General features: G+C 34.4%; 1 long non-coding RNA gene and 4 pseudogenes across 2 annotated transcripts; 2 read left to right on the top strand and 3 right to left on the bottom strand.

The window, feature by feature from the left end:
- Nucleotides 1-1,999: 1,999 nt before the first annotated feature.
- Nucleotides 2,000-4,313, bottom strand: LOC18608179 (L-type lectin-domain containing receptor kinase IX.1 pseudogene; annotated as a pseudogene).
- A 4,807-nt stretch (nt 4,314-9,120) lies between these two features.
- Nucleotides 9,121-11,806, bottom strand: LOC18608178 (L-type lectin-domain containing receptor kinase IX.1 pseudogene; annotated as a pseudogene).
- Nucleotides 11,807-16,533: 4,727 nt separating this feature from the next.
- LOC18608176 (L-type lectin-domain containing receptor kinase IX.1 pseudogene) lies at nt 16,534-18,549 on the bottom strand (annotated as a pseudogene). Its single transcript, XR_016024746.1, has one exon. The product of XR_016024746.1 is annotated as an L-type lectin-domain containing receptor kinase IX.1 pseudogene (transcript).
- Nucleotides 18,550-32,662: 14,113 nt separating this feature from the next.
- On the top strand, nt 32,663-34,939 carry LOC148763964 (uncharacterized). The gene is made up of 3 exons (XR_016024773.1): nt 32,663-32,767; nt 33,388-33,468; nt 34,320-34,939. It is a non-coding gene; the product is annotated as an uncharacterized LOC148763964 (long non-coding RNA).
- Nucleotides 34,940-35,199: 260 nt separating this feature from the next.
- Nucleotides 35,200-40,750, top strand: LOC18608172 (L-type lectin-domain containing receptor kinase IX.1 pseudogene; annotated as a pseudogene).
- The last annotated feature ends 20,198 nt before the right edge of the window (nt 40,751-60,948 follow it).

The raw sequence follows: 60,948 nt of genomic DNA, 5'->3' as shown, positions 1-60,948 counted from the left end.
ATTTAAAAATCAAAATAAGAAAATTCCCAATTTCTCCTCCCGGTTCAAGTTCAAAATTATGGTGCTAATAAATCAGAAAAGATTTCTTAAAAGTAGGATGTAACAGTAATATCTCATAAAGAATATTTGCTTTATAAAAATTAAACACTTAGTTTTATTGGCTATTGAATGAATGTCATCCAACAAATTCGTAGACAAAAGAAGTTATTGTATGAAAAAATGATCATGAGATACAACTTGAAACATGTAAACGTGGCCTATTAGTTGGATGAGACGAATTGAACTATGATAATTATCGAAAATGACTCTAAAAAAAATTATTGGGGGTGGGTGGGGGCTGCGGGGTCTTACAAGCCAACTTGGTACTCTATATACAACTATTGGCTACTGTCACCATTAATTTAGGTAGTGGGACGCCGATTATTTTCTTGTTAATTTGCATTGCCTTTCTTTCTAATGTGTAATAAAATCTAGTAAAAGAACCATAATCAACAATAGAAACCTTATATTCAATATTGAAAACCTTCCTCTTAAATTTTATCTTTTTGCAACAAAAGCAATAAAAGGGACCTTGAATATTAGTGAACACCTTCCTTCACATATAATTTGTTGTTAAGTTAACCCAAACCTCTTGTGTGGAATAAAAATTATACTGATCGATTTGTTTTACAATTTTCATAATTCCAAAAATGTAATAATTAAGTAGTATATATATTCGAATAAAATTATAATAAAAGAGTTGAATCTTTAATCTTAATTATGTATATATTATAGATATATAATCTAACCATAGCTTTAACAATTATAATGATTATAACCTATAATACACAGTATGTATCACCATGATTCTTGTTAGTCTCTGGTGATTGGCAAATTAATACATCGGGTTGCCTCCCAAAAGTGGATAATAATTGGAAACAAAGGACAACGGAATTGACTAACTTCAACTCGAAATTGATCAAGTAAGTTCAAACCTGGCGTATACTATGATTCATGCCTGGCTAAATAATTCCGTATATTGTAAGCAAAAACGATGGTCATTTTTTTCCCAGAAGTGAGGTTTGTTTGCTAAGTCTAAGCGTTTGGACAAAGTCCTCCTCGTGTCGTGAGCCCGGTAGACATTGAGTTGCGAGGTACGACTTTGACCAGAAGCTCGACTTTCACTATTACCCCACCCCTTTGCCTGGGTGAAGGTTGGTTTCACCAAAGCCTACCGACTCCAACCCACACTTCCGGGTGTTCAGCGGCCATTGCTCTGTTAAGCCAGCTTATGTTGTGAACCAAATCGAAATACTCCGTAACTTTTGTTCAGTAATAGGTAATTGAGATTGTCACCTGGGTGTTAGTGGTTTCTCAAGATCGCTTCCGGCTCTAGGCCTTTTTACTAGTTATCCGGCTCTAAGCTTCTTAGCTAGCTATTCCCTTTTCTTAAGTCGATCCAGTAGATGAGCCTCTTTAATTCTCAGAATCAAAGGGTTGAAGCTTTTTAGCTAGCTAGTCCCTTCTTAAGCCGGATCCAGTAGATGACCCTACTCAATTCTCAGAAATAATGGCTTTAGCTAGTCCCTTAAAGAGCCTTTTTACTAGTTTCTAGGATTGCTTCCAACCCTCCAGCTCTAACCTTTTTACTTCTAGTTCCGATTTAAGGTGTCCAAATGGATAAGCCTCTTATTCCCAGAATTACAAGCCCAAGCCATGGAGCTCGGCAATTTAAACAAGTTCCCAAGGCTTTATATGAGGAAAGATAAGTGTTTAATTATGAAGGATGTGGGTTTAATTCCATAAAAAGGAAAGGAAAAAGAAAAATGACTAGTATTAAACTGTCAGATACTTTATTGTTTTGATCTAATATATTTGTTTAATGACATTAAGGAAAAAAGAGTTTCAAAATGAACTTTCTTTTTAATGTAATGTTTCGATTTTGCACTAATCATTTAACTGTGTAGTTTTTGTAGATGGTAAGTTCAGCTTCCATATTGTAGTTTGAGCATTTGGGAAATTCGATAAATGCTGCAAGGATTAATCGTGAAAAATACAGTACAATTGACATTGTCAGCTTCCCAGAAATCATGAGTACAAAGGGATTGATTTTAGGAAGAGACAACATAAGCAATTGAAAAATTAACAAGAAATAAATAAAATGAATTTAAACTTGGCGAGCTGACAAAAGAGATGTAGATGCAGAAGAACTTGAAGATGTGGTAAATTGTGAGGAATTGGTACTACAAGTATAGCTTGAAAATTGGTTTTGCTGTCCTCCAGAATCAGTGCCACTGTAGGACAATGGAAATGCAGGAACGTTCAATGGAGGAGCATAATATGTAGGCACAGGCATCTTGGATGGGAGAATAGGCAATGGAGCTTCGAAATTGAGTACGTGAATGGCTTGCTGTATCGAAGGCCTAGAATTTTCATCTGGGTGTGCGCACCATAGTCCGATAATCAGCAGTTGCTCCATTTCCTGCTTAACAAATTCCCCACGTAACCTTGGGTCACATGCTTCAAGCAGGTTTCCTGTTCCATACAGCTCCCAAACCCTCTGCACCAAATTTACTTTACCTTCTCCGGCCTTTGGGTCGATCGGTTTTCTTCCGCAGGCGATCTCCAAAGCTACGACACCAAAACTGTACACATCTGATTGTTTGCTGGCCTTACCTGCTATGTGGCATTCCGGAGCCAGATAGCCCACTGTCCCAGCCAAAACAGTAGTTTGTGATCCTTTGGCATGGTCTACAAGCCTTGCTAGCCCGAAATCTCCAAGCTTGGCATTGAAATCAGAATCCAGCAAAACATTGCTTGATTTTATATCTCTATGAACCACACATTGTTCACACCCTTCGTGCAAGTATAGCAATCCGGAGGCCAATCCTTGAGCAATTTTGTACCTGACCTCCCATGTCAATAAGCTATTTTCATTAAAGAGGTGAGAATCTAAGCTGCCATTGGGCATGAACTCATAAACAAGCAGGAGCTCCTTTTTGTCATGGCACCAGCCGATGAGTTGCACTAGATTCCTGTGCCTCAATCGACTGATGATCTTTACCTCTGATGCGTATTCCTTTATCCCCTGTTTTGATCCGCTCGAGACCCTCTTGATAGCAACATAGTAGCTTGAATCCCTCAAAAATCCTTTATAAACCGCTCCAAACCCTCCCTGTCCTAGCTTCCCCACATCCTTAAAATTGTCAGTAGCGTGAGCTAATTCATTATATGAAAACTTCCTCGGTCCCGTTCCCCTTTCAAATTCATCTTCTATATCCTCATCAATGACATGACCCTCTTCTTCATCCTTCCCAAGTTTCTTTCTGTACAGACTAGCGAGCCAAACCAAAACCATTCCACCAACCAAAGCACCGGTAACTCCCAACCCTACTGCCAAACCTGTCCTGTTTTTCCCTCTTCTATTGCGGTTAAGATTGGGTTCCGGATCAGTTATATTATTATCAATTTCTAAGCTTGAAGTGAAAGCCCAAGAAGGAATTTGATGTAGAGAGGATGCATTTCCAGTAGCTGCAGAGAATCCGAAAGTAACCCGTTCAGGCAAGTAAAGCCGCAAATCAATAATGGAGTTCAGGTGCTGCATCACCTTAGTATTATTTCTAGATCCGGTGAAGGCAACGCTTAAATTTTGCGTACTAGAATCGTAACTAATCCAAGCTTCATTCGTTTTCCCTGCCATGATATCACCCCACCATGTTATATTAGTCATAGATTTCATAGAGTTGATATTAATGCCTACATGTTCATGCTCTGGATCCCAAGGGTTTTTATAAATATCGAACTCCACCGCGACAAATCTGTTGACTGTTGTGTTTAGTTCCATCCCATCACTTGCAAGGCCAAGAGTACCACCTTTCGTGACATTATCAGGAATTTTTGAACCTGCAGGTGCAAGAAAGAATGCAATCCCATCTCCATAAGCAGATCTGTTCTGCGAATCTATGACAAAGGTGAAACTGGTGCTGAAGTCCGTGAGATTTCCGGAAGCCTTGTCCCAGAGGTGCAACGTTTTGGAGTATGTGGCTCGACCAACGCTTGCGGTCATTAGAACGTCCCTCTGGTTTGTTGTAAGCTGAATGACTTCGTTTGCAGGGTAAGCTGATCTCTCATAAGTTATGTTGTTATCATTAGGATAGAAGCTTGTGAAGTTGAAGGATAAGGTGTTTGTGTATGGAGTGATCAGGCAAAAGAGAACGGTGATTGTCAAGAGCTTACAGAGGAGAGAGTTCATCAATAACTGAGGACTTACCATTTTCAAGCTGCAGATGGCCATACTTGGCAGGGAGGTTGTAGTTACTAAGTTCTCATTTTCACCTAAAAAAGGTCGTTATTGGTCAGAGTGCTTTGTCTCTTTCATTTGTCAACATTGTGATTTCTTGAATACCATGTCTAGTTTAGTTCATATCTTCTCAGGTTTAGTGCATCTTCTAGAAAGTCTAATTTAGTCTACAATATATTACAAGTCATTTTAATTATTTAATATATGATTAATTTTCATTGCAGCAAGTGGATGATACCCTCATTGTTCAAAGGTCCATCACGGTTTGCTGCCATTAATTAGAAGGCAAGATTTAAAAATTGGGTGTTCCCATTCGTCGACCTTGGTGTTTTTGTCCAATTATATGTAGAATGATCATTGTTTGAATGTTTTTCTCCTGTTTAATTGGTCAAAATTTTCAAAATAAAATCCAGTATCCCATATTACTTCCCAAAAATGTAGAGTTCTATAATCCGAAATTTAGTAGACTTTGAAACAATAAATTTGGATTTTGATAAAGGGATGTTATATGGTTGTTGGTTGGTGAATGGTAAAGATCTAATTAAGATTGGGAAGGAAATTTGAAAAAGAAGTATGAAATTTTGAAGCAGATATTTTCACATCCAATTTGATCCCATGGACTTTTTTTCATGAAGTTTTTACAGAATCTTAACGCAATGTAATTACAATCACAAATTTTTAATTGAATTCAAATGTATTTAATTAAAGTTAAGATTTTATAATTGTGATTAAATCATGTCAAAATTTTGTGGTAACTTTTAAAAATAGAGTCTGTCCCATCAAAATTCTTGTCACCATAGTGAAATGAAAATTTTTTAATAAGTTGATTAAATTAGCATAAATCACATATCAGTTGCATTTCAAATTTTCACTTTTTCAAGATTTAAGAATTTCAATTTAATAACTTTATCAAAGCTGACGTTATTTGGTATCAAAATGGAAAATTATCAACCCATAATGGAAATGGCTGTTATGATTGATTTTTGCTTTGAAAGAGGAACTCAACGGAAAAGAAGGATGCAGAATATGAAGAGAGATGTAGGTTTTCCAGATTCGAGATCAAAGCTTTCGACATTTTGAGCTTTCATAATTTTCGGGGCCAGGAATGAGGAAGGAGGCTGCAAAATGATGATTGTTAAGTCGAAACAATAGATATATACTATTATCACACTACTAGTATTACTATTCCGTTAGAGTGGTTGAAGATTAATTTCATTAGGATTCCCATTTAATCCCAGGAAGAGCTGGAAGACAGCTACACAATCCTCTCCACACGTTGCAGCGTGGAATAGGAAGGATTTGAAGTAGACTTAGTTATTCATGATTTCGACTCTTATTAACATCCTTGAACTATGTGAAATTTCGAATATCTTAATATTAATTATCTATTCTAATGCTCTCTTATATGAACACAAATATATATTTTATACTGATGTATAATTGAGTTCCTATCTCATTTATTTTACCTCCTTTTTAAGCTTATAATATTAAGTTTACTCTATTTATCATCCCATTCAAATTTTTATATTTAAATATTTTTTTGATATAGAAATTCTACAACTCTAACTAACTAAATACTCATCTCAATTTCCCCTCTCTTATTTCATGCCTTCCTTTTTTTAAAAATAAAAATTATTTTATATTCGCATAAATTTAAGTGTCTACAAGATGAATATTTATGATAATATTAACAGTCTAAAGTATCATTTGATTTCTATTTTTGTTATTTATTATTTCCTCTTTTAAAAAATAAAAAGCCCAATTGAATCAAAATTAATAATATCTTTGAAAAATAAAAAAAAATTAAAAGTCTAATCTTTTTTGGAGAACAATATGCATGATTTTAATTACTTTTACATAGAACATTAAGTGATATTGGGTTAATATAGACATTTATTCATTTTTAATCGCAAGGTTGATTTAATTTTCTATTATTTACTTCTATTATTAGTATATATATTTTTTAAGGAAAAATAAAATAGTAAAAAATTGTTAGTATAACTCAAACTAAATCTTAAAAAAATCAATTGATCCATTAATATCTATAACATATATAAAAAAAAATCTAAAGCTAGATCCATATTTGGCCACGTTATGATTTTATTAGGTTGTCACGTGATGAGTTACTAAAATAATAAAAAAAAATGTTGTGGGTCTTTGACCTTTTTGAAATGACCAATTAAATTCATTTAGTCGAATATTAAAATAAAGACAATAATTGAGATAAAAAAATAATTAAAAACATACAAAATGAAATTCAATGGCGTAAGCTAAAGTTCATAGACAAATTTTACTGCTCTCAAAGAATTGCCTGTCATAAGCTCACATCTCCCTGTACAGCTTACCTAATCTATGCTTTGAAATGGCTTTTGACATCTGTTTATTTAGCTTGAGGTTTGGTGCCTTCTATACCATTCTCCATCATTGCTAATCTGTGCTTTCAAATGACTTTTGTTTATTTGGCTCGAGGTATGTTGTCTTCTGTACCATTGTCTATCATTGCTTTCGTGTTTTGATATTGCATTCTTTCTTCAACCTCTTTTTGCTTTCTAGTTCTTTTTTCCTTTCTGCCAACTTGCGTTGTTTTTTGTTTACTTGTGGGGTTGTTGTTGTTGCTGATCAATCGGTGCTTATCTCGATATTTGAAACTTGGATGACCCAAATTCATAATTTCATTTTTGAAGTTTTAATTTTATACAAAATTTATTTTTTATTTAAAAAATTAAATATTTTTACTTTTTAAATAAAAAAAATCATACATCAATTACTTTATCATATTTGAATATATATAAAATTCATATTAAATTATAACCAATTAAAATTATTATTATATTTAATATTCGTGTGCAATGTACGAGTACATTTCTAATATCTTATAAAAAATAACCCATACTCGACTTGGAGTCTTGCACACGGTCAAGACCAAGTCTTTGTCCCAATGGCCAATTGCAATTTGCAAAGACTTTTTCAGTCTTGTATCAGGTCAATGGTCTCCACCAAACATAGGGAGCTGAGTTGGACCGACGTTAAAAGGTTTTTTTATTTGTTTTCCTTCCCCACCAATTTTTGGTAGAATCGTTAATGACAAAGTTGTCAGACGTTGCTTGATAATCAGAATTGGGGGAAAGCATAAGGCAGCCATCGGCGAATGATTGTCTTGGATACGGCTCTCATATCAATCACACACAAAGAAATCGTAATCCACAGCACTAAATATAGAAAATCAAATACTCATATCAAAAGTATTAAACATAATCATGATAAGGTCGTAATCGATTCGCATCTTTTCATGTCTTTTTGACTTAATACGAGCTTAATCAAGATCTCGGACTTATATGAATTGTATGATCTACTTAGATTAACAGGGTCACGAAAAACATATCTTCGTATTATAGTAACGACACTGCCAAAGATTGGCCTTCGACATTAATTTCTCACAGTGACACTAAGCCGCTGTCGGTAGCACTAATTGCCCATGGGCCATGGCCATGCAATATAATTCTTCAAAGAATTAGTAGCTTTGATTCTTTTCATTTTTTGGCCGAGATCTGATAATTCCTTTGGAGTATCAACTGTGCTCAACATCTTGTATCGCTCAATGTGGCAAGCATGCAAAAGTGTGAGAAATTGTATATCTTGTGTATTAATTAACTATATTTTTAGTAATAAATTATTATTAATTTAAAAATATTTTTCATAATAATTCATTAATCATTTAATAATATTTTATAATTTAGAATTAACATATTAATAATTTTTATAATTTATTTAAAATATTTATAATTTTTAATAATTTTAAATAATAATTTCACAAAATGTTTAAGGGTGTTTTCATTCAAAATTTCTTTCAATAGACCTATTATATATTGAAACTCTTCTCAATAATTGTTATTTACTATGTGTATTAAAGTCTATTTTTCAATAATTGTTTTGTTCTACTCTACACATAGAATTTTTTACAATTCATTCAAAGATAGAATAAGATTTCTTTGATAGAGACAAATAAACTCACATTTAAGTTCTCATTCTTCCTAAATATTGCCTCTTAAATTTTCTTCTATTTAATTTACTCCTCTCTATTTTCCGCCTTACTCTGCTGTTTACATTTTCCTCACATTTTTTTGTCTTACTTTCCTGTTTAGTTATTCTCTATAGTATATTTATCATCACCTGCTACAATACTTAATATTTCAAAAGCTGCTATAATTTTCTTCTCTTATATCTCGAACACATCTTTTTATTTATTTACAATATTACATTTTTCATATCACAAAACCCCTTGACAAAATTTAACATTTATCTTCGAAAAATCCTAAATTACTTATGATTTTAAATTTTCGATACGTCTTTTCGAATGGATTAAATTTTAAAAGTTTTCTAAAGTTGAAGGCATTAATTCGTTGAGCAACAAGAAAGTTAATTTAATCCCCTTTATAAAGGTCCCTTGTCTCTTCTGCACAAGAAATTCCTATATAAAGATTTTCAAGCAACAATCAATTCATGCGCCAATAAGGTATTGCGGCATAGTTTCCGTAGACTGTAAATAATGTAGCACCAAATCTGACTTTTACCCGCTTAAACAATTTTGTTCTAAAATGCATTTTCATTGCTACCATACGCTTTTATATTTCTAGTTTGCATGAAATTCAATAATGCCCCTGCTTTTATTCTTGTTCTAACTGTAAAATTGAAAACAATTCAGTCTTTAATGAATAAGCAAAACCAATATTCTTAAATCCGCTTTTGCTGTTGTCTCCTGGTCCTTCTTCCAAGTTCTAACTGGTTGAATACTAGTTACAGTTTGGCGGTTGACCCTCAGCTGCTCTGTTCGATTTATGACATATCAGTAAGTAGATTAAACTTTTATTAACCATCAAGGTAAACATTATAATCTGAAAACCATTACAAAACACAAGAACAACACTACTCTCTCCCTCAAGGTTGGGACACGAACCAACTACCTTTCTAAATGGGCTGGTCAATAGCTGCACAGAGCATTTACCATATGCCTAATCCAGCACGAATCAGTACGAAAAGAACAATACACAAATCGGAGAATTCTTGGATGCAACGAGGCATCAATGAAAATATGAATCAACGCTACAAATACATAGACTTAATTAACTACCAAGAACTCACAGAGCAAATACTTCCGGCTTTTACCTTGCGGCTTGATGTGCCATTCAGCCTAAATATTTTATGCAAAGGTCATTTTGTATTTGTAGCTGGAGTACCTGTTCCAACCTTCGAGGAATCACTAGTAGAACTAGTGCCTGAAAATTGGGCTTGGCTTCTGTTGGAGGCACTGATCTGGGATGAACTCGACGCAGAAGATCCAGCAATAGTGGCTTGATGTGCTGCAATGTAAGTTGGAACTGGCATATCCAGTGGCAGCACGGGCACTTGAGCTTTGAAACCAAGGATATCAACGACCTGCGTTATTGATGGGCGGGCAAAGTAGTTTGGATGAGCGCAAGCCAGCCCAACTAAGATCAAGCGTTCCATTTGTTCCTTGTCATAATTGTCAGACAACCGTGGGTCTGCTGCATCAAAAATACTCTCTCTCCCATACAGTTCCCAAACCCACTCCACAAGTTTAGTTTTGAGTCTCTTGCCATTTCTATCTATTACAGCAATAGCCTGCTTTCCAGTGGCTATTTCTAACGCAACAACCCCGAAGCTGTATACATCTGATTCCTTAATGGCTTTGAATGTCTCAAGACATTCTGGTGCTACATAGCCATCAGTCCCAAGCATAATCGTTGTTTGTGACCCTTGTCCATGCTCAACAAGTCTAGCCAGGCCAAAGTCACCTAACTTGGCATTGAAACTTAAATCCAGGAGAACATTACTTGATTTGATGTCTCGATGTAGCACACATTGTTCACATTCTTCGTGTAGATAGAACAATGCTGAGGCCAAGCCCATAGCAATTTTGTATCTCTTCTCCCATGTCAACAAGCATGGTTCTCTAAATAGGTGGTAGTCAAGGCTCTTATTTGGAAGAAATTCATAGACAATGAGGAACTCCTGATTGTCATGGCACCAACCGATGAGCTGGACTAAATTCCTGTGCCTCAACCTGCTAATAGTTTTCACTTCTGATGCATACTCTTTCACCCCTTGTTGAGATTGTGGAGTTGTCTTTTTGACAGCAATATTGCAATTCATGTCCCTCAAAAAGCCTAAATAAACCTTACCAAAACCTCCCTCCCCAAGCAGACCTTCATCAGCAAAATTACTGGTTGCAAATCTCAATTCCTTGCAGGAAAACTTCCTAGGTGCTGTCACCATTTCCGTTTCCACTTCCTTGCCCCTGTACTTTTCCCTCCAGCAGAAAAACCAAACCAGAGTCAAAACTAAAAGCAAAGCAAAAATGCCACCGGCAACCCCCAAAATAACCCATAGCCATGTCCTGCTCTTTTTTCTGGGGTTGTCTGCAGGACTTGTTGAATTCGTTGCTGCTGCAGGTGCTGGTGTTGGAGGATTGGTTTGATAGCTTTTATTTGTAGCAACTGGCAAGCTAGAGCTGAAATTCCAGGAATAAATAGTATGTATCTCAAACAAAGCCCCAGTGGTTCCTGAGAAGCCAAACGTAACCCATTCTGGTAAATATATGCTAAAATCCAATATAGTAGAAAGACTAGTTGAATTTTTAAGAGTATAATCATCGGTATCAAGCAAAACAACACTCAGGTTTTTTGTCGTCGAGTTGTAACTGATGAAAGCATCAACTTTTCCCCCATTTTCAGTATCACTCCACCACCATGGGCGAGAGGTAAGAGACTTCTGGACAGTGTTGAGATCAATGGCCACGTGATCTGACATCGCGTTATCCCAATTATTGGTAAACGTATCAAATTCCACTGCAACAAATCTATAGTTAATGTAGGTCGGATCGATATTTTCGAGCCCGAAGAGGCCGCCTCCTGAATAAGGTGGGATTTTTGACCCATTAGGAGCAAGGAAAAACGCAAACCCATCAGCCTTTGAACTATTCCTGAGGGAATCTATGACAAAAGAAAATTGAGTAGTGAAGTCTGCAAGTACGACCTTCCCGGATGAATTGTGCCAAAGGTGCATTGGTTTGTAATACGTGGCCCGACCACAACTTCCATTTAGACCCTTGTCCCTTAGGTTAAAGGTGAGTTGGATTCCGTTGTCTGATGGGGATGCATCACCTTCGTAAACTATTCCATGCACATTTGGGTCGAAGGCGGTGAAATTGAAATTGGTGTTATCATAGGTTGTTGCCTTTGAGAGAGGAAGTAAACCGAAAAGAAGGATGCAGAATATGAAGAGAGATGTAGGTTTTCCAGATTTGAGATAAAAGCTCTCAGCATTTTGAGCTTCCATAATTTACCAGGGTGAGGACTGAAGAAGGATGCTGCAAAGTGGTGATTGTTGGGTCTTCTTGTTCAAAACAATAAATATATAGTACTCCTATAGTATTATTCCATTTGAAATGAGGAAGGCCACTTGAGTGGTTTCACATTTCAAACACGTAACGTCATGGACTAAAGCATACGCACCGGACAAATAATACTTAATCTGGTTTCTTTTATTTCTTGAACTTTAAGGATGTACCTCTATATGTTTTGAATGATGGGATTACCTTGTTGATTCATTTTCCGATGAGATTCCCATTTAATCAAAAAAAAAAAAAAATGGGAAGACTCTAGACCAACAAAAAAGTAATCTTTTCCACGCATTTGAACGTGGAATCAGAATGATGGAAGTAGACTTAGCTGTTCATGATTTCGACTCTCATTAACATCCTTGAAGGTACATTAATTAATTATCTATTCTAATACTATACTACATAAACAAAAAACATTTATACTCGTATATAAAAAGGGAGGTTGAGTAATTGTGTTCCTATCTCATTTATTTTATCTCTTTCTTAAACATCTTTTGGTTTGTTTTGTTTTTTGTTTTGCTCTATTCTTGAACATCTAATACTAAGTTCACTCTATTTATCATCTGATTATTTCAATTTTGCTGATGTAGAAATTCTAAAACTCTAATTAACTTTATTAATAATCATCTCAATCTTCCCACTCTCTTATTTCAGGTCTTCATTTGTTTTAAAGTAAAATTTATTTTGTATCTGCATAAGATTAAGTGTCTACTAGACGGATATATATTAGAATATTAAAAACTTAAATTAACTATCATTTGATTGCTATTGTTAATATTTATTATTTGCTTTTGAAAGCAAAAAAAAATCTATTTGAATAAAAATAGATAAAATCTTTGAAATATAAAAATTTTAAAAATATAATCTCTTTTAGAGAACAATAATGCATGATTATAATACTTTTACATAGAATGATTATATTTGAAGTGAATTATATATATATATATATATATATATATATATAAATATTTATTTATTTTTAATCAAGATTGATTTAATTTGGTATAATATTCAAAAAAGTTCTTTAATTATTAAATTTTTTTAAAAAAATTTAATTTTTATTATGTTTAATTAAATATTTTTATTTTTCATTTTAAATAAAAAATAAACATTATTTAAAAATATAGATCTTCCTACTTGACTTGCACGGTGAAGACCAAGTCTTGGTCCAGTAGCGATCATGGCTGCTTTAACTAAGTGTTTTATAAAGAGTGGTCGCAATTTGCAAAGACCTTTTTAGTCTTGCATCAAGTCAAGGGTCCCCGTCAAAACTAGGGAGCAGAGTTGGGCCCTCGTTAGAAAGTATTTTTTATTGTTCTCCTATGTACCATTTTTTTATTTTGGTAAAATCGTTTATGAGCAAGTTTAAAATTTTAAAGTTTTCTACAGTTGAAGGCATTAATTAGTCAAGCAACAAGAAAGTTGATTTAATCTCATCTACAAAAGTCCCTTGTCTCTTCTGCACAAGAAATTAATTCCTATGTAAAGATTTCAAGCAACAATCGATTTATGCGCCCACTAATGTATTGTGGCATAATTTCCATAGAGAAATGCTGTCACTTAATTGTACCACCAAATCTATTTTTAGAAAGAGCAAAGATTGTGGGAGGTAAATTTGGTTACGCAAACTAATTAATCAATTTAACGCGGGACTGTAATAGTCAAAGTAGAAAAATATGGCTCACTTGCTCTAACTCCAGAAGCCATAGCTGCATTTGCTTGGCGGTGATCTACATAACTTGGTCAGCAAGCATTCCATTTGTGTAGTGGCAGAGTCCATACATAATTTCTCGTCTGCTACATCAAGCAGCCTTTTCTTCCCATATGAGTCCCACACCCAGGCTAGCATTGCGGCCCCGAGACCCTTCATATTTGGGCTCTGTTGATTCTCTACCGCATGCAATTTCCAATGCGACAAACTCCAAAGCTGTAAACATCTGATTCCCGTACTAGCTTTCCTGAAGAAACACACTCAGGAGCCATATAGCCCATAGTCCCGGCCAACAGAGTGGTTTGTGACCCCGTTCCATGATCGACTAGCCTAGCTAACCCGAAATCCCCAAGTTTAGCATTGAAACTAGAATCTAACATAACGTTGCTTGTTAATATTATTTCGACTCTTATGGGCATCCTTGAACGTAAGTGAAATTTTGAAAATCTTAATATTATTTATTCTAATGCTATATTATATAAACAAAAACATATCATTTATACTGATTTATAAAAAGCGAGGTTGACTAATTGAGTTCCTATCTTATTTATTTTCTCACTTTCCTTAGCATCTAATAATAAGTTTACTCCATTCATCATCCGATTAAAATTTTGTTATTTAAATATTTTCCTTATGTAAAAATTTTGAAACTTGAATTAACTAAATACTCTTCTCGATCTTCCCACTCTCTTATTTCATGCCTCCTTTTTTTTTAAAGTAAAATTTATTTTATATTCACATAAAATTAAGTGTCTACAAGATAGATATTTATTATAATATTAAAAACTTAAAGTATCATTTGATTGTTATTCTCACTATTTATTATTTTCTTTTTAAAATAAAAAATAAATAATATCTTTGAAAAGTAAAAAAATTTAAAAATATAATCTTTTTTGTAGAACAATAAGCATGATTTAAGTTACTTTTACGTAGGACATTATATAATATTTGAAGTCATATAGGGTTATAGAAAGGCATTTATTCATTTTTAATCAAGGTTGATTTAATTTTCTATTATATATTTTTATTATTAATATATAAATTTGATTAAAGAAAAATAAAATAGTAAAAGATTGTTAGTAAAAATCTTAAAAGCATTGGTTGATCCATTCAATAAAAGCATCATTCGACACAACTTATTACACGTTTTCTAGCAAGGTGTAAGAAAAGCGTCATTTTATTTCATAATAATAATAGTAATAATTATAAAAAAAGTAAATATTTTCTTCATTCTAAATTGAATATACTTTTTTTAAATGACACGAAATTTTAAAAATGTAACATTTTGTTCTTTATTTTGTAATTTTCGCTTTTAAAATTATATGTTAGAAGATTTCAACTAAAATCAGCCAAGGAAAGATAACACTGAAAAGATGTTCTCCAATTTGGAAAAATAAACATTATTTCAAAATATTTTAAAACAAAAATTTAATTGAAAACCGGAATATTAATAATAACAATTAATCATGTTGGCAAGCGTTGAACATGGACGCGGGGAAGACAAGATCTTCGTCTTCGAACTTGACTTGCAAACGGCAAGGCCAAATGTCTTTGGCCCAACGGCCAATCCTCGCTAGTACATGTGGAGGAGTGCTGGGTGGTTGCAATTTGCAAAGACTTTCTATCAAGCCAATGGTCTCCGTCAAAAATAGGGAGCATCTTCGGGCCCACGTTAAAAGGTTTTTATGTTTTTCTCCTTTGTAGCATTTGTTGGTAAAATCGTTTATGACCAAGTTGTCAGACTTTGCTTATAATTAATCAGAATTGGCATAGTTAAAAAAAATAGGGAAAGCATAAGGCGGCCATTGGAGATTGATTGTCTTAGTACTAATGTATACATGTTGGATATGGTATCACTAATTGCCCATGCAATCTAATTCTTATACACTTATTCCCTTTATCTTGTTTTAAATAAATGGTTTCAATAATGCTATACAAAAATGTAATTGGAACAACGAAACGTATATCATGTGAATAGTGGTAAAAATAACTTGAAGTAAGTGGTATAATTCATAGATTAAATTTACTTTAGAATGATTTAGAGAGTTTGATTTAATGATTCAAATATGAATGTAATTAGAAAATGTTTTTCTTAATATTTTCCTAAACTTCAAGGACATTTTTCGTCTTTTGCTTTTTACCCTTTCATTTTACTCGAGAACAAAACTCGATACATATTTCATGACCATCTATTAAAAAAATTCAATATTTTCAATAGCTATATAATAGGGTTTCAATTGTTATTCATTATGTACATTAAAACTCTTTCCTATAAGTGTTATTTAATAGATATAGTAAGACTTATATAAATTAATACTAAATGAATTATTTAATCGAAGTTATTAATTTATTGAATACTAATTTATAGAAGTTTTATGGTACTTTGACAAATTATTTTTTTAATAATTAATGTATAAATTAATAAAGTAATAATTTATTGATTAAATAATATCTCAATTAATTAATAAATTTTTATGATCCCAAAAGTATTAATTTAAAAAAATTTTAATATATATATAACACTTTTCAATAACTATTACTCATTATGTGCATTAAAACGTATTATTGAGTAATTAGTTCTTCTTGCTCTCTATATAGATTTTTGTTAATTTATTCAAGATGGAATAAGATTTCCTCGATAAAGGTAAATAAACTTTCACATTTAAGCTTTCTTCTACTTAACTCTTTTCCTTCCTATTCCCTGTCTTACTCTACCCTTATCTATTTTGTACATTTTCTTTGGCTCATTTTACTACTAATTCTCTACTCTTTGTTTATCATCACTTATCACATCACTCAATATTTTAGGAACTGTTCTAGTTTTTTTGTCAAGTCACCTCCAACACAATCTTTTTACTTATTAGTAAGATTAACTCTTCCTAGCTATCACAAGAAACTCTCAACAATATTCAGATTCTATCTTCAAAAAAAATTCTCAATGGCTTATGGTTTTATATTTTCCATTTGCATGTGCACTAAAATTTTTAGATTTAAAGTTTTCTAAAGTTGAGGGCATTAATTAGACAAGCAACAAGAAAGTTAATTTACTCTCCTTTACAAAAGTCCCTCATCTCTTCTGCACAAGAAATTCCTATGTAAAGATTTCAAGCAACAATCAATTCATCCGCCAATAATATAATGTGGCATAGTTTCCATGGAAAAATGCTGTCACGTAATTGTACCACCAAATCTAATTTTAGAAAGAGAAAAGAGAAAAGTTTGTGACAGGTAAATTTGGTTACACAAACTAATTAATCAATTTAACGCGGGACTGTTATAGTCAAAGTAGAAAAATATGGTTCACTTGCTCTAAGTCCAGTAGCCGTAGCTACATCATACATGGGAGTAGGCCTCGTACCTGGAAGATTTGGCAATGAAGCCTCAAAATTAAGGACCTGAATTGCCTGCCTTATCGAAGGTCTTAAATTGTGGTCTGGATGGACACACCACAGTCCAATCATTAGCAGGCATTCCATCTGTTTAGTATCAAAGTCCAGACACAATTTCTCGTCTGCCACATCAAGCAGCCTTTTCTTTCCATAAGAGTCCCACACCCAGGCCACCAATGCGGCCCGAGACTCTTCATATTTGGGCTCTATTGATCTTCTACCGCATGCAATTTCCAATGCGACAACTCCAAAGCTGTAAATATCTGATTCCTTACTAGCTTTTCCTGAAGAAACACATTCAGGTGCCATATAGCCCATAGTCCCGGCCAACAGAGTGGTTCGTGACCCCTTTCCATGATCGACTAACCTAGCTAACCCGAAATCCCCAAGTTTAGCATTGAAACTAGAATCTAACATAACGTTGCTAGTTTTTATATCCCTGTGTAGCACACAATGATCTCCTTCCTCATGTAGATAGAACAAAGCTGATGCTAAGCCCTGCACAATTTTAAATCTCACCTCCCAGGTCAATAAGCTTTTGCCTTTGAAAAGATGAGCATCTAGGCTGCCATTGGCCATGAACTCATAAACCAGTATCAGTTCCCCTTTTTCATGACACCAACCAATAAGCTTGACCAGATTCTTGTGCCTCAATCGGCTAATGATCGTCACTTCAGATGCATATTCCTTGATTCCTTGCTTAGAGGCCTTTGAAACCCTCTTAACAGCAACATAGGTATCCAACTCCCTTAAATACCCTCTATAAACTGCACCAAACCCTCCCTCTCCTAGTTTTAGTTCATCTTTGAACTTACTTGTCACTTTAACTAATTCTACGAGGGAAAATTTCTTAGGTCCAATTCCAGTTTGAAACCCACCGGCAAAGAAGACATCATTTATGTGATCATCTAATTTGTTGTCCTTGTGTCTTTTTCTCCTCGAAATGAACCAAATGAAACCTAGGCCAAGAATCAAAGCCCAAGCTCCAACGACTACCCCCACCACTAATCCTTTCATGTCCTTTCTTTCTTTCGAAGGGAAGAAATGTGGCGCAGAATCAGGGCTTGGTGCGACTACTCCAATGATAGATTGATTCCAATCAGTTGGACGCTCGCCAACAAAGTTACCCGGAGGATCATAGTTACAAACAACAAAAGTACCCCCATGACCGCATCCTACTTTTGCACATCCAAGACGAGTTGAAGTAGCCCAGATCACTTGAGTATAGTGGCCACACGTATGGCCTGAAGCACAGGTATTAGATTTCAAGTCATAATCGGTTTTCTCATCGATCCACATTTCCACAGCATCAGTTGCAGAAAGGTTACCGGTGCTCATTGCAAGATTCTCACCATAAGGCCCTCCTGAATGCAAAAGCTTGCAGTCATTACTCCTCTGGTTGGCATAGTCTATCGCATAGACTGCCACGCTATTGTCCCAAGTCATGGGCTGAACGCCAACAGCCGCACGAGCAGCGTTGTGAACGTTTAGGAAGGCTTGTGGTGAATCTTGCGAGTGAGTTGGACTTGGTGCATGCGCAGCTGTTGTAGTTGGAAAAACAACGATAGTTGCATTGCTAGATAACTGAATATTGGGGCTTGGTGCAAGTACTGCAATAACAGTACCTACCCTCTCATGATAACTTACTTTCTCTGGGAATGAATCTTTAGCACCCGTATGCGGGAATAGAGCTAAGCCGATCAAACAAAAGGTCAGTGAAATCTTTCTTAACTCCATTTCCATTTAATCGTGTACTAGCTCGCAGCTAGCATCAAAGGTTGCTTAAATTATTGGTAATATGAGTGGCAATTACGCCAATTCCAATGTTACGCGGTTTGAACTTAATCGGTCTTGGCGGGGAAGTCACGGTGTTCTCACGATTTCAAGACTAGAATAAATGTAAAGCCCACCAAACCCCAAAGAGAGTAATCCGACAAAGTTTCTCATGTCAAGAAATCAACAGAAGTTTCTTAAGTCAAGTTATGAAAAATAGAAAAGTAGCTCCATATGACCTTAGTATGTATTGATTGTTGAAGGAACAATGGAAAACAAAAATGATGAGAAATTAATAGTTAATATGGTGAATGAGAACAAAAATGAGATCCGATATTACATAAATATTTTTTTGAAAAAAAATATATTTGCTCATCTCTCCCATTAACTTGATCAGAAAAAAAAAAATATGAAAGAGAATAAATGTAAAACCCACCAAACTCTGAAGAGAATAAACACTCGAAGTTTCCCATGTTAAAAAATATGAAGAGAATAAATGTAAAACCTACCAAACCTCGAAGAGAATAACCAAACGAAGTTTCCAATGTCAAGAAATAAATAGAAGTTCCTCAAGTTAAGATATAGAAAATGGAAAAATGGCTCCGTATGGTCTTAGTATGTATCCATGGTTGAAGGAACAATGAAAAACAAAAATATGAGAAATTAATAGTTAATATAGTAAATGAGCAAAAAAAAAAGTTTACACGTCCTATTATCCAAAAACAAATAAACAGATTTGTTAGCATTAATTTCTTAATTTTACGATCAGGAACTGCTCTGTTCCCGTCCCTCCAATCTTAGAGGAGTTAAAATTTTATATATTATTGATCTTCTCATAAATTTATCTATGTATTAATTTTAATTTTAATTTATTAGATTTTAACAAAATTGCACAAACCTTGAACCTTTCCTAAATTTCTCCACCGAATTTAACCTATAAAAGTAAAAAGAAAATTTTCATGTCAAAGACCGAAAAAGAACTCATAAAGACATAGACACACTGACCCATCATGTTTGAAGAGCCAACTAGTAATTTGCCAGTGCGTGTGGACCATGGTTCCTCCTAAACCTCAAAATCAAAAGCGTGTCTGAGGGGACATTCTTTTCTATATTACAATCAGGAAGGAATTTAATATATGAGAAATTTTAATTGATGTCAGTTTTTCTTTTCTCAATCATCAAGAGATTCATTAATAGAAATACAACTCCATTATCTTAAAAATTAATGAACCACAGATAAAAATGAGAATTGTATTCTTATAGCAGGGAATAAAACACCCAATAGAATAAAATTCTTCACCTAAATAGAATAAAGATATCCATAAACAAACAATCCGAACAGACTGTAGACATCGAAAAAAAAAAAACAAAGAAAAAATATATATAATAAATAATAAAATTTTAATTAATTAAGAATCATAAAATAATTATAATATAAAATTTTTTTATAAAAAAAGTAGTACGTCTGGCAGAGTAGTGGAGTGTGCCCCCTTCAACCCAGCATAAAGGGGGCACTGTAGCAACCCGGGAGAAAAATAAACCAAAAATCAAGCTAGGCAATAAAAAAAAACCCAAGATTTCAACAACCAAAATACCTAATCGCAATCAAAAAATACCCTAGACCTTCTAGCAACCAAGAACAACCAATCCACAACTAAAGAAATACCAAAAAAAATAAAAAAAATACACAAGGAGAGTAAGTAGTAGTTGTTTTTGGGGGATTTTCTTTAGCTTGTTTTAGGGACATTTGGAGGGGATATATATTGGGGGTTTTGTGCTGTCGGTGGGGGGATTTGAAGCCCAGATTTTGTGCCTTCGTTGGATGAGAGAGAAGAGTTCGATTAGGAAATGGCGTCAGCGCAAGGAAGGTGGCGGTGAAGGGAAAGCAGATCAGTGGTTGTTTTGGGGAAAGATATAGGGATTTTGGGTTAGGAAGCTTGGGTCTTAGTGATGATCGGCGAAAGGAGGGAGGTTTGCTTCGGGTTAGCCGCCGACAGTGAAGGGAGAGCAGATCGGTGGTTGTTTTGGGGACAGATATAGGGATTTTGGGTTAGGAAGCTTGGGTCGTAGTGCTGATCGGTGAAAGGAGGGAAGGCCAGTCAGGGTAGTCGGCGGTGATGCTGATCTTGGGCGGTGGCCGGTGAAGAAAGATTAGTGTGAGAGAGAAAGGTGAGATTTTTAGAGAGAGAAGAGATAATCCGGCGGGTAGAGAGAGAAACAAAAAAGGGAAAATGGGGAGAGATGAAAGAAAAAAAGGATTTTATAGTTAGGGTTAGAGTGAAATGATGTCGTTTTAGGCATTTGGGGGCTGTTGGACCAGGGGTTGGACAATGGGCTTTGAGAGGCAGACCACTTGGGCCAGGCCGATCGTGTTGGGCTACTGTTAACCCACTGAAGGTATACACTTATTTTTATGTTTTGATTTTGTGGTTGTGCTTGGCAATGGAAATTAAAAAAAAATATTAGAAAATAAAAATTTTAAAAAAATAGATGAGGATAAAATAGGATGTTTAATGATACAAAAAAAATGAATGAATGAATGATGATAAAAAATGAGAGTAGATAAAAAAATATAAGAGTATATATATTTGATTATATAATAAATAATAATAAAATCTGGTGAATTAGTTATTTAACTATAAAAATAGGTCCAAGCATAAAATATATAGAGAAATAAATAAACATTTAATTATTAAAAAGATTAATAGATTTATTTAAGTAGTAAGTATAGGAAAAGTAAACATTGAATGGTAGAAATAGATTTATTTAGATTAATAATATATGCACATATTTGGATTTAGAATATTGTTTAGAAAAAATATAAGTGTGGGAATGGATGAAATGTGGAATATATTCATAAGATACATAGTTATGTCAATGTATATAGAAACCATAGGAATGAGAATAAATTAGGAAGAATTAGAATTAAAATGTAATGAAACAAAAATATGAAAATATTAAAAAAAATGGGGGGCTTTATATAAAATGGAGAGGGATATAGATGAAGAGAGAATGAAATTAGGATAAGATAAAGAATTATCAACAAAATTGTTTAATTTAATACCGATGATGGGATGATTGGTCGGGACGCAAGAAGTTGCAATCCCGGACCAATTTTTCATAGGTTCGGAATCCGAATTAAGGCTCCACCAGCATGATGAGAGGGCTTCGATTTCGAGATTCCAAAATTTTTATAAGTAAAAATTTAACAACACAAAATCATTCAAAAAAATAATAAATAAATAATAAATAAAAAAAGAAGAAAAAATAATAATAATGATAATTCAAATATGTATATAATAAATTTGTGAAAAGGTAATATCCATGACATAAAATAGACAAATAATAAAAACTATTAATAAAGAAAATCCAAGACAATAAAATCAAGTATTAAATATCTAATGGTATAAGGTATAGATTAATAAATATTATGTAAAAATAATAAGATAAGAAATATCAATGAATATATAGGAGAAACTTAGAATATAAAAAATATATATAGGAGAATAAAAAAAATAAAAAATATGATAATATGAAATAAAATGAAAATAATAATTAAATAATAAAAAATGACAAAAAAAATAATAAAATAGATAATTGCATTAGCATAGCACATATATATGTTGCATCATGCATATCATTGCATATAAATATTTTTGTTTTCGAGTTTAAGCCCCGATGATGGGATTTTTCCAAGATTTTGCAAAGACGAGTATTTCTCGAAAAGTTTCCTAGGTGAAAAGATGTCCCTGAGTCCCACCAGTATAATGGGAGGGCTCGGGAAACATCTTTAATAAAAAGGTTTTTGCTTGTAATAGGTTCATATTCATGAAAATATTATTTTTAAATAAAAACGTACGATAACCCCGATGACGGGATTTATTCATCAAATTTGCGAAGGCGAATTTCTCGAATAATTCCCTAGGTGAGAGAATACCTCAGATCCCACCAGTATGATGGGTGGATCCGGGAGAATATCCTCGATAAAAAGTTATTCATCCGACACATTTTTATCCCACACCATGCATTTCATCTTACCTCACATTTGCATTCCATTTTAGGTTAAATAGGAGATAAAATAAGAGAATAATAACTAAGAAAATATAGTGAAATTAAAAATTAAAGCCTAATAGGATAATCTAAGAATGTTACCGTTCATGGAATGGGCGTCCTAGGGGTGTTAATCATTCTCCGGGTGTAACCGTACTCCCGAGCCTAGATCTAGAAAATCGTAGACCAGTTTAAGGTTCTCTTCGACAGACTTAAAATTAATTTAAGGCTTCGTCTATTAGAATTGAGTCATTAGATGACCAATCGCACCTAGTAAAAAAAAAAGATTGGTGGTGATTCCTAGTTTTAGAGTTTTCACTCGGGTTTAGAGGTTGGGTTCCCGGACCCACACATTACGACACAGACGCAACAATAAGAAAATCATGATATACGTTGGATTGTGGGGGAGAACCAAGTCTTGACGAGTGATAGGGCGTTAGTGTATTGTTTTTAAGTGCTAGATATCCCCAATCTTAACACTAGTGTATTGTGAGGTTCATCTTTCTTCTTTTATGTAATAGGTCATAAAACTATCTTTTAGATTATGATTAGTTACTTGATAATAAAAACTACCTTTAAAAAAATAACTAGATATGCCGCGTCCATATAAAGCAAAAATTTTTCTCAAGGGCACTAAAAAATCTTTATTCTCAAAATAAGGTCATTCAATTCTATTCTTATTCCAGAGATGGGTATTCAATTCTCTTCCATATAAGCATATAATTGCCACATTAGTCCTTAACTTCTCATTTAAGCCTAAATTACCTACCTTATTGACGGTATTAAATTGTGATTTGGATGGGCACACCACAACCCAACCATCAACCACATGCCATCTGCTTACTATCAAAGTCCTTACTTTGTTCTTATCGGCTACATCAAGAATCCTATCCTTTCCATACAAATCCCACACCCAGGCTACCAATGATGTGCTTGTAGACCATTGCTCTTCCTAAACCTCAAAATCAAAAGCGTGCGTAACGGGGACATTTTTTCCACTAAAATGTCAGTAGAGAATTTAATATATGAGAAATTTTAATAGATGTAATTTTTTTTTCTCAATCATCAAGAGATTCATTAATAGAAATACAACTTCATTGTCTTAAAAAATAATGAACCACGGACATAGCAGGGAATAAAATACTCAGTAGAACAAAATTTCCACCTAAATAGAACAAAGACATCCACAGACAAACAATTTGAACAGACGCAACAATAAGAAAATCATGATATACGTTGGATTGTGGGGGGAGAACCAAGTCTTGACGAGTGATGGGGCGTTAGTGTATTGTTTTCAAGTGTTAGATATCCCCCAGTCTTAGCACTAATATATTCTAGGGTTCATCTTTCTTCTTATTATGTAATAGGTCATAAAATTGTCTTTAGATTATAATCAGTTACTTGATAATAAAAACTACCTTTAAAAAAATAATTAGATATGCTGCGTCCATATAAAGTGGAAATTTTTCTCAAAGACACTTAAAAATCTTTATTCTCAAATAAGGTCATTCAATTCTATTCTTATTTCGGAGATGGGTATTCAATTCTCTTCCATCTAAGTATATAATTGCCACATCAATCCTTAACTTCTCATTTAAGCATGAATTGCTTGCGTTATTGACGGTATTAAATTGTGATTTGGATGCCATCTACTTACTATCAAAGTCGTTACTTAGTTTCTTATTGGCTACATCAAGAATTCTATCCTTTCCATACAAATCTCATACCCAGGCTACCAATGAGGTGTGTATAGACCATTTCTCCTTCTAAACCTCAAAATCAAAAGTGTACATGACGGGGATATTTTTTCCACAAAAAAGTCAGTAGGGAATTTAATGTTTGAGACATTTTAATTGATGTCAGTTTTTCTTTTCTCAATCATCAATAGATTCATTAATAGAAATACAACTCCATGGTCTTAAAAAATAATAAACCACGGATTAAAATAAGAAATGTATTCTCATAGTAGGGAATAAAACACCCAGCAGAACAAAATTCCCCACCTAAATAGAAGAAAGACATCCACAAACAAACAATCCGATCAGACGCAGTAATAAGAAAATCATGATATACGTTGGATTGTGGGGGAGAACCAAGTCTTGACGAGTGATAGGGTGTTAGTGTATTGTTTTTAAGTGCTAGATATCCCCTAGTCTTAGCACTAGTGTATTTTGAGTTCATCATTCTTATTATGTAATAGGTCATATAACTACCTTTTAGATTATGATCAGTTACTTGATAATAAAAACTACTTTTAAAAAAATAACTAAATATGCTGCGTCCAAAGTGGAAATTTTTCTCAAGGGCAAAAAAAATCTTTATTCTCCAATAAGGTCATTCTATTCTATTCTTATTCCGGAGATGGGTATTCAATTCTCTTCCATCTCAGTATATAATTGCCACATCAGTCCTTAACTTCTCATTTAAGCTTGAATTGCTTTCCTTATAAATGTTATTAAATTGTGATTCGGATGGGCACACCACAGTCTAACCATTAACCACATGCCATCTGCTATCAAAGTCCTTAATAAGTTTCTTATTGGCTACATCAAGAATTCTATCCTTTCCATACAAATCCCACACCTAGGCTACCAATGAGGTGCGTGTAGACCATTGCTCCTCCTAAACCTCAAAATCAAAAGCATGCGTTACGAGGACATTTTTTTCACAAAAAAGTCGATAGGGAATTTCATATATGAGAAATTTTAATTAATGTCAATTTTTCTTTTCTTAATCATCAAGAGATTCATTAATAGAAATGCAACTCCGTTGTCTTAAAAAATAATGAACCACAGATTAAAATAAGAGTTGTATTCTCATAGTAGGGAATAAAACACCCAACAGAACAAAATTTTCCACCTAAATAAAACAAAGACATCCACAAACAAACAATTCGAACAGACGCAATAATAAGAAAATCATGATATACGTAGGATTGTGGGGGGAGAACCAAGTCTTGACGAGTGATAGGGTGTTAGTGTATTGTTTTTAAGTGCTAGATATCCCCCAGTCTTAGCACTAGTGTATTTTGGGTTCATCATTCTTCTTATTATATAATAGGTCATAAAACTACTTTTAGATTATGATCAGTTACTTGATAATAAAAACGACCTTTAAAAAATAACTAAATATGTTACGTCCATATAAAGCGAAAATTTTTCTTAAAGGCACTAAAAAATCTTTATTCTCAAAATAAAGTCATTCAATTCTATTCTTCTTCCGCAGATGGGTATTCAATTCTCTTCCATCTAAGCATATAATTGTCACATCAGTCCTTAACTTCTCATTTAAGCATGAATTGCCTATTATTAAATTGTGATTTGGATGGGCACATGACAATCTAACCATTAACAACATGCCATCTGTTTACTATCAAAGTCCTTAGTTTCCTATTGGCTACATCAAGAATCCTATCCTTTCCATACAAATCTTAGGCTACCAATGAGGTGTGTGTAGACCATTGCTCCTCCTAAACCTCAAAATCAAAAGCGTGCTTGACGAGGACATTCTTTTCCACAAAAAAGTTGATAGGGGATTTAATATATGAGAAATTTTAATTGATATCAGTTTTTCTTTTCTCAATCATCAAGAGATTCATTAATAAAAATACAACTCCATGGTCTTAAAAAATAATGAACCACAAATTAAAATGAGAATTATATTCTCATAGCAGGGAATAAAATACCAAGCAAAACAAAATTCTTCACCTAAATAGAACAAAGACATCCACAAACAAACAATTCGAACAAACGCAGCAATAAGAAAATTATGATATATGTTGGATTGTGGGGGGAGAACCAAGTCTTGACGAGTGATGGGCATTAGTGTACTATTTTTAAGTTCTAGATATCCCCTAGCACTAGTGTATTCTAAGGTTCATCTTTCTTCTTATTATGTAATAGGTCATAAAACTATCTTTTAGATTATGATCAGTTACTTGATAATAAAAACTACTTTTAAAAAAATAACTAGATATGCTGCGTCCACATAAAACGAAAATTTTTCTCATAGGCATTAAAAAATCTTTATTCTCAAAATAGAATAATTCAATTCTATTCTTATTTTTGGAGATGAATATTCAATTCTCTACCATGTAAGCATAAAATTGCCACATCAGTCCTTAACTTCTCATTTACGCTTATTTCTTTTTCCCAGTCGCCTTCCTTCTCACGAGCCCAACCACCCAAACCTTTTATTGCTTTTTCAGTTCTACTTAGTGATTTAGTGCTTTCACATAATCTTTGGATCCTCCATGAAGCTAATAGGCAGAAAGACATGTAACACCTTCCTGCCGAGACCAAGACAGAAAGCATGCACTGCATGCCAGCATCAAACCATAAACACATATAACTATTACATCTGATATAAGAAATTAAAATAATGTAAACTAAATATTTAATGAATCAATTAACAAACTTAGTATATATAAATGGATAAATCCGACATAAAATTAGATTAAACCTACACATGATAATGAAACTTGAACTTAGAACTTAAAAGGTTTTAAGATCTCTTGTATTTAGAGGAGGCCTCATTGGAATTGAGAATAATTGATTGATGAAGGACATATGTAGCAATTCGTATTTTTCTCACTACAAAAATTCATTGAATTTCCAATGGATTTGCAATGGATTTCCAACGGAGTTTAATTAAAATTTTTAAATGCTTGTTCCGACGGATTTCCAACGGATTTATACTAAAAATTTTCCAACGAAATTTTTCGTTGGAAATTTGACTTGTACAACACACACATATTACTGTTTAATATTTCCAACGGATTTTCAGCGAAAAATTTCGTTGAAAATCCGTTGGAACTTTAAACTAAAAAAAAAACGTGTGTAATCATTACAGTTTCCAACGGAATTTCAAACCAAAATTTTCGTTGGAAATCCGTTGGAAATTTTATCTTCAAGACACTATATTATTTCCAATGGATTTCCAACAGAAATTTCCATTGGAACCCTAAACTTTTCCTATGTTACCTTTATTTTTTCCAACGGAATTTTCAACGAAAAATTTCGTTGGAACTCCGTTGGAACTTTAAACTAAAAAAAAACGTGTGTAATCTTTACAGTTTTCAACGAAATTTCCAACGAAAATTTTCGTTGGAAATCTGTTGGAAATTTCATCTTCAAGACACTGTATTATTTCCAACAGATTTCCAACGAAAATTTTCGTTGGAACCCTAAACTTTTCCTATGTTATCTTTATCTTTTCCAACGGAATTTTTAACAAAAATTTTCATTGAAAATTAGTTGGAATATTAAACTTTAAAAAAAATGTTCAATCTTTTACAGTTTCCAACGGAATTTCCAATGAAATTTTCCTTTGGAGCATATAAAGAGTCAATGATATATTGAAAAATGTAACTTTCCAATGGAATTTTTCATTGAAAAGTAACTTTTTAGTGCATCAAAGTGTTTATGACTTTTTCAAACGGAAAATTTCGTTGGAAATAATCATATTTTTAAAAAATTATAAAATTTAAATTTTTTAAAAATTTTATGAATTATTTTAAAAGAATTAGATATTACTAAAAGCAAATACATAGTTATTGAAGTAAAATTTTGAGCTCTGTTTAAATATGTTTTTCTTTGAGTAATTTTGTATAATTTTTTTAACTTTAATGAATCATACAATATTGGTTAACAATACCAAATTAGGGTAATGTTATATTATTCTAAAATTGAAAAAAATTACTATGTAAAATTTATATTTTATAAAAAACCATGATAAGTTATAAAAATCATATTAAAAAATATATATTACTTTATTTACGTTTTAATTGTAATTAGCTAATATATGTAAATTAAGATTAAAGTTTTATAATAAACTTATTAATATTTGTGCTTAAAAAATATCATTTTATTATATCTATGTATTCATGCAAATCTGACCGAGAGCTATAGAAAATATATATAAATATATATATATATATATATATATATATATAAATATATATAGATAAACAAGTATGATTTAAGAAAAAAATTGATTAATAATTGTATTAAAATTAAAGTACAATTTATATTTTTTAATTGAAATATCTTTATAACTGAATATATATATATATATGAGATATATTAAATAAGGGTTTACATATATATATTAATATATAATTTATGTAAGATTATAGTAAATTTCATTTAGATGATTATAATTATTAATGTAATAGGATCCAAATCATACATATATATATACACACACACTTTATAGTTACTATAACTTGTAATGTCTTTTAACACACACACTTTCTATTATATATTATGTTACTATAACTTATAATTACTATTATATAAATGAATTACTAAATAATATATATACCTTTGTTTATATAAATTTACAATATATGAAGTTAATTATCTAAAAAAAAGTTGTGAGATTAGAATAGTTTTGAAACTGAACTATTTTTTTTAAATTTCATGTAACTAAGAGCAAATTCATATAATTAATAAAATTATAATTATTAATTAATTTGTAATATCTTTTAATATCTATACTTTATATACATTGGGTTAATCTAAAAAGAATATAATTACGGCTTTCGTATATACACTATAATACTTATAATATATATACTTTATAATATAAAACTTGTAATGTCTTTTAACACATACATTTTATATTATATATTATGTTTATTTATAAAAAATATAATTACTATTGTATTATAAAGTAATTACTAAATAATATATATACTTTTGTTTATATAAATTTATAATATATAAACTTAATAATTTAAAAAGAAGTTGTGAGATTAGAATAGTTTTTTAACTTAGCAATTAAATTAATTATTTCATGTAAATAAGGATAAATTAATTCATATAATCAATAAATTTATGATTATTAATTAAATTATAAGGTCTTTTGATAACTATGTTTTATATAAATTCAATTTATTTTAAAAATAATAATTACTAATTTGTATATACACTATAATACTTTTAATATATATTTATTTTTTATTTTATATTAATATTATGAAAATGATAATTTTAATACTTATAAAATTTATATAGCAAAATGTGTTTTTTGCACATTAATCCAAATGTTAAATGTTTATGTAATAGTAATTGATGTTAAAAAAAATTAAAAAATGAATAAAAAATCAAAACCCAACCCACCCCCCGACCCCTATTTTTCCTTTCTTTCTTCTCTTCTAATAGGGTGTCATTCCTTGCCTCCTTCAGCCGAGTCCTTCATCTGGTGTTTTTCCCCGACCCTAGCAACAAGGGACCCACAGCTCTCTCTCTCAACCCCTTCCTTTTCCAATCGACGACACAAGCCCGAAGCCCCAACTTTCTCTAAAATCGGCGGCACAGAAACCCAGATCTTCTCTCTCTCGCTTCTTCCTTTTTCAGCCGATGACACAAGCCAGAAACTCCAGCTCTAGCTAGAACCGGCGACATAGGAACCCATATCTTCTCTCTCTCGCTTCTTCTTTTTTTAGTCGGTGACACAAGCCTGAAGCCCCAGCTCTCTTTAGAACCAGCGGCACAGGAACCCACATCTTGTCTCTCTCGCTTCTTATTTTTTCAGCCGGCGACACAAGCCCGAAGCCCCAGCTCTCTCTAGAATCGACGGCACAGGAACCCAGATATTCTCTCTCTCACTTCTTTCTTTCACTGACGGCAAGCCCGAAACCCTAACCCTTTCTCTAAAATCGACGGCACATACAACCCGAGGCTCTCTACCCCTTTTTAAGCAACAGTACAAATCCCAAACTTCCGAAACTCCCATCGACGGTTGGCAGCCCTTCACCCAAAGCTCTCTTTCTCTATGTATATATTTTTGTGATTCTTTTTTTTAGTATTGTTTGGTATTTTTTGGTTTGTGGATTGAGGTTTATGGCTGCTAGACTAGGGATTTGATTTTGGCTTTCTGTGTTTTTGGGTTGCTAGGGATTCTTAGAAATTTTTTTGATTCAGTGGCATTGTAGTGGTGATACTGGTACTGGCAGGGCGTCCACACCCTGCTAGTACTTTTTTTTTGAATTTTTTTTATTAGTTAAGTATTATTATTATTAATTTTTTTTAACACAAAAAATATGGTGTCTACAGCTAGCTGTCGGCTTGCCATGCCAAGCTAGGGTCCTTCATCGGTTGATCAGCCTTTTCTCTCCAACAGCCCAGCCATAGCCAGGGTCTGCCGGCTGCGTGGGTGTCTCCCCAAGCTCCATGCCCTTATTCTTCCCTAACTGCCGGCCTACCACGCCACGCTCGGCTCCTTCAACGGTTCATCTGTCTTTTCTCCCTAGCCGCCCAGCCACAGCCACTCCCTGCCGGCTGCCTCTGTGTCGCCCCAAGCCCCACGCCATTGTTATTCCCCAGCTGAGATTTTGGTTTAAGATTTTGTTAAACTAGGTTCATTCTTAATAATTGTTATGCAAACAAGATTTGATGCTTCAATTAGAGCTGTCTGTTACTGCAAAATGATACTAGTTTATTGACTGCTTCAGACAGTTTTTTGGAGTTGATGTGTTGCTATTGTTGTCTGTTAATATCTTAATGATATTAGTATTGTATGTTACTGAAAAATGATACCCTAAGAATTAATGGAACATGCCAATGTCAATGTTATCATTAGTTTACGAGAGAGTTTTCCATTACCCCATATTGCAATTAGTACTTTCAGACTTGATTTTTAGTGATAAAGCTGTTGTCTGGTTCCTCATATATTTGTTTTTAGTTATTTAATTTTATGTTTAAGATATTTGTTAAAGATTATTTAAATTTAAATTTTAATATTTTGTGGAAGAAAATTTAATGTGTAGTTAATTTTATGAAATACGTAGAGAAATATTATTGTATATGTATACGGATTCGGGTATACACTGAAAAATTGTATGAAGAAAATTTTAATAATTTTTTAATATAATCAGATTTTTAAACGGGTTAGGGTAATTATAGGGTAGTAAAAATATAATAAAGTTAGGGTTAGGGTATTAATTTTAAAATTATTCGGGTAGTTAATAGGGTTAGGGTAGTTGATTTTTTACAAGGTTAAGGTTCGGGTTTAGGGAAATTATAAGGTACATTAGACGTTGACATTCCTAGCCCTAGGGGTTAATTTTGTATATCTTGTTTATTTGATGTTTATCAAGATTTGTTTATCAATTGATGCGCCCTAGGTATTTTTAATGATGTTATTGTGTTTTAATTATTTGATTTACGGTTACAAGCCTAAACGTTTTATTGCTTTAACTTCAGTCAAAGGCTAAGGTCAGCTCTGGAAGCATCAAACCAGTGTTCGATCTTGTAACACTCGACCCTAAATTATCTGTGATATATCATTCACATGCTTTGGATAGCATGTTTGTATGTTGAATTACCCCGAAAAACAAGTTAAATGACTGTATTGCCCCTAATGGTACGGTTCAGTCAAATAAGTCTTGAACTAGTTTAAACGGAGAATCAAGGATGAATTTGAGAAAACTAAAACCCATGGGTTGATTTAAAATGAGGATTCAGAGTTTGAGGTCCGATATGGAGTTAATCCGGACTTTAAGTATTCTAGGGGCAAAATGGTAATTTGCCACCTAAGGACGAATATGAAAATTTTTAATCCCGTTTGATTAAGATTGATTATATTAAAGTTATTGGAGTTTAATTTGAGGGTTTGGCAGTGAAAAAGTTTAATTTCGGTGATTTTTGGAGTGTAGGGTAAAATCGTAATTTTTCCACCTACGGACAAAATTTGAGATTTTGAGAGAATTTAGATCAAATTTGACAAATTGGATAATGGTATGAGTATGAGGGATGACAAATATGTCCATGGGCAATTTTTCAGTTTTTGGGATAAAAATGTAATTTTTGACTTTTACGGGGGTAAAAGTGTAAATTTCAAAAATTAATCCACCAAGACTTTGGATAAGTCTGAGAATTTTATCTAAGCTATGGATATGTGGGACAAGTGTATGGTGAAAATTTGGAAACAAATGGATGGCTAGAATTTAAGAAATTAATAAAAAAAAATGAATAAAATAATATTATATTATTTTAGCCTTTAAAAAGGTCAAAATTTTCAGAATTCTCATCTTCTTCAAGCTGTCCAAACCAAGAGAAAAAAGGAGAAAAAGAAATAAGAACCTTAGCTGAAAATTTTGGAGAAAATCAAGAGAAATCAAGAAATCAAGCATTAAAAAGGTAAATTTCATTGATTTTCCTTGTGATTTTCACTACCCATGCATTTTTTTTCTCATTTCCATGCAAAATTAGAAAGTATGCATGGACACCCATGCTGGCCAAACCTCCATGGATGAGTTTTGAACTTGAGTTTTGGTTGATTTTAATTGAATTAAGTGATTTTAGTTAGGTTATATTGAAATATAGCAAAAATAAGCTAGAGAAATAATTTTCTCCCATTGAAACCCATTATGCTGAATTTTCTAGGGGAATATTGGCTGCTGATCTTGATGTTTATTTGAGGAATTATGAGCCTAGAAAAATAATGAGAATTTTCGGAGCAAAAATACGAATTTTTACCCACTAGGGGTATTTTTGTAATTTGCTATCGGGACTGATAATTTGCACAACACTGAGGAACATTAAGTCAATTTGGGTGCAATTGAGGTATAAAAAAAATTAATTTGGAGTTTAAACGGACGCGTATATCGATTTATCGGAGAAAAGACCGAAATAGGCTAACATCTCGTTTAGGCAAAATTTAGACATTTAGCACTTCATATCATGCATTAGTAGTATAAATTAGTTTATTTTGGTTTAGTACCAAAGTAGTAAACCTCTTAATTGTACAATTTGTTAAGGTGGCGAATCCTCTGGCAAGGGCAAAGAAATCGCACTCGAGGACTAATAGTTGGAGTACCCGAATTTAGTTTTCAGAAACTGTGAGTAAACTTATTATCGTCTTAATTATCTAAAGTAGTTTTATACAATTGTGTGATTTTATAGAAAATGGGTTTAAATGGTAAATTGCTATGTTTTAAGAGAAATTGTGATTTTATAAAATGATTTTATAAATTTTTTGAAAAATCGAATGTTGGTTTTGAAAATAAAGTAATTGGAGACTGTCTGCTTGTGTTGTAAATTTATGGTTTTAAATTGAATGGTTTATGACAATAAATGAGCATGAATGGCTAAACTGATTTTGGTGCTAAAATTATTTGTATTGTATATTTAGCCTTGAGATGCTAGGTTGCGATAAATTGTCATGTCATGCAAAAAAAGATTTTATAAATCAGGTTGTAGATAAAAGATTAGCTACTGCAGTAGTGGGGGGTTCCGTGGGCTAGCCTATTAGAGGGACACGGTAAACTTCTTTATATTCTCATCTTGGTCGTAAAGGCGTGTAGGGTATCTCCTGAGGTGGGCTTTTTGAGTGCACTTCACGTGGACCACAGCGTGAGAGTAAGACTCAGCCAACGCCAAGGAACGGCTATGTTTCAAAATAAAAATATGATTTATGCGAAATATGAATTTTTAACAACCTTGGCGGGCTCGATTGGATACCCCTGGTCCAGGTGTCACCGAGTACAAGATTTGACATGAGCCAAGTTTTGAGTAATTCACGAGCCATATTGATTATTTGGTTGAAATGAATATTCGTGATGTGAAAAATTTACTAAAGTTAATTATTTTTTTAATTGTCTCCATTTACTTGCCTTTAGATAGTTTATATAGTGTATGTTTACTCACTGGGATTTTATAATCTCACCACCCTCAATTTCCCACATTTCAGGTTCGGGATAGTCGGTAGATAACCGATTGCATCAAGGACTTCAGTTAGCCTTGCATTGTCAAAATTATAGATTCACAAACTCGTATCTTATTGGTTAGTTGGGGGCCCACGTGTCATTGTAAAAGTAATTTTATACTTTAGTTATCTGATTTAAAATATGTATGAACATATTTAGCTTTTACACCATGTTTTTGGCGAGTTTCAATATTATCGAAGAAAAATGACTAAAATGCCCTTGTGAGCCAGAAAATAATATTTTATTATTTTGATTTGGAAACGACTTATGATTTCTTGAAATGCAAGATTTAATAATTGTCGCTCACCGGGGAGATGCAGAAGCTGATGCTAAGCCTTGCGGGGTTCCGATCGGCATTCGGGGTAATGAGTGCCTATCGGGATGTCGCGACGGTTGTCACGGGCCCGATGGGAGTTTCGGGTCGTGACAGATCTGCTTCAAAACGAGTTCGGTTGTTTGGTCTAATTTTGCAGGTGAGTAAGATAAACACACAAGCAATTAAATGTTGGTATTTGATAACTGACCACCCTTGTTAAACTTCAATTTTATAAATAATGATACTAGCCTTTCCAACTGATAATAGTACATATATTTTGACCCGTCCACAATACTCATGTTGTTCAATTTGATGCTATCCTAATAAATATAAACAATTTTTCTAGGTTTTTTGATAATTCATGTATGCAATAATTTATACTATAAGGGCTACTTTGCATCTTACAATGTAATTTTGAATATATACATATATATATATATATATAAATATAATACATATTGGAATGTAGGGTTTAACTCTGTGTTTTGTTTTCATCAATACAAATTAATCTTGATAATGATATTCTATGATACTTAGGATAATAATAAATGTCAGGAGATCGCTCTTGGATGTACAGTCGATTACAGAATGGATTCATTACAGTTGAATTTGTAAATGGAGTTACTGAATTTATTAATTTCGCATGTTCGAAGACTACATTTATGTGGAAGAATAAAATTAGATACCCTTGCACACGATGTAGTAACAATAAGTTCTTAGATAAAGATAAAGTCACAGATCACATCCTAAATCGTGGTTTTACTAGGGCTTACACAATTTGGAGTTTACATGGGGAAGATCATGTTGGACAATCATCAAGAAGTAGATCTAGAATTGAACCATCTCTTAGATTTAAGGGAGATGTTGCTTTTCGAGAACCTACATATGAAGATGAAATAGAAAATCCATATACTAGAATGGTTAGGGATGCTATGCGTCCCGAAGTTGCTTTCAACCATGGTTCTGAAAATGAGTCGAGCTTTGTGGAAGAAGATACCAATCCAAATGCGTCTTCCTTTTACTCTTTGTTAAGCAATGCAGAGGAACCTTTGTGGGTAGGTTGCACAAAGCACACAACGCTTTCAGCTGTGTCGTAACTTTTAAATGTTAAGGGGGAGTACAATTTGAATGAATCATGTTTTGATCGACTGTTGGAGATAATAAAAAATATGTTGTCATCTGATGAGAATTTACCTATCGACTTTTATAGGATGAAGAAGAAGGCAGCAAAGTTGGATAATTTTTATTGAAATATCTTTAATATTCATATGTATCAAACTATATTATATATTGTGTGTTAAGGATAATTTCTAATTACTTGTTAGGACTTGAATCTCAATTTTATAATGTGTTTTTTTTATATATTTTACAGTTGAATGCCGAATTAAATTTAGTATCGGAAACAAAAATGGTAATTTTTTCTGAAAATTTATTATAAAAATAATAGGTCAAAATATTACCAACGGAAAATTCCGTTGGTAATATTTTTCCAACGAAAATTTTCGTTGGAAATGCCAACCGAATTTTCCGTTGGAAATAGAATTTCCAATGGAAATTCAGTTGGAAATCCATTGAAAATTTTCAACGTATTTCTAAAAAAAATGGGCAAAAATTCAAATTTTCAACGGAATTTTTCGTTGAAAATTTTCAACGGATTTTCAACAAATTTCCAACGAAAAATATTACCCACAAGGCTTGTACCGAACGGAATTTTCAACGAACTTTTCCGTTGGAAATAAACACTTCCAACAGAAAATGGCCTATTTCCAACGAAAATTTTCGTTGAAAATAGTCAAATTTTTTGTAGTGTCTTTTCCCTCTTTTTATTTACATTTTTGTTTTAATTGGTACTTAAAAGTTATTTATGGATCCTATCATTTACTTATTAAATTTTACCATGCAATTTTGCTTTCAATATAAAAAATACATTTTAGACCTACAATTTATTTAACGTTAGTGTTTTTCATGAAAATATAATTATTAAATGTTGATTAAATGAGGATTAACAATTACGATCCACAAACTTGATCATATTACTTTCAATAATTAAGTTAAGTTAAGCATAAGAACTAAATTTCTCTTAATTATTTATTCAATTATAAATTTGGTTTATTAAAAAGATTTCTTTTTATATTTGTTGTTACCATTGTTAGATATTAGTGTAACTCAAGGAAAAGATATACAGTGAATGCGTATGCTTAAAAGAAAAAAAAAAAACTTTTCAAGCATAGATTAAGTGTTTCTCTTGCCATAACATGGAACTAAAACTAGCAATTTGAAAAGATATAGAATGAAGTGTTCATAGAAGATATTGTAGCATATTGAACAACCAAAAACTCCTATTTCAAAAAGAATGATGGTCACATGTAAATCTAGGTACATAATTTAGAGATCAGTTTAACGAGGGACTGTGATTGTCAAAATAGAAAGAAATGCATCACTTAACGTAAGAAGCAGCAGGTATATCATGCGTAGCAATAGGCATCTTGGCTGAAAGACTTGGCAATGGAGCCTCCAAATTAAGAGCCTAAATTGCCTGCCTTATTGACGGTCTTAAATTGTGATTTGATGGGTACACCACAGTCCAACCATCAACACGCATGCTATCTGCTTACTATCAAAGTCCTTATCTAGATTCCTATTGGCTACATCAAGAATCCTATCCTTTCCATACAAATCCCAGACTACCATGACTTCTGCTGGGCCCGGTGCAACTGCTACAATATCAATAATGGCGATACCGACCCTACCCTCTCATAAATTACTTTCTCTGGAAATGAATCTTTAGCACCAATATGCGGGAGTAGCGCTAAGCCCATCAAGCAAAAGGTCAGTGAAATCTTTCTTAACTCCATTTCCGTTTGATGGAGTACTAGCTACTAGCTAGCATCAAAGATGGCCTAAATTTTTGGTAATACGAGGGGTAATTATGCCAATTCAAATGTTACGTGTTTTGAACTTAATCGGTCTTGACTGAGAAGTCATGGTGCTCTCACGATTTCGAAGACTATAATAAATGTAAGGTCCACCAATCCCCAAAGAGAGGAAACCGACGAAATTTCCCATGTCAAGAAATAAACAGAAGTTTCTTAAGTCAAGTTACGCCAAATAGAAAAATGGAAAACAAAAATGATCAGAAATTAAAAGTTAATATGGTGAATGAGGAGGAAAAAAATGAGATGCAATACCACGTAAACATTTTAAGATACAAATACGCTTTTTAAAATATATATATATATATATATATATATATATATATATATATATATATATATGTTACACTGACTTAAATAAATCAAGAAGCATTTTCTTAATTAAATGTAAGTGTTGATTCACTGAAAAAATTAACGTGTAATTGAAGTTTGATGAAAAGCAAGAATTATTGACCTAATAAGTTTCTCTTGAGAATCTGAAAGTAGAAGTCCACCCTTGTTTTGAGACAAATTCATGGGAAGCCGTGTTTTAATTTGCTTTTTGCTTGTAATGGTAACTTTATAATTTAGCAAATAAAATCAGTGAGCGGGCCTCTCTTAGAGAGCGTTTGGATGAACGATCAACACGACTAGACCCATAGAGGTTCATATGGGTCCCACACCTACGGACAGCCCATCCAAAGGGAAAATTTTCAACTAATAAAGGGAATTACCAACACAAGTGGGACTGCGTACAGAACAGATTGCTTTTGGCCACCTTAGTTTTTGAAGCTTCTGTTTGCGGAATGTTATCGCTTTGATTTCAGTCATTTAGATATCAAAGCAGGAAATTAATGCCACATTGAAAATCCCAAAGCCTCAAAAGTAACAGAGATGGTGTGGCAATCAAATGCAAGTGCCTTTCTATATGTTTTGAGATATTAGGACTTTGAAGTTCGATTCTGGATTACCAATTAATTTTCCAACCTCATTAATCGGATTATTTAATTATGACAAATTCAAACATCAAACTGCTTTGAGGCATACGGAAGTTGATTACTATATTTTAGTGCTGAACATAAGAAAGAATCGACTTCAATTAAACTTTTGTGTTCTGAACAAACCAATAATTGAATTCTATGTCCTGTTTTTATTTCACATGTTAAAAACTTAAAAACTATCTACCTTTCCCCCCATTTTCTTATGATATGCGAAACGATTCAAAATGTAAATGAACAAAGGCAAAATTCACTTTCTCATTTAACAGTATACTGAAAAGTGGAATATTCATTATCTTTAAGTAATGATATAAAATTTAAAATTATATAAAAATTTGAAGAATGAATTTAAGTAAAACTAAAAGTTGAAACTTGAAATATTCATTCATTTTTTAAAAGTAATATAAAATGCGGGTTATTTGGTATTAAAGCCACTGGACCAAGGTAGATTAAAAGGAGATGTAACCCATCTCGCCTAAATAACGCCATCTATAAAATAATCAATTTTCAGGGTTAAATCATCACAAGGACTTTAAGGAACAGGCCCTCGTCTCCTTCCAAGCAATCGTTAAATATCAACTCGATCCGATCAGCAGCCAACATAACATTCAATACAAGCATAAAAAATGGATCAAAAGCACATGCATGGATATCCTATGATTCTCGGACTACAAATTTGAGTGTGTTCTTGACATATCTTAAAAACCCAATTTTTTCTGGTAATTCTAGCCTTTCATACAAAGTTAATCTATCAAAAGTTTTACCAGAGTGGGTCACTGTCGGATTTTCATCTGCTACTGGTTATCGCACCGAGATACACAACATTGCTTCATGGGAATTCAATTCAACAAAACTGTCATCAGGACCTGATAAGCGAGGAGGAGGGGGAGGAGGAAGAGGAGGAGTAAATATTGGAGCGATAGTTGGAGGTGTAATTGGTGGATCTTTGGCGGTTGTTGGGACCATCTTAATAATGGTCTTTTTCTGGAGGAAGAAGGGTCTAAAGAAAAAGGAAGAGGATTCAGAACAGGATGATTCCATAGATCGTGAATTTGAGCATGGCACTGGGCCTAAGAGGTTCTCTTTTGCTGAATTGGTTCGGGCCACAAATAACTTCGCTGAAGAAGGAAAACTTGGCGAGGGAGGGTTTGGAGGAGTCTACAAAGGCTTCCTTTCTTCTTTGAATTCAAGCATTGCGGTTAAAAGGGTTTCCAGAATTTCTAAACAAGGTAAAAAGGAGTATATAGCGGAGGTGAAGATTATTACCAAATTGAGACATAAGAATCTTGTTCAACTGATTGGTTGGTGTCATGAGAAAGGTGAGTTCCTTCTCATCTATGAGTTCATGCCCAATGGTAGCCTTGATTCTCATCTTTTTGGAGGGCAAAATCCGCTTTCATGGGCAATAAGGTATAAGATAGCCCTGGGTTTGGCCTCTGCATTGCTTTATCTCCATGAAGAATGGGAACAAACTGTCATACACAGAGATATCAAATCAAGCAATGTAATGTTGGATTCCAATTTCAACGCCAGGCTAGGAGATTTTGGTTTGGCAAGGTTAATGGATCAGGAATTGGGCATCAAGATCACAAGGCCAGCAGGAACATTTGGCTACATGGCACCAGAATATGTTAGCAAGGGAAAAGCTAGTAAAGCATCGGATATTTATAGTTTTGGCGTGGTTGTGTTAGAAATTGCTTGTGGAAGGAGATCCATAGAATCAAAAACCAAAGAAGCTGAAACCTCATTGCTGGACTGGGTTTGGAGATCGTATGAAAATGAAAGGCTTGTTAATGTGGCTGATGAGAAATTGCACATGGATTTTGATTTGGAACAAATGGAACGCTTGATGATTGTGGGATTATGGTGTGCTCATCCTGATTGCAATTTCAGACCATCGATTAGGCAAGCATTGCAGGTTCTTAATTTTGAGGCACCACTGCCAAATCTGCCCAAAAAAATGCCTGTTCCCAAGTATGATATTCCCGCTACCTCTTCATCTAGTTCATCATGTGAGCCCTTGATGTCCGATTCAGTACTTACTGTAGGTCGTTAAAATAGTCCTCGTTCTACTATATATACTGAAGTTTTGCTTTCTATATGTTGTTGTGCTTCTCTTTTTTTTCCTTATTGAAGATATATATAGTTGTAATTCTTCTTTGTGAAATTCAAATAAGATTTTGCATCAATTAATCCAATTTAAATTGACGCCAAAAATGTAAAGTAATCCCTTTGGGTGCTATACATATATATATGCTGTCATCTTGCAGTTGTAGTTTTAGCGTGTGGGTTTGAAAGTGAGTTTTGTATATAGTTTTGGGTTTCAGTTTGAATGGGTTTTGTATATAAATTTTTGGATGACTTCGGTTTGGTATTATTATTCTAGGTCTTTTCTGGGGTTTGTATAGGGCTGAATAATATTTTTTATTCTCTGATTCTTGATCGGTTAGGCCTTCATTTTTATAGTAGCATATTGTTCATTTTGTATTATATAGTTTTATTGTTCATTTAAATTAAATGGGAGTGAAATCTGTAATAATTAAAGTTTATTCTGAAAAATCAAAAACAAGAAATATTGAAATAACATTAAAAGTTATTCTTGTTAAATGAAAGATAAAATATGACATAAAAATATACTTAAATAATATTTTATTTATATAATGGATAAACTTTTTGCACACCTCCTATGGTTTTAACTTTTCTTATAGGACACTTATAAATATTTTTTTCTCAATTACTATATCGAAGGGTTTATGTTATTAATTTTGTTTAGTAAAATTACTAAATATTTTTAATTTAAAGTTAGCGTATATATTTGTTCACACTAATTTTTTTTTTTTTTTGGTTTTACTAGGCAAAATTTATTGTCTAACTTTTTGTGGAACAAAAATTACCCATATGGTGCTAATTGAGAAAAAGTATATTTGTAAGGTATTAATTGAGAAAAAGATATCCATAGAATACTAATTGAAAAAAGCAAGAGTGTGTGTCATGTGAAAAAAGTTGAAATTACAAAAATTATATATATATATATATATATATATATAAACATTTTAATGAAATGCTTATCAATTAACTATTAATCTTATGATAATAAAATATCAAAATATAGAATTAATAATAATTAATTATAATATATATGTTAAAATTAATTTTAATTTTTTATTTTCTTCTAAAGAAATAAATTAGTTTATTTTTATAGAGTACTTTAATATGCATATATTATTATTCCTATGGAAAATATAATATGCTTATATGTTTATTTAGATAGATTTAAAAATAATTTTATTGTTATAATTTCAGAAAAGAAAAAAAATTAAAATGAAATAAATGTAACATAAAAATAATATACTTGATTAAGTAAAATATAGTAGGATTAATATATTTGAAATGTTATTTAATTTATACGTAGTATATTCATTGTATGAGAAGTAATATGATATATAAAAATTATATTCATACTTAACTTTATTTTTTTATTAAGTATAATTTTTTATATTATGAATTAGAAATCAACTTTGGTAGAAAAATAAATACACTTATTTTTAAATAAAATATTTAAGTGTTAATTTTATCTTTTATTTTATATTTTATTTTATTAACTATATATAAAAGTAATTTTTTGAGAAGTTTAATTGGTTATATCGGTTAACATTTAGAAAAAAATATTTAATTAATATTAATTACTAACATATAAATAATATTGTAATATGTTTATGATTTATTAATATTATCATCTAAGATATGTTAAAAAACATAAATATGTTCAAAAAATTTTAAAAAATGCAAAATTCTAATTAATTCCTGTTCCATTGTCGTTTTGAAGGCGTTGTAAATGTGTAGCTCGTGGTATATATGGGCCCAACACTAAATGAGCCCAAACCAGTGGACTGCTCTTTGCCTTTTGTCTCTTCTAATTAATCATTTGAGCTTAGCAAGGAAATTCATTAAAATTAAATAAAGGAGAATAAAAATTGGATCCAACAATTATGGATTTGATTCATTCACATTTTTATTTTAAAAATTATTTTTGCTTTACATAAATAAACTTCTTGATTTTTTTTTATGACAGATATCTTCAATCTTAATTAGATATATATTGTTATTAATCGTTCATCATTCTATAGCTATGAAATGAATGTTTTATAAACCTGTGTATTATTATTGATCTTTGATATGAAATCCATCAATTCTTAGATTTCAATAAGCAAATTACAATCTTATTTGGGTTTAACTTAAACCGTTTAAGCTTTTAATACTTGCATGTATTTCACCAACTTAAAATATTTACTGAGATTCTTAAAATAAAAGCATGTTGACTTTTGTCCAAACTATGTTCATAAAAAAGTTATTAACATATTTGTTAATGTAAAAATGGACGGAAATATCTATTGCAATGAAAAATATTAAGGAAATGGAGAATATTTTAACTAAATCCATGACTGACTGACCATGAGACACTAGAATAAAGCTAGGGATATAGACATGCTAAGGAATAGGATTGAAGAACCTATAAACTGGCCTATCCGTCACAGCCACCGATTTATATATAGCGTAAACAAACTCAACAAAGTTCAATTTATACTTAAATTTCAATCTACTTTATAAGAACAGTAAATTTACGAGAACTTGGGAATGGAGAATTTCCAGGGTCCTATATATGGCTAGCTAGAAACACCACCTATGTCCCAAGAACAGTGTCAGTTTCACCAGATTACAATTGATTCTATTGGCAAGATTTATCGTCCAACAGTCATGCAAGTTCCAACCAACGTCTTTCAATGCTCTCTGATCGAGTTTCATATTCTTTAATTACAACTTGCAGGACGAGCTGATGGGATCAATAGTTTTCCATGATCAGTATCATCGACTGGGTTCAAATCAGACAGAGACCACGTTCGATATTCCATCCGATCTACAGCACGCAGGCAATGAAACTGTCGTGTATATCAGCCTCCAGCCTGCAGCTAGCTGGTGCAACTTCTTCACACCCAAAGTCCTGCTTTTACATCTTGTGGGGTAAAAAATAATAGGATTACAAATACCGAGTCAATTAGTCGTGAAAGAACTCTCTTTTGATCAAGGACTCAAGGGTATCAACACTCTAAACCTTGCAGGTGAAAAAGAATAAAAGGGTTTCAGTATATTGTGTGTATATATCTCAAGATTATAGTGCTTCAAAAGCTTATTTTGCAATTTATTTAATTTGCGTTGTGTGTACATCGATCAGTACATGTTCTATTGTCAAGTTCTTACTGTCCTAGCATATAGTATTTGTTTAATTTCTCTCAATGTTCACAAAGTTTTAAGTATATAGTACAATTAGTTATTTAAACAATGTTGACAAATTCATTACATGTTTTAGCAAAACCACATTCTCATCTCATTAGATAAAAAAAAAACCTATTTTTATTGCATTTCATCGCAATTTACTTTGTTAAATTAACTAAAATCTAATAATATAACAACTAATAACAATCTGTCATTGTCAAATTTCAAATATTTGTACATATATAAAAGAAAATGATTCATCGACAGCAGAGCTTTTATTATACTTAATTTTATATGATAAGATGCACTGTTGTTTATTATTATATAATTATACTAGTGGTTCGAAAAAGTCGTAGGAAATAAACATGAAATTAAATTTAATTATGCACTCTATTATTAAATTAGTCAAGTAAAATATGATACAAAAATGATTAAAAGTGTGATGAAAGAAAATAATCAAAATATATATAATTTGTGGTGAAAGCTATAAATATGAAACGAATATCTAGTAATTAGACATCAACTTCACTTTCAACATATGAAAAGGGACTACCAAGAGGACAAACAACAACAACAACAACATCATTTCATTTATTTGATCACTTTGAATGATCTTTTGATATAATTAAGTTGGAGAAATGAGATTGGAACCTGCAATCACTCTTTTCAAGAAGAGAAAAACTTCAAATCAATCACATAAAATTTTACTCACTAAACTAAACTTCAATACAAGTAATATTAAGAAATAGGTAATAACACCTTGAGAAGAACTAAGGAATCTTCAACTTTTGATTGGAATATATATAGCAACGGTGGCGTTGCAAGATTCCAAGTTAATTTACTTAATAGTTGCTTTGCTTAGCCTTTTCCAAGGTGTGAAAGGGGAAAAAAATGGAAATTCAACTGTCATTCATTCGAGATTGGAAAAGTCCTTTAGTAATTTGTAATGCAGACTGCGGAGATTTGTTTGGCTTCGATGTTGCAAAAATCTGCACTTGCGGTATTCCTGAACAGCGAGTCAGCAACAATGGTTCTGCCTTTACAGCTTGCAGATGTCATTAAATTAATGGAGTTATCAAGATCCTCGTATCTCTACATAATTAATAGTTAATTGAGGTTAGCTCCCCGACGTTTATCCTTTTCCATTTTAAAATAGGGATTTGAGTGTGAACACCTTTTAAACTATTCCAAATTCACATGATCAATGCAACATAATTAAATGTGTCAAGGGATTAATCAATACTTTTTTTTTTTTACTGTTGGTTTGAGATATAATTAAGGCTTCATTTCGTTGCTTTCCAAATTATTGTACTTCCCAGCATAGAAAGTCTGTAAATCTTGGGCTTTCCCTATTCTCTTTGACTAAGGGAAAAATCACGCCTGCCAAGAACTTAATTATGCTATTAAAACTAGGAAGGATCGTGACTTAGTAAACGTACGTGTTTCCACTGTTGGGATTACGAGCTAATGTAAAAAATTTGGGGCATGCAGATGCAGTTACTTTTTGTACTTGGTCAAAAATTAATCTATGATTTCTTGATGATTGACACTTGGCCAATCTCCTTAGTTGAAGGCATCAAGTTAGTACTGGTAGTAATTGAGTAACTTAGTATATATTGTACTTAAAATTCTGTTCCTTAGAGTTAGAGTGTTTTAATCCTAGGACTTTACTATTGGTTTATACGAGGAAACATCGTATCTCCATTGGATATAGGAATCTGATCACATGGGTCTGACCAATTAGAAGCTTAGCTAAGAAACATTTACACTTAATCCTATATTATATGACTTGGAGATGTAGGATGGTCGCCCAAGGAACGTATATGTATATATAAAAATGAAATAGTTAGTAACGTTTTATATGCGTTTTCCAACATGGATTATAATATAAACTTTATTTGAATTAGGTTTATAGTATACAATAATATATATATCTAATACGTAAACCTGATACAGTACTCCTCTCAGTCATTGTAAAACTCATAGCTTATGGCTCATTTGTACGACTGTTTCCCATTGGGTTAAGCTCGAAAAAGGCGTGCGAAGGCATAAACTAGTGGTGGGCGATGATTGTGTCTTCCACGTGCGTGCGCCCATAGTTGCATCATGCATATGCTAGAGGAAGGAGAAGGAATGGATCGTCACAAGCTGTGTCGTCATTGCCGGCCCCAAGCCTAGAATGGGAATATGGACCTATCCTTGATATAGTAAACCCTGTTTTTGATTTCCAACTTTGAGAACTCAAATCTCCTTTTTCTTACTTCAATTGCAACAAAAAGTAAAAAAAGAGGTCATTTAAAAAAAAACAGAGGAGATATCAATGCGTCAAGAGGAAAGTTGATGAATTAGTTTCTATTTGAATGAATCTTGGTTTTGATCAGGGATAGAATTAACCAACTTTTGTTGGAAGCCAAAGACGAAGAGAACACCATATAAATAAATATCCTATAACATTAAAAAGAAGGATGCTTTTCCTAAATTACAAACAATTGTCCTCTAACAAATCATATAACATGTTCATTAATATCAATACTTATTACACGATAAGTATAAAATAAAATAATTATTGGAATACAATTATATATGATTATTCATTATCAGATTATATGTTGTATCCACTAAGTCAAAAATAATTTATTCAACTATATATCATTTGATTCCTTAAATGAGAATTAAGAAGGATGATCAAAGACCAATAAAAATTATATTATAAGCTTTAAGCCCTAGACCTTTTAATTTAAAAGGACGGAAGATGATGCCTAACTTTGAACATCATTAAACCAATTAATTTATCAAAAGTTGGAGGATACTCTCTACAATGTAGCAAGTATATAGTAAAAAAATTTAAAAATTTTGATCCCCCATAAATACACTACCCTCCACCCCTGGTTTTAATATACTAATTAACAATTCTCATATAAAAAATTTACAAGCGCTCCTAATCAAATACACTAGTAATTGTAGACACTAAATTACAAATAAAAAACAGAGTAAAAAATATATAAATGAAAAATGAAAAATGAAAGAATGAAAAAAGGAGAGAGGTACGTCTGGCAGGGTAGTGGAGCGCCCCCTCCAGAGCCCAGAAATCGGGTATAAATGGGAGGGGGATCCGAGCAACAAACAGGAGGAGGAACCTGCAACAAAAATTCCAGCAGCCACATAAAAAATCCACAAAAGAAATCGGAGGAGGAAAGGAAAGGGAGCAGCAATAGTGAGGATTTGGCGCAAAGGGGAAGGAGCACCGAACGGAGAAAGAGAGAGAGAAGCGGCGGCTGGCGCGGCAACAGAGAGAGAGGAGCGGCAGCTGGCGCGGCACCAGAGAGAAAGGGAGCAGCAACAGTGAAGATCTGGCGCGAGAAGAAGGAGCATCGAACGGAGGAAGAGAGAGAGGAGCGGCGGCTGGCGCGACACCAGAGAGAGAGGAGCGGCGGCTGGCGCGGCACCAGAGAGAAAGGGAGCAGCAACAGTGAAGATCTGGCGCGAGGGGAAGGAGCACCGAACGGAGGAAGAGAGAGAGGAGCGGCGGCTGGCGCGGCACCAGAGAGAGAGGAGCGGCAGCTGGCGCGGCACCAGATCTGCAAGTGACGCAGTGCCAGCGACAGTGAGGATCGGGCGAGAAGGAGAAAGGGAGAGGAATGGTGAGTGAAGAAAGAGGGAGGGTCCAAAGGTTAAAAATGGCACCGTTTTGACTCACCCAAAACCCCTTTTGATTACAAAACGACACCGTTTCGGTGTTGGAGGGAGTGGCTATTCATAACAAGGTAAATTTTTCATTTTTATTATAGATATATTGGCTTGATTTTGTGGTGCTAAGTTTGACTTAAAATATATATATATATATATAAAATAAAAAAAAAGAGGAAGCTAATTGGTTTCGTTAGAGTATTAATTTAGCTAAAGAACATATAATATTTAGCGGATTGTTTGTTTTAAAAAATATATATATATAAATATGGGAAAAGATGAAATGTGGAACATATTTATGAGATTCATAGTCATGAAAATTTATGTAGAGATAATAAGAGTGAAAATAAATTAGGGTGAACTAGAATTAAAATATGATGAAACAAAAATGTGGAAAAATCAAATTAGGTAAAAAGGTAGTTCTATATAAATAGAGAAAGAACAAAATAGAAGAAGATAAAGAACTATTTAATATAGATAAGATAACTGCTCAATTTGATGCCGATGATGGGATAATCGATCGGGATGCGAGAAGTCGCAATCCCGAGCTTATGTTCCCTAGGCTCGGAATCCGAATCAAGGCCCCACCAGTATGATGGGAGGGTCTCGTTTTTAAGATTCCGAAATCCTTAATAAATAAAGAGCTTGATTATACAACAAAAATTATTACTTGATGAAATTACTTGATAAAAAAAATAATAAATAATAAGTAATAAAATAATGATAAAGTGGTAACAATTCAAATACATATAATAATTAATTCGTGAAAATACAATATATATGACATTAAATAAGTAAGTAAATAAATTAATAATAATAAAAAATAATAACTAATTTAAAAATAAGCATCGAATATTAAGTGGCATAAAGAGATGTGAAGATAAAGATAAAAAATAATAAATAAAGATCTTAGGCATTAGGTTTGAATAAAAATCGCTTATAAAAAATATAATAATAATAAAAATATAAAAATATATATATAGTACGATAAAAAAAATATATAATTTTTACTCATTAAAATAACATAGAATTATAAACAATTTGTCTAACTATAAATGAAAAACAAAGAACTTAGAACAAAAAAATGTAAAGTATAAAAATAATAATAATAATAATAATAAGAAATAAGAATAGGAAATAGGATAATAAAATATATAATAAAATAAAAATAATTAATGATAATAAAAAATAAATAATTGCATTAGCATAGCATATACATATTGCATCATACATATCATTGCGTATCAATATTTTTGGTTTTCGAGTTCAAGCCCCGATGATGGGATCTTTCGGGGATCCTGCGAAGGCGGGTATTTCTCGAAAAGTTCCTTAGGTGAAAAGATGTCCTCGGGTCTCACCAGTATGATGGGAGGGCTCGAGAACCATCTTTAATAAAAGGCTTTTGCCCGAGTTGGGTTCATTAAGCACAAAAATATTATTTTAAAAAGAAAACGTACGATGACCCCGATGACGGGAATTATTCGTCAAATTTACGAGGGCGAATTTCTCGGATAATTCCCTAGGTGAGAGAATATCCTGAGTCCCACCAGTATGATGGGCGGATTCGGAAAATATCCTCAATAAAAGGTTATTTGTCCGGTATTTTTATCTCACGCCATGCATTTCATCTCGCCACCCATTTGCATTCCATTTTAGGTTAAATAGGAGATAAAGTAAAAAAATAATAATTAAGGAAATCTAGTGAAATTAAAAATTAAAGCCAAATAGGATAATCTAAAAATGGTACCGTTCATGGAACGGGCGTCCGAGGGGTGCTAATCCTTCCCCGGGCGTAACCGTACTCTCGAACCTAGATCCAGAAAATTGTAGACCGGTTTAAGGTTCTTTTCGGTGGGCTTAAAATTAATTTAAGTTTTCATCGATTAGAATCGAGTCAATAGGTGGCCAATCGCACCTAGTAAAAAAAAAGATTGGTGGCGACTCCTAGTTTAATTTTTAGTAAGTTTTCACACCCACGTCTGGCGGTCGGGTTCTCGGACCCGCACATTACGACAGCTGGCGACTCCACTGGGGACTAGAGAGTCGAGCCATAAAAAATAATAATAGGTTATCCAAGGCTTTAAATAATTCACTGTTTTCTTAATATTAATGATTTGTACTGCATACTTTGTTTGGTACATTAGTTTATTTCGCATTTATTACTTTATTGCTTCTAATACTTGTGGGGATTTATGGTAGAGGGATATGAGATTGTTACTTTGAATTAATGATTTCCTTCACACACACACATTTTACATTCATGCATAAACCCTCCACCCGGGTTATGTCCTTTTTAGGAGGGAGTTTAGTAGCTACGCTCTCGTGAGGTGATAACCTCCGCACGGGCTAGTGAAGACTCCCATTCAAATCGAACCTAGTCCGTTTGAAGCCTGTAATGGGTGAGGACCGGGGTGCCTTACTAGTCCGTGTGGACGACAGTGAGGAACGATTTGAGAACCTTAGCTCTGTTTATAAACCCCGCTCAGCATATAGAGTACCGAGAGCAGCTTAACCTTAGAAAGAGCCACACCTGTGAGAATATACCTTATAAATAGGTACACATGAAGGAATTTCTTTCACTCCCTCTATTTTAAATTATGCCCCGAGATAATAAAGTATCGTGGAGTAGACAATAATACCCATGATATTGCTTGTTATTCTCTCATTATTTTTAACATTCCATTATTTCTTTTTACCATACTAACTTGAGTTTATTTTGCTTGTCATGCGCATGTTACATGTTCATTTGCATACATCGTAATTGCATATAGGAGGAATATTGGCTACATAACATTCAACCAAAGAGATCCCAGTTATATCCATGGCATCGTCATCAGCAGGCCCGCTCAACATATACAGAAATGACTATGAGATAGAGTTACAGATAAGGTAGATTCAACAGGAAAAAGGAGACTGTTTGACCCAAGGACATATCTCAATTTTACCCGAGAGAGTTCACTTGGATCTTCAGCAGAATGACTTTACAGAGATGATAGGAATTTGGGAACAATGGAGACATGCTCACCGAGACAATTTTCAGAACAAGTATGGACATATTGCATGGCTCCTATATGTACCGGTCGATGACCAGATGCTCCGAGCCATTGTCCAGTTTTGGGATCCCTCATATCGTTGCTTTGTTTTTAACAAGGTGGACATGACCCCTACTATAGAAGAGTACTCCTCTCTGCTCCGGATAGACCATATGCAGCCTGACAAGATTTATTGGAGGGCCCAGAAGACGGGACACCGACGAAAGTTGGCCAAGTTGTTAGGAATGACTACGGTAGAAGTGGATCAGCATTTGAAGAAGAAAGGAGACACAGAATGCCTTCCGTGGAGTTTCTTGAACGGATATATTAAAAAACACATGGAGGATGAACAAGGTCTCTTGGCTTTTGCGATGGCAATTTACGGCTTAGTGGTCTTCCCGAAGGTTCTAGGTCATGTGGAGGTGTCAGTCATAGACTTCTTTGATCAGGTGACAATGAGCATCAACCCGGCCCCATCCATCTTAGCTGAAACCTTCAGATCCTTGAATTTCTGTCGACGCAAAGGTGAGGGACGATTCATTGGATGTGCTCAACTCCTAACCATATGGATCAAAAGCCACTTCGAATGCAAAGAGAGCAAATTTCGAAAACTTTATCTGTCTGCGAGTTGTCCTATCCTTGAGTTCTGCGAAAGTGAATGGCCCGACTACAAAAGGAAAGAAGAGTGGGTCGCAACGCTCCAGAGGTTAATGAGCATTGAAGTGACTTGGAGAGCTCCATGGATGCCACGAATGCAAGTAATGTATAAATGTGGGGATAAGCCATGGGTACCACTGATGGGACCTTGGGGAGCCATCAGCTATGCCCCAATAATGGTACGGAGACAGTTCGGATCTGAACAGTTCGTGCCCATGACTCACCAGCTCGACCAGTTAGAGTTTACATATGGAGAGCTAGAGACACTAAAGAGAATTGAGGAAATTGCTCAGGACTGGAAGAAAACTTGCCGAGTAGATCAGGGAAGGGTTACTGATGAAGTCACCACAGGATATCATACTTGGCATGACCAAAGGGTGAAAAATGTCATACATCCTCCGAAGAATCCATCCAAACATCCCGTAAACCCAGAACCTCAAGACGTCCTGTTGGAGAGTGAGTTAACGAGGAAAAGACTTGAAAAGGAGATGATGAATATGAAGCGAAGACATGCGGATGAGCTAGAAGAAGTAAAGAAAGAGACTTCAAGAAAGGTACGGGTGGCTTTGAAAGAGCGGGATGAGTGGCAAAGCAAGTTTGAGGAAGTGAGCGTGGCAAATTCTTCTCTGTTGGCCAGAATACAAGAACTCCAAAGTGCCAACAATGCTTTGCAGCACGAGGTACGAAGACAATGACAAACCATCCAAGAGTTGAAAAATGACTGCGACATGTTGGAAACTGCCATGGAGGGCTATAAGGCACAGTATGAAGCAATAAGGCAAGAATATTTGCAAATGAGGGAAAGAAACAATTCATGCACACAAAGCCTTCAAAGGAAAGAAGCTGAAATGCAATGGATACTGAGACAGATGAGAGAAGTGGCATTTAGAGCTCGAGTAATGGCAGACAAGACCGAAGAACTCAGGCGAGAGATCCTTCCCAAGGACGAATTGAGTGAGCGGTTGATCAGTCACCTCAAGATGGTTAGGGACCAATATGACAAAGTCGGTTTTTCTTTTTGATAGTTATGGATGGTTTCAGACAATGATGTAATTGGATATTTAAGTTTTATGGATGCGGATTTTCTTATGGTTAATGTTGGGTGGCCAATATTTTTCCTATTCAAATACATTTCATTTGCATCATAATGCGTGATTCAGATAAAAATAATAAATAATAATGCACTCAATATAAAATTCTAACTTATTCCTTGAACTAATAGAACAAAATTCCAGAAAAACAAATTCTCCACAGATACAACACAAGAGCCCGTTCTAAGATCATGGGGGACGAGCATTCAGAGAGGATGGATAAGATTGAGAAGAAACAAAAAGAAATCATGGGTCAGTTATCAAAAATTTTGGAGTTAATATCTACAGATAAAGGAAAGAAAGCGGCAGGGAGTTCTGGTACACCAGAAGACGTTCAACAGACAGAAACCAATACAGACCCCGTGTATCCACCAGGATTTACACCTCCACCTGCAAGGAATGCTTCTATTCCCATGCCATCCGTGGGTCAATATCCATTTTTTGGGATGCCAATAGGACCACCACCGACTTATGCTCAACAAAGGCCAATTGGAGGGGCAAGTCCTTCAGATCCCATCTCTGTACCTGATTTGGATGATCCAAAGGAACAAGAGAAGCTCAAATGTGGATCCGTTGAATCGAAAGATAATCCCGATACTCATCAAAAATTTGACCTTTTTGAGGAAAGACTGCGCATGGTAGAAGGAATGGGGATGTATTGTTCTATGGATGCAATTGAGCTCTGTCTGGTTCCAGATGTGGTTATACCCCCAAAGTTCAAAGTTCCAGACTTTGAGAAGTATGATGGAACCAAGTGCCCGGTCACACATATCACCATGTATTGTAGAAGGATGGCCGCATATGCTCATGATGACAAACTCTTAATACATTGCTTCCAATATAGCCTTACTGGTGCTGCAGCAAAATGGTACGTCCAACTGGACCGCAATCGAATCCACACGTGGAAAGACCTTGCTCGGGCGTTTGTAGCTCAGTATAAGCACGTTACAGATATGGCTCCGGATCGCCTTTCTTTACAAAACATGGAGAAGAAAACCACTGAAAGCTTCAAAGAATACGCTCAAAGATGGAGGAATGTGGCCTCTCAAGTTCAGCCACCATTGACTGAGAAAGAAACCACTGTAATGTTTGTCAACACCTTGCGAGCCCCTTACTATGAACGATTGGTTGGTAGTGCCACAAAGAACTTTGCTGATATGGTGATTTCGGGAGAAATGATAGAAACTGCCATTAAGCAAGGGAAGATAGAAGGAGGTGATATGGCAAACACAAGGAAAGGGGGAACTTTCAAGAGGAAAGAAGGAGAAGCCCAAGCCGTTACTTCAGGACAACACCAAGGAGGAACATACAACCCTTACCAGCCATACCTACCATACCCCTATTACCCAGCTGTGCACAACACTTCACAAAGCCCATACCCATACCCGCCTATGCCAAATGCCTTCCCTAACCCGTACCCATATAATCCCATCCAACGGACACCTTACCCACCTGCTTCCACACCTGTTACAGCTTCAACCACACAACAAACAACACCTTCAAACAACCATACTACCGGTGAATCAAGAGGATGGCGAAACAAGCAAGAGAAAGTGCAGTTTGACCCAATCCCAATCCCTTATGCTGAACTCTTCACTCAGTTAGTTGCAAACCATCTAGTAGCACCCTTATACATAGAGCCATTAAAACCTCCGTTCCCAAGATGGTATGACACTTCCGCCCATTGTGATTATCATTATGGAATCGAAGGTCACTCGATTGAGAATTGCACGGCATTCAAGCATAAGGTGCAAGGGTTGATCAAGGCAGGAATCCTGAACTTTGAAAAAAAGCCAGAACAGAATGTTAACAACAACCCACTGCCAAATCATGCTGGGACAGGGGTAAATGCAATTGAAAGGGAGGTGTATGTTAAAAGGAACATCCAGGAAGTGGAAACCTCCATGGAGAAAATATTTGAAGCCTTGGTAAAAGCCGATATGCTCGAGGTGTGGCCTGAATGTCCTAATGTGAATGACTCACGAGATATCCAAAGACTATGTTGCTTGTACCACAAAGGATGTGTTGGGCATTCAATCCAGGATTGTGGTTCTTTCCGGAAGGAAGTACAAAGAATGATGGACGAATCAAAGATCGAATTTTATACGGAAGCTTCAGAGTCAGCAGTAAACATGATATCCAAGGAGTCCACTCACCCAAGGAAGATAAAACCTTTGACCATTTTCTACGAACCAAAAAGAGAGTTTATGGAGGACAAAAACCGTGCCAAGATGATCATCGAAGTCCCTAAACCCTTCCCTTACAAAGACAACAAAGTTGTCCCATGGAACTACAACTGCAATGTACAAGTGTCAGAAGCGAAGAAATGGATAGCTGAATCTCAAGATGATGCTGCCAATATAACTGGCGTTGGAGGGATTACCCGCAGCGGACGCTGCTATTCACCGGAAGCATTCGAGAATCTCAAGAATGAGAAGGGAAAGGAAAAAGAGCAAAGTCTTAGAGGAGAAGAGGTACAACCTCCGGAATCGACAGATGGCTCAAAAAGATCGGTGACAGAAAAAGAAGCTGCCGAGTTCCTCAAGTTCATCAAACATAGTGAGTACAATGTAGTCGAGCAATTGAACCGGTTGCCCGCTCGTATTTCACTACTATCTTTGCTCCTCAGCTCAGAACCACATAGGAACTCTCTGATGAAAATTCTGAACCAAGCATATGTGGATCATGATATCTCAGTTGAAAATTTAGACTACATCGTTGGGAACATTTCGGTGGGTAACATAATATCCTTCAGTGATGAAGAAATCCCTTCTGGAGGTAGAGGAAATTACAAAGCCTTGCACATCACTACCAAGTGTAAAGGTTGTACCGTCGCAAAGGTACTGTTTGACAACGGATCGTCCTTAAATGTGATGCCCATGAGGACCTTGGCCCGTTTACCCATCAACATGTCCTACGTGCGAAAGAGTCAGATGATCGTAAGAGCTTTCGATGGAACAAGGAGAGAAGTAGTAGGGGACATTGAGATACCGGTAGAAATTGGCCCATGTACCTTTACTATTGAATTCCAGGTTATGGATATTGCTCCTTCATACAATTATTTGTTGGGAAGACCTTGGATACACATGGCTGGGGCCATACCTTCATCTCTTCATCAGAAGGTCAAGTTCATCGCGGAAGGGAAGATTGTCTGTGTTAACGGGGAAGAGGACTTACTCATAAGCAAGCCAGCAGATACGCCTTACGTGGAAGCGACGGAAGAAGTGCCTGAATGTTCCTTTCGATCCTTCGAGTTTGTTAACACCACGTATGTGGGAGAAGGAACCACACCGCCTATTCCGAGGCTTTCCAAAACCACCAAGATGATTATCAGTCAGATATTAGGAAAAGGATACCGAGCGGGGGCAGGATTGGGAAAAGAACTGCAAGGTATTAAAAGTCTCATACGCACTACCAAAAATGAAGAAAGGTTTGGCCTGGGGTACAAGCCAACTAAGAAGGAAAGAGAAGAAATGATAGCCGAAAGAAGAAAAGAAAGGTTGGCTCGCTTTAAGGGGCATGAGTTGGAAATCCGAGGAATGACATATCCTCATCTTTACAAGACATTCCGATCTGGAGGTTGCATCTTTCCTGAATCACTCACCGTTGAGAACCAAGAATCAGTGTCAGCTCTAGGAGGGACTTTTTCTGATTTATCAATATGTGCAACGGAGGAAGGTGAAGAACAGCCAAGAAATGTGGATGAGATTCCTACTACATACCTTGGGCCACCGAATCTAAAGCTAAGCAACTGGACCACCATGAGTTTACCAGTCACTTGTGATTCAATTTCAAAGTAATGCAAACTAAACATCCATGCTTATGCCCAAAAGCATTGGAATTTTATGTATCGGGCTTTTTATCATTTATCATTTTAATAAATTGACATGCGTAGTGCATTTTTCATATCTCTTCTCATAATTACTCATTTTCATTAGTGTCATTTCATCCCTTTATTTTAACTATTTACTTATACAATAGCTCTACATATTTCAATTCCCTTTACCTTCCAGGATTCCAAATAATGAATGCAGAGATGATAATGACAGTGGTTTTGAAGTTGATTTTGAAAAAAGTACAAGTGTCAGTGAACTTGACAATACAGAAAACGTGGAGGATTATGATTTAACTCCGGACTTGTTAAGACTAGTGGAACAGGAGGGGAGACAAATTGTCCCACATCAAGAGACACTTGAAACAATTAATTTGGGAGATGAAGAAAATAAGAAAGAAGTTAGAATTGGTGTGACGTTGGTGTCAATGGAAAAAGAAAAACTAATAAAGCTACTTCATGAATATGTAGATGTGTTCGCATGGTCTTATCAAGATATGCCAGGACTCAACACAGACATTGTAGCCCATAAACTGCCTTTGAAACCTGAATGCAAACCGATTAAGCAAAAGTTGAGAAGAATGAAACCTGAAATGTTGTTGAAAATTAAAGAAGAGGTGAAAAAGCAGTTCGAGGCGAGATTCTTGGAAGTAGCTAAGTACCCTGAATGGGTTGCAAACATTGTCCCAGTTCCTAAGAAAGACGGGAAAGTGAGAATGTGTGTGGATTATCGAGACTTGAATAGAGCTAGCCCAAAAGATAATTTTCCTCTTCCCCACATTGACACCCTTGTTGACAATACTGCCCACCATTTCATGTTTTCCTTTATGGATGGCTTTTCAGGATATAACCAAATTAAGATGGCACCAGAGGATAGAGAGAAAACTACCTTTATAACTATGTGGGGGACCTTTTGTTATAAGGTAATGCCATTTGGTTTGAAAAATGCCGGGGCAACTTATCAGCGAGCTATGGTGACTCTCTTCCATGATATGATGCACAAAGAGGTTGAGGTGTATGTGGACGATATGATTGTAAAAACTCGCAAAACAGAGGACCATGCGACCAATCTTGAAAGATTATTTAAGAGGTTACGAAAATTTCAGCTCAGATTAAATCCGGCAAAGTGCACTTTTGGAGTCACTTCAGGAAAGCTACTGGGTTTCATCGTCAGTGAAAGAGGAATAGAAGTTGACCCGGATAAGGTTCAAGCAATCCGTGATTTGCCTCCTCCCAAGACGCAAAAAGAAGTTAGAGGATTTTTGGGGAGATTAAATTATATAGCTCGGTTCATATCACAACTCACACTCAAATGTGACCCGATCTTCAAACTCCTTCGCAAACATAATTCGGGGGCGTGGAATGAGGAGTGCCAAGTTGCTTTTAACAAAGTTAAAGAATATTTGTTGAGTCCGCCAGTATTGGCACCACCTGTGGTCGGGAGACCCCTCCTCTTATACTTAACGGTAAATGAAGGATCCATGGGATGTGTGTTAGGACAACATGATGAAACTGGTAAGAAAGAAAGGGCAGTTTACTATTTGAGCAAGAAGTTCACTGAATACGAGTCCAAGTATTCCTCGTTGGAAAAGATGTGTTGTGCTTTAGCATGGACGGCGCATCGACTCAGGCAGTACATGCTATATCATACCACTTGGCTCATTGCAAAGTTGGACCCGATTAAATACATCTTCGAGAAACCTTCCTTATCAGGTAGAGTGGCAAGGTGGCAAGTGTTATTGTCTGAATATGATATTGTATATGTGTCCCAGAAAGCTATCAAAGGAAGTGCAATTGCAGATTTTCTTGCAGAAAGGGTGGAAGAGGATTATGAACCAATGAAGTTTGAGTTTCCAGATGAGGACTTGATGTCAATATGTCAAGCAAGTGGGGAGGAATCAGAGAAAGAGAACTGGAGGATGTTTTTCGACGGAGCTTCGAATGCCTTGGGGCATGGCATAGGGGTCGTGTTAGTATCACCAGAAGGAGATCATTATCCCGTTATGGCTAAACTCAACTTCTATTGCACCAATAATGTAGCTGAATATGAAGCTTGTGTCATGGGCATTCAAGCAGCAATCGAGAGGAAAATTCACACTTTGGAAGTGTATGGGGACTCTGCTTTGGTTATTTATCAGTTGCGAGGAGAATGGGAGACACGTGACTCAAAGTTAGTTCGGTATCACAAGTATGTGTCAAAGCTGATTGAAAATTTTGATGAAATTTGCTTCAATCATTTGCCCCGGGAGGAGAACCAAATGGCCGATGCATTAGCCACGCTGGCGGCAATGTTCAAAGTTGGTACCAATGTCAAGATCCAACCCATCATGATTAATCTTCGAGAGTGTCCCGCGCACTGCTCTAGTGTAGAAGAAGAAATAGACGGGAAACCGTGGTACCATGATATTGTGCATTATCTCAAATTTCAGCAGTACCCGGATCAAAGCTCAGAAAATGATAAGAAAACCATTAGAAGGTTGGCAATGAATTTCTTCTTGGATGGGAACATCTTATACAAGAGAAGTAGGGATCAAACGCTTTTGAGATGCGTGGATTCAATTGAAGCTCGGAGAATAGTCGAAGAAGTTCACGAAGGAGTTTGTGGAGCACATGCAAGTGGACATAAGTTGGCGAGACAGGTCATGAGGGCAGGGTATTACTGGCTCACGTTGGAAAAGGATTGTATAGACTTCGCTCGAAAGTGTCACAAGTGTCAGATATATGCGGACAGAATCCACACCCCTGCTAATTCACTGCATGTATTGGCATCACCATGGTCATTCTCAATGTGGGGCATGGATGTGATTGGGTTGATAACCCCGAAGGCATCAAATGGGCATCAATTTATTCTGGTGGCAATTGACTACTTCACTAAGTGGGTAGAAGCAGCATCTTATGCCAATGTGACCCAGAAAGTGGTATGTAAGTTCATCCAAAAGGAAATAATATGCCGCTATGGTCTCCCGGAAAGGATCATCACGGATAACGCTAGTAACCTCAATGGTTCGATGATGAAAGAGGTTTGTGCCAAGTTCAAGATCAAGCATCACAATTCAACACCTTATCGCCCAAAGATGAATGGAGCAGTGGAAGCAGCCAACAAGAACATCAAAAGGATAATTGAAAAGATGACAGATATATACAAAGATTGGCATGAGAAGTTACCTTTTGCTTTGCATGCTTATCGCACAACAGTCCGAACTTCCACGGGAGTTACACCGTTCTCTTTGGTATATGGGATGGAAGCAGTTTTGCCAATTGAAGTGGAAATTCCTTCCCTTCGGGTCCTCAAAGAAGTACAGTTGGAAGAAGCCGAATGGGTTAATGCTCGGTATGAGCAATTGAATCTCATAGAAGAAAAAAGGTTGACAGCACTTTGCCATGGGCAGTTATATCAAAAGAGAATGATGAGGGCATATGACAAGAAGGCACACTCTCGACAGTTTCGAGAAGGAGAATTAGTATTAAAAAGAATTCTCCCGAACCAGCATGATCTTCGCGGGAAATGGACACCAAATTGGGAAGGACCATTCGTGGTGAAGAAAGCTTTTTCAGGAGGAGCACTAATTTTGGCGGAGATGGACGGAAGGGAGTTTTCCAACCCGATAAATGCCGATGCTGTCAAGAAATATTTTGCATAAAAAAAAAAAAAAGAAGAAAGAAGAAAAAGAAAATTTTCAAGTTGAAAACCTGAAAAGGCGGCTTGAATCTGGGAGATGTGTTTAGGACGAAAACCCGAAAGGGCGGTCTAGACACGAAAAGAGGTCCAAGTACTACAAAAGCTTAACACAGAAAGGGTGAAGATCATGATTCGAGATGTTCATACAAAAGACAAGGGAGCTGACAAATGTGCCTATTTCGGGATAAAATTTTGAGACTACTGTTAATATCTATCAAAACAGTCATTAAGAAAGGACTGTATCCCCTTTGTATCAATCAATTTTCCCCTGTTCTTTGTCATTATACTTGATTGTAGAAACTTCACTTTTTTCTAATGAAAAGTAGCCTTTTGCTCCCAACAATGCCCTCATTTCCATTCTGCCAAAAGAGGAGATATGAGTACATTGCATTGCATTTGCCATAAAATTAGAATGATACTTAATAAAGAGCATGATAAAGTAAGAAATGTTTGCAATATGTTGAAAAAAGGATCATAATTGATAGGGAATGGAATGGAGTCTAAGAAGGGAAAGAAAGGAATGGAATTAGCAATAGAATGGAACACAGTTAAAATGTGAAGAGTGATTGGAACATGCATATGATAGAAGAAGAAAACAGTTATGAGCAATGAATTGAGGAAGACGAGAGATCAGAAATGTGATCGATTCATCCCCCATTGATCAAAGAAAAGGCTCTAAAAACACTAAAAAAGGGAAACTGATGAAGATGAATTGACATGTTCAAAATTTTAAAGTAATTGAAAAAGAGGGAAATTCATCTTTAAAATTATATGAATCTCAGATGAGGAATTGATTATTTTTCACCATTTCAAAAAAGGAAAAAGGTTTCGTTGCCTCAAGTTTGAAGAATTCATTTTTTAAAGGTACGTTGCCTCAGCTTTGAGGAGCTCACTTTTAAAAGTTCTCGTTGCCTCAGTTTTGAGGAGCTCATTTTTAAAATCTCGTTGCCTCAGTTTTGAGGAGTTCATTTTGAAGGTTTAGTGCCTCAATTTTGAGGGGTTCATTTTAAAAGTCTCATTGCCTCAGTTTTGAGGAGTTTATTTTAAAGTTTCGGTGCCTCAGTTTTGAGGAGTTCATTTTTAAAGTCTCGTTGCCTCATTTTTGAGGAGTTCATTTTAAAAGTCTTGTGGCCTCAGT

Source organism: Theobroma cacao, chromosome 2, assembly GCF_053813885.1.
Source record: "Theobroma cacao isolate CCN51 chromosome 2, ASM5381388v1, whole genome shotgun sequence".
In the NCBI taxonomy this organism is placed as follows: Eukaryota; Viridiplantae; Streptophyta; class Magnoliopsida; order Malvales; family Malvaceae; genus Theobroma; species Theobroma cacao.
This window is presented reverse-complemented; position numbering and strand designations above follow the sequence as displayed.